Source organism: Leopardus geoffroyi, chromosome A3, assembly GCF_018350155.1.
Source record: "Leopardus geoffroyi isolate Oge1 chromosome A3, O.geoffroyi_Oge1_pat1.0, whole genome shotgun sequence".
Taxonomy (NCBI): Eukaryota; Metazoa; Chordata; class Mammalia; order Carnivora; family Felidae; genus Leopardus; species Leopardus geoffroyi.
This window is the reverse complement of record NC_059336.1, coordinates 29,375,763-29,436,710: the sequence shown is the minus strand read 5'-3', so window position 1 is coordinate 29,436,710 and position 60,948 is coordinate 29,375,763. Positions and strand designations below refer to the sequence as shown.

At 47.0% G+C, this 60,948-nt stretch overlaps 1 protein-coding gene and 2 long non-coding RNA genes across 5 annotated transcripts; all 3 read left to right on the top strand.

The window, feature by feature from the left end:
• Positions 1-22,865: 22,865 nt before the first annotated feature.
• LOC123580413 lies at positions 22,866-29,477 on the top strand. Of its 2 annotated transcripts, XR_006703292.1 has the most exons (4): positions 22,866-22,902; positions 25,113-25,198; positions 27,629-27,759; positions 29,448-29,477. It is a non-coding gene; the product is annotated as an uncharacterized LOC123580413 (long non-coding RNA). The 2 variants fall into 2 exon arrangements; XR_006703291.1 differs by lacking the exon at positions 29,448-29,477 and having other exon boundaries at positions 27,629-29,434.
• Positions 29,478-30,535: 1,058 nt separating this feature from the next.
• LOC123580412 lies at positions 30,536-34,775 on the top strand. Its single transcript, XR_006703290.1, has 3 exons — positions 30,536-31,098; positions 32,735-33,439; positions 34,649-34,775. It is a non-coding gene; the product is annotated as an uncharacterized LOC123580412 (long non-coding RNA).
• A 447-nt stretch (positions 34,776-35,222) lies between these two features.
• SNRPB (small nuclear ribonucleoprotein polypeptides B and B1) lies at positions 35,223-53,879 on the top strand. 2 transcript variants are annotated; one of them, XM_045445087.1, is made up of 8 exons: positions 35,223-35,233; positions 43,501-43,605; positions 46,402-46,553; positions 49,416-49,527; positions 51,593-51,745; positions 52,289-52,427; positions 52,747-52,872; positions 53,730-53,879. In XM_045445087.1, the coding sequence occupies exons 2-8, from the start codon at positions 43,603-43,605 to the stop codon at positions 53,765-53,767; spliced, it is 723 nt and encodes a 240-aa protein (XP_045301043.1). In that variant the 5' UTR covers positions 35,223-35,233; positions 43,501-43,602; the 3' UTR covers positions 53,768-53,879. The 2 variants fall into 2 exon arrangements, with proteins under 2 accessions (XP_045301043.1, XP_045301044.1); XM_045445088.1 differs by having other exon boundaries at positions 53,598-53,879.
• The last annotated feature ends 7,069 nt before the right edge of the window (positions 53,880-60,948 follow it).

The window sequence follows — 60,948 nt, the reverse complement described above, 5'->3', positions numbered from 1 at the left end:
AAGTTATTAGTAATAAGCTAACCATAGCCATTTTAAGTCTCTGTCACCTACAGATACTACTTGTTTCACCCTGAAACTTCTTTGAAATCTCAGCTGTAGTCTAGAGTTTTTGTCTTTAGTCCAAGGACTGTCTCAGAACCCCGGCCGGAAGGATTCCAGCAGGTATTGTTAACAACTAGCACAGAAGTGAAACTCTCAAGGGGTCGATTCTTGGATTCGTGTCCTTCGACTGAAGAGACATCACCATCTTCAAATTACTGGAAGACCATCGCTACTGGTGGCCTCAAGCTGAGGGTGCTTAGAAGCCCTCTTGAAGCAGACAGTCTTTGGGTATAGACAGTTGTGCCCAAGATCCATGGAACAAGACCATAGATTGTCACTTTGTAACCTGTATTCCCCTGTTTTCTATTCTTTAACCTAAATTCCATCCTGCACTAATGTAAGGCTGTATTTAGTTGTGTTACTAATAAAGCCCTGTTTGCTTCCTTAATCACTCCTTGGTATGAATCCAATACCCAGTTACAATTCACCCATGAACTACCTAAAGTGAATATTTCCCTTGGGAACCACTCAGCTGTCTTTGGTCCCAATTCCATGTAAGAAATCAGTTGGTTTTCTGGCAAACTGGACTCAACCATTGCGTGATGTTTTAGATGGTAAATTCCACAATAGGCCAAGTGGCTGGAAATCCAAAACCCCTATCACATTCTAGGAGGGCCTTGACTCTGCTGAAACAATAGTGTCACTGAACTAAAGCTTAGAAGGAGATCAGGGGACAGGCGGTGTATTTTTGGAGACTGTCTCGCTTTCGCAGATCAACAAAACACGTTACTTTTCCTTTAGACCCACCTAATAACCTCGATACTACAACATTCACTGCCTGATACCAATCTATTTTTGATGAACGGTGTCAAAACTTTACAGCATTATTTCCCAATCCCATGGTAGTATTTTGGCCCAAACCAGATCATTATGTGGCCCCCAGTGACCGGTATTGGATCTGGCACAGAAGCCTACTATTACCCGCGAATCAGACAGGAACTTGTTACTTAGGTAAACTAATACCTATTCTCAGGATTGCTTCTGACATCACCCAGGATCCATTTTGGCCCAGTAGTTTGCCCTCTAGGAAAACAAGATTAGTAAACACTTTCATTGAAGAAAGAAAACTTGGGCCTTAATTCCAGAACTGAAACTCCTACTTATTCTAGGGGTATTGTGAAATTCAGGACTTTCATTTCCATACTTTAGAAGAAGTCTGGATGGTAAAATGAAACTTACGTGCTATTATTGAGAGAATAAAAGGTGATTAGATAATCCACCAAGAATCCATCTCCTGAGAGGTTTATGACATTGGACGAGAGATGATTTATATCAGAGCTACTTCAGATATATTTTGGCCTTTCGAGGGTAATGTGCAATGTTCAGGGGAGGAATGTTGTACTTGCATTCCTGAAGACCTCTCAGAGATCTTTAACATGACTAAAAAGATCCAAGAAGTAAACAAAGATATCAGGAAGCGGGGAACTTTGATCCCATATTTGGTTCCATGGACTTTTCCGATTGTGCATGAGATTTGTTATTTTATTTAGTCTGGGCATTCTTGGCTCCTGGCTGAAAAGTGAACTATGCACACTCTGGCCATAATCCTTCTCTTTGTATTTGTCTGTGTACCAGTGTTCAGATGTGTGATCTCCAGAGTTTTAAATGCTGTTGCCTACCTGCTATGCATCAAATGATTCAGCAAAAGGTCATGCAGAAGAAAGAACCGGAAAACCTGACACACAGGTTGAAACAACTATCCCCAGAAACTGGGAGGTTGAAACAACTATCCACAGGTGATTGACATGCAATTATGATACCTCAAACAGCGGTGAAGATCTGGATTGATGTTCTCAGATATTGATGGTCAGACCTTCAGTTTGGGCTGAATAATGACCACAAGGACCAACTGAGAACAGAAACCATCTATCCCACACTCTGCACAGACACAGAGAACCCAAAACTACACCTTAGGGTCCTCATTAAGATGACTTTGTGTTATACCTCTGTCTTCATTAGCATGACTTTATTTTTCCAAGAGTCTCCTCCCCCAGGCAAATGGCTTGATTGGTCATTGCAGGGTTTTCCCAAAGACTCATCAACTCTTCAATGGAAAGCATCACCAAAAATTTGCACCCAAAGATTCTTTGAATGCTTTGCCTCAAAATCCTGACGTTGCCATTTATTGTTGACTCTTGTATTAGAATTCTCATCCAATTCCAATCTAGCCCCCACTTTGAAAGTCCTGCCTTAAATCAAACTTTCAATTTTCAGTAAATTCTGACCTTCCCTTCCCTTTCCTGAGACCCTCCAAAGCTTTTCTCGCTATAAGCAATAAAGCAGCTTTATCTTATCTGTAGGTTGTGTTGGTGATATTTAGGAAGCCAGTGTTTGACAACAACTTAGATAAACACATTTTGTTTTTAAAAAGAAGGAATAAATATGGTGGGCCAAAAAAAAAAAAAAAAAAAAAGTCATGGAAATAAAAAGAGAGAGAGAGAGAGAGTGATAAAGTATAACTGGGATGATTGGAAATACTTAGCAAAGAGCTGATGTTCACTCTGATTCTGGAAGAATGAACAGGATTTTGCCAAGAGAAGAAGGGGAGAAGGGAGTGGCGGTGCTAGCAAGGTGGGGGGATTCTAGGCAATGGAGGGGCTCCAGTGGAAATGCCAAGAGGTCTGATGCATGGGTGAGCAAGGCAGGGCAGAGTCTGGGCTATAATCTGGTTGCTGGGGTGGGGAGTTCGCACAGGGGAGCTTGCCCAGAGAGCTGTACCCATGGGGCAGCTGGGTTGAAATCTGGAGGGTGAGGGTGTGATACTGGAGCCTGTTTTGCAGGATGTGGTCTGCATCAGAGAATGCTGCTAGAAGCACTGATGAAACTGTTGTGGGGTTGGGACACCGGTTCCCGGTCACTGCAGGGCAGGCCCCATGAGCATGTTCGCTGTGAAGGCAAGAAAAGGCACCGAGCCAGGGTCTGACTCCACCATTAACAATCTTTGGGACTTGGTTTCTCATTGTTGCAATTATGGCACGAGGTAACTGGTGTCAGCTCATTGAAAAGCAATGAGCGTTGTTTCTAGATGCAAAGACAGGTGATCATATGTGTGGCCGGATAGGTTTTCTTGGTTCCCTCCTGCCCTGATCTCTTTCTTCTCTGACTCCCCTCCTACGGGAAAAGGGTTTCGGTCAGAAAATGTGAACGCAAGATTATTTAAGTGTAATGGTAACTCATCCAAATGAGGAAAGCAGGTCAGTATCAGCCAGTGAGAGATGGGTTTGTCCTGTAGATGTTCTTCCGCATGGCTCTGGAAGGCTTCAGCCCCCATCATGGAGAGGGGGGGGGGGCGTGGAGCCAGAAACTAAGCCACCCTGTCCAAAGACCAGGAGCAAGTGTGAGAAAGTGTGTGTTACTGCAGCTGTGACCCTTTAGAAGAGTTCTAGAACTGAGCTCTGCTCTCAGAGAGGACAGAAGAGCAGAGAGTGTGTGCAACAGGTCTCCTGGGTCCCATCCAACACCAGCTGCACGTTGCTTGAAAGAACTGGGTAAAAATGTCGATACACGTCTGCATCTTCTTCTGAGCTCTGTGTGTCCTCAATCAGCTAACAAATGGTTTTCTTTCTGGTCATGAGCTATACCAAGCATTTTTTTCAAACGCTATGGATGAAAGTCGAGGGTTCATGCATTGTTTTACAGGCTGTAACTCCTGTTGTAATGTTATTTCCCAACTGAACGAAATCCATACGGAATGTGGAAAGCAAGCCAGAATTTGCTCCTCAATCTTCCCCAAGCCTCGTCTACTTTTTTAGTTTTTCTTTACAGCCAGTGTTCCGTGGACTCCGCACAATGAATAATTTAGGAGCCAGGAAAGCAGCTGCTACCTTAGGAAGACCTCCAAGCCCCAGCATGTACTCCCTCACTCGTAACAGTCCTCCTCGGGCACATGGACCTGATCCAAAGTGAAAATTGGCTGAGGAGAAGCTGGAAGGCTCAGCAGGGTCTGGCTCACCCTCCAGCTCGGTGATTTTCACCGTTAAATACGTTTACCGAAGGATCTGGAAGGCGGGAGAGTTCTGACCCTCCTCTTCGACTAACGGAATGACAGATTGTAATTATTTGGAGAAAATGGCTTTGTATTCTCAGACATTTCGCCCCCTCAACATCCTAGAAGCTGAGGGAGTAGGATATCAGGTCCCCTCAGAGGTGACTCCAGAGGAGACTTTAAATGAAAATCTTTCTGTAATCGGGCTTCAGTTAACCTAATGGATTCCCAATATTTAACTTTGCTGTATTCCTTAACCATCTGGACCCCTGAAATGAAAATTCATTTCCTCTTTTTTATGGGAGAAGGGAGCATGGCAAGGGGGGGGGGTGAGTGGCATATTTCAGTAGGAAAATGTTTGTGTTTTAGGCAAAATGACTTTCCATCTCAGTCCTGCTTGAGGGCCCTGTGCCCACCCATGACACCAAGGCCAGCCCCCTCAGCTGGGGCAGAGGGGAGCCAGGCTGGGTGCAGGAGGGACATGGGCAAGGAGAATGGGATGTGGAGAAACAGATCTGTGCATCCTACATCTAGACAACCGTCACCAAGAGAGCTGACCCTCCGGTGGGGAAGGGGTTTCTCATCCAGCCACACGCAGGCACAATTTCTAACGCATGTCCCCATGTCTGGAGGGAAATAATGACCAGATGGTGGGTGGGGTAGGGAGGACAGACAGTGGCCAAGGGGCAGCTCTGAAGCTCTGGGGGCAGAAAGGAGGGCTGAGATGCCAGTTGGTGGTGCCCTGGCCCCTCCCTCCTGCCCAGGGTCCTGGCTTTTCCACAAGCCTTGCTCTTGGGTTCTTCCCCCCACCCCCCGACTTGTCATGATGGGACTCGGGCCCCTGGCTGTGGGGAAGCAGAGGGTGACAAGAGGGAAGGGCTTGGCAAAGGAGACAGACGAGGTGGATGCTGGCCAGTTCGTCCGAGCCAGTCCAGTGTGCCTGGGTGGGGGCCCAGACGAGTCCCTCCCCCTCAGAACTGGCTGGGGGGATCTCTTCCACCCTCACCCTGGATGTCCATCCTTTCCTGCAATTCTGCTTCCTCACTTATCGGGGGGATTCAAGAAAGAGAAAACGGCATCATAACATCCACAACACGTCTCATGACCCGAAGCGTAGGCTGCGTGACCTGTGAGTACGGCCTCTGCCCTCCTCATGGCCTCGAAGGGTCCTCTCTCCTGCCGATGGCTTCCTCCGGCTCCTCCTGGAGCAGGTGGCCCCACTTTGGGTACAGCCTTCCCCGGCTCACAGAAGAGCTGTGGCCGCATTCCTGATGGGAAGGTGGCCTAACCCCACTACTGCTGGTACTTCGTGGAGGTGACGAGCGTGCTGTCTGGAGTCAGGCGGCCTGGGTGTGAGTCCTGGCTCCACGACCAACCCGCTGCCTGGACGGCGCTTCCCTGCTAAATGGTCACTGCTTCCTGAGGCTCGACTCAGTGTCCCTAACTCTGGGCTGCGGGCAGGGCCTCTCTGCGCAGCATCCCGTCCCTTCCCCAATGAAAGCACCTGCCTCCCCACCCCCTTCCACCCCCGCCCCGCCCCCAGGGGTCCTTACAAGGGAGGGGGGAGGGGAGGGGAGGGTGGAAGAGAACGCTGGGTGGCAGCCAGACCAGGAACGCGTCACACCATCTCACATACACCCCAACTCAGGCATCACCCCACCTCACCTGTGCCTGGAGAGCCGCTCCTCACCTGTCCTCTCACCCCACTGCCTGCTGGAAGAGATGAAGCATGACAGATGGCCGACCTCTGGGCGTCCCCCTCCCTGGATCACCCCCATTCTGCTGTGGGGGAGCCCTCAGCCGGTCCCCACTGCCCCAGATGACGACCTGGCCCTGATAATTTTACTAACAAGCATCCCCAGTCCTGACATATCTCTGACACCCTGGAGCGGACACGAGGTCAGAACATCCCCGCATCCCCCATCCACCCCGCCCCAGACAGACAGACGGACAGATAGAGAAGTTTGCTGAGGGGATTGCTGAGGAAAGGTGATTCTAACCAAGAGAGCAGGAGACTGAGACCCCTGCTGGGGTCTCAGGGTTCTGCCAACACCAGCACCATGCGAGGCACTTTACACGTGCCCTTGGCAGTCCCTTCGATGGTCCTGCCTGGGAGCAAGTTGCCTTCGTCCATCTCATGGGTGAGGCTGGGAGAGGCTGGATATCCAGATTGGGGCCTTTCAGCGGGCAAGTGGCAGACCCTGGGCTCAAGCCCAGTCCCTGTGCCTCAAGAGACCCCCTTTGCTCCCCTGGCTCGCTGCTGCTGCTCCGGAACGCGGTGGGTGGGCCCTTCGGAGCTGGGGACCACTCACCTTCCTCCCCCAGGCTCTTCGGCTGGCGGCTCATGGTCAGAGGAGCGCCTCAGCCCCCACGCTGGCTCACACTGATGGCTGGCCCATGTGCACCTTCATTCAGCCTGGGGCGCTCTCCTGCCCTCATGGTGGCCGGGCTTCCTTTCTGGGCCCTGATGGCAGCCGGGGCCCCTTGGCTTGTTCGAGATTGAACTGGAGGTAGGTGAAGGTCGGGAGAGAGGTGAGGAAGGAGGCGGGGAGTTCCCAGCCCTTCAATCCGGCCACACACTCCTCCGCTCAGGTTTCCCAGCAGAGGGGCAGTGTGGCCTCATGTTTCAGGCATCACTTACACACGGAGGGGCCCTGGAGGGGCCAGCAGCTGCCAGCTCACCTCCCAGCTCTGATGCCACCTGCACTCTGGCCGCGGGGGATGTGAAGAGCATCCCAGGGCCCTTTCCCTCTACCCGGAGTCCCTAATTGGGACAAGGCACCAGGAAAGTTGTGGGATGTTGGTGAAAATTATCACCAGGCCTTCTGTTTAAAACGCAGGTTCCCTGGGGCGCCGGGGTGGCTCAGTCGGTTAAGCGTCCGACTTCAGCTCAGGTGATGATCTCGCAGCCCGTGAGTTCGAGCCCCGCGTCGGGCTCTGTGCTGACAGCTCAGAGCCTGGAGCCTGTTTCAGATTCTGTGTCTCCTTCTCTCTGAGCCTCCTCCGTTCATGCCCTGTCTCTCTCTGTCTCAAAAATAAAGGTTAAAATGCAGATTCCCAGAACTGACACTGGGCGTTAGAATCAGTAGGTCGGGGCAGCGCCTGAGGAATCTACTCTCTGAATCCTGATGCCGAGTCCCCGGGCCCCTCTGATGAACGGTTCCCACTCTTGCCACCTGTCACTTGCTCGGCCACTCTTCTCACTGTTGCCCGCCTTGCAAAAGGGCACATCTGGCTGCTTTGCAAACCAGAGGTTCAGAATTGATCCTCTGGCAGGCAGCCACAGGCCCTAGGGTGTTGGGTTCTTAACCTGGGATCCCCGGGAGCAGAAAAGGGGGGAAACATAACCATTTCATTTTTCCTTGTCTTCAACTGAAATTCAGCATTGCCCTCAAAAACGCGTGAGTTTTGTCCCCCCAGTGGAAGTCATAGACATTTTCTCAGCACGTTAAGCTGTGGGGGCGGGGGGGGGATCTCAAAGTTCCATGTATGCCTATCACTACTTCGAAATTATGACAATTATAATCCTGTTGCTAGACCTTGTTATTTACTTATTAGGAGGGCCTGTCTCCTGGCCACCTTGGTGAAGGGAAGGGCCAAAGAACCATCGCGTGAGGGAGCATCTTGAAACGCACACGCTTCAGCTCAGGCTTTAGATCTTTCTCTTTGTCACCTGGCCTCTCCCCAGCCCCAGGATTCCAGGACAGTGAGGGGACTCTTGTACTCTCTGGCCTCCACACTGCAGCCCCGGGGCCCTGGAGTGACTACAGCCAGCCTCTCTCCCAGCCAGGCAATCCCTGTGGCTGAGGGGGCTCCCAGCTTGCCTGCCCGCCTCTCCTAATGAGTGAGGACCCTCTCAGCCCTTCCCGGTTCTCTGGGGACTGAGGGGGAAAGGCTTTCTACATTACCTTCACTCCCGCAGGGGAATTCCCTCGCATTCCAGCACCTGGCCTGTCTACACCAGAGAGCACATCACTTCTGTGTTTCCCCCAGAGAAGGCCGAGCAGGCACCAGGGCTAGACCCAGTTCTAGGCACGGGGGGGTGGGGGGGGATGATCAGTGAATAAAGCGGAGACCCTTACCCTCGAGGGGCCATCTCTGCCGTCCCAGGTGGGCGGGTGAGGCCTTGGCATCTGAAGGGGGAAGCTGGGAATTCAGAAATTCTCACAACAAAACCTATGCCAACTATTGTTACGGAATTCCAAGTCCGGGTTTGGGAGTCAAACCGAACACGGAGTATTTTGCTTTATTCGTGGCACACGTGGATTTTACGTGGCACATCACGTAAATATCAGTTCCGGGGCTTGCTGAGGTAAACACACGTGCAGGCGTCACTCTGCCCTGAGAAAGGGAGCAAGGTCACTCTGTCCTCATCTCCAAAGGGTCCACCCACAGCAACAGGGGACGGGGAAAGCCAACAGGGTTTGTGAGGCCCAGGGACCTGGGGTTGAGCTACTTGCTCAAGGGGTGACAAAAAGAGATGACATTAACATTTTATAACTCTAGGGGGGGAGGAGTCAAGATGGCGGAACAGCATGGAAGTTTTTTGTGCCTCTCGCGTCCATGAAATCCAGCCAGAGCAACACCAAACCATCCCACACACCTAGAAAACTGATTGGAGGATTAACACAACAATCTGCACAACCTGAACCACAGAATTCAGCAGGTACGCGGCGCGGAGAGGTGAACTTGGGGAGCTAGAAGGCGCAGGAAGGGAGGTGCTTTTGCGGGCGGAGAGACGACGGAGACTGGGGGCGGGGGAGAATACGGGAAAAGCACCCCTCCCCAAAAGCAGGAAAGTGGAAAGTTGGAAACAGCCGCAGGCACTAAACTAAAAAGGGAGAAAGGTGAAAGGAGAGGGTTTAAATTCCATTAAGACTGTAAACAAGGGGAGCGCAAAGGCTGCAACTCCGCAGCTCCATACCTGGTGGTGCTCTGGTGGGAAAAGTGAATCCCCAGCAGCAGAGTGGGGTCCGGGAGGCTCTCGGGCCACACGGGGAAAAGCGGTTCCACTGCTGGAAGGACATTTGGTAGACACTGTGGAAGCCACCTGGTCCCAGCAGACCCCAGAGAACGGCCACATTCGCTGGTGCTGGAACAAGGTCGTTAAGCGTGACGCCTGGTGCCAGATGTGTGTTGTGATTTTCCATAATCCCCAAAAAGCTGCTGCTACACTATCTCGCGAACTTTTTCTGGGACGGGCTGGCACCTGGCTGCCGACTCGGGGCACCGGCAGCAGCAGGATCCAGCAAGCATTCCTGGGTGCAGCTGACATTCGGCCATTGCTTGGTGAGACCCTCCCACAGAGGGGCAGAACGGGTCAAAGCCACAGTCCGTCGGAAGTGAGGGGCCGGGGAAAACAGCCGCATCTGAGACAAAACTCGGGCGAGAGGTACTGCCTGGGGCCTGGTCACGGAGAGTGAAGGAGCGGGTAGCAGAGGAGAGCTGAGAATGGAGGACGGGTGCGCCATTGGTGATCCGGGAGGACAGACTGGGTAGCTGGGTGGCGCCATTTTCTGCCGCTCCCGCGCATGCGCATACGCACCTACGAGTGCCACAACACTCCACCCCAGTATGCTAGCAGCGCCATCTAGTGGAGATCGGAGCCATTACACTGAGCCACTGCCAACTGGGCCAACCTCGCTCTTCAAGAACACAAGTCACACTGCCGGCTTAGTTTATGGACTATAAAGCGCTTCATAGTCTGACTTCTAGGGGAAAACAAAGTAATTTCAGTCCTACTTCAATATGTTAGCAGGTCTATCTATTCAATTTTCTTTCTTTCTTTCTTTTTCTCCTTTACACTTCTTTTCTTGAATACAGAAAGAGAAAAAAATGCACTTTTATTTTCAATTTTTATTAAACATATTTTTCTTTAATTTTATTACTATATTTTTTACTCTTATGTAAATTTTTTCAAATTCTATTTTACTTCCATCATCTCATTTTAGTCTACTTCAGTGTATTCACCTTTTCAAATTTTCAAACGATTTCCTTTTTTCTTTTTCTTTTTTTCTCTTTTTCGTTTCTTTTCTTTTTCTTGAATGCAGAAAGAGAAAAACCTCATTTTTACTTTCAATTTCTATTAGAATATTTTTCTTTAATTTTATTACTATATTTTTTGCTTTCATGTAAGTTTTTGCAAAGTCTATTTTACTTCCATCATTTTATTTAGTCTACTACAGTGTATTCGCTTTTTTCCTTTTTTTCTCTTTTTTGTTTCTTTTCTTTTTCTTGAATACAGAAAAAGAAAAAATTCATTTTTATTTTTAATTTTTATTAAAATATTTTTCTTTAATTTTTTCTACTATATTCTTTACTATTGTGTATATTTTTTCAAATTCTATTTTACTCCCATCATCTCATTTTAGTCTACTTCAGTGTATTCATTTTTTCAAATTCTCAACCGAATGCCTTTTTTTTCTTGCCCCCCCCCTTTTTTTTCTCTAATATGTCAAACCACTTTCAACACCCAGACCAAAACACGCCTAGGATCCAGCATCATTTATTCGCTTTGTGTGTGTGTTTAATTTTTTAATTTTAATATTTTTTTAATTTCAATTTTTCTACCTCATTAATTCCTTTTCTCCCTTCAAAATAACAAAATGAAGGAATTCACCCCAAAAGAAAGAACACAAGGAAACGACAGCCAGGGATATAACCAACACAGACACAAGCAAGATGTCTGAACCAGAATTTAGAATCACGATAATAAGAATACTAGCTGGAGTCAGAAATAGATTAGAATCCCTTCCTGCAGAGATAAAAGAAGTAAAAAATAGAATGAAATTAAAAATGCTATAACTGAGCTGCAATCACAGATGAATGCAGGGGTGGCAAGGATGGACAAAGCAGAACAGAAAATCAGCAATATAGAGGACAAACTTACAGAGAATAATGAAGCAAAAAAAAAAAAAGAGGGAGATTAAGGTAAAAGAGCACAATTTAAGAATTAGAGAAATCAGTGACTCATTAAAAAGGAACAACATCAGAACCATAGGGGTCCCAGAAGAGGAAGAGAGAGAAATAGGGGTAGAAGAGTTATGTGAGCAAATCATAGTGGAAAACTTTCTTAACCTGGGGAAAGACACAGACATCAAAATCCAGGAAGCACAGAGGACCCCCATTAGATTCAACAAAAACCGACCATCAACAAGGCATATCATAGTCAAATTCACAAAATACTCAGGCAAGGAGAGAATCATGAAAGCAGCAAGGGGAAAAAAAGTCCCTGACCTACAAGGGAACACAGATCAGGTTTGCAGCAGACCTATCCACAGAAACTTGGCAGGCCAGAAAGGAGTGGCAGGATATATTCAGTGTGCTGAATCAGAAGAATATGCAGCCAAGAATTCTTTATCCAGCAAGGCTATCATTCAAAATAGAAGGAGAGACCAAAAGTTTCCCAAACAAAAATTAAAGGAGTTTGTGACCACTAAACCAGCCCTGCAAGAAATTTTCAGGGGGACTCTCTGAGGGAGAAAAGATGAAAAAAAAAAAATATATATATATATCAAAAGCAAAAAAGATTAGAAAGGACCAGAGAACACCACCAGAAACTCCAGCTCTACAACATCACAATGGCAATAAATTCATATCTTTCAGTACTCGTTCTAAACGCCAATGGACTCAATGCTCCAATCAAAAGACATAGGGTAATAGAATGGAAAAGAAAACAAGACCCATCTATATGCTGTTTACAAGAGACTGACTTTAGACCTAAAGGCACCTTCAGACTGAAAATAAGGAGATGGAGAACCATCTATCATGCTAATGGTCAACAAAAGAAAACCGGAGTAGCCATACTTGTATCCGACAATCTAGACTTTAAAATATTTTATAACTCGGGGCGCCTGGGTGGCTCAGTCGGTTGAGCGTCCGACTTCGGCTCAGGTCATGATCTCACAGTTTGTGAGTTTGAGCCCCACGTCGGGCTCTGTGCTGACAGCTCAGAGCCTGGAGCCTGCTTTGGATTCTGTGTCTCATTCTCTGTCTGCCCCTCCCCCACTTGTGCTCTGTCTCTCTCTGTCTCTCAAAAATAAATAAAAATGTAAAAAAAAATTTAAATATTTTATAACTCTTATTCATGCCACGCGTGTGTTGCACAGGGCTGTGTGCTCTGTCCTGGCCGGGAGCTCTCAGAAAGATCTCTCTACTCCTTTCTGCCAGGCATGTGCCAAGCTCTCAATGATTTATTTAATCATCACCACAACCATCTAAGGCAGATCATCTCATTACCTTCTTCTTCTTCTTCTTCTTCTTCTTCTTCTTCTTCTTCTCCTTTTCCTTCTTTATAGACGGGGAAAGTGAGGCTGAGATAAGTAATGTGTCCCCACATTCCCCAGGGAAAGGGGGAAGGCGGCCTCACACCTGGGCCAGGCTTTTATCATGCACACTCTTCACCTCTCAGGAAAACTCTGGACCACACCATATCATATCGTTCCTTCCAAAGGTCCTTGTGTCTGCCCCCCCCCCGCCCCCCCGCCCGGGGAACCTGGCTTCTGGTCTTGTCCCTTCAGTCTCTCTCCTGGATGGCAGCCAGGGGAGCCCCTAAAGCAGAAGTTGACCCTGCTTTAAAACCCTGCCTTGGAACCCCATGGCCTCAAGATGAAATCCAGACTCCCTGTTGTGCCATTTAAGGCTGGAGAGCTCTGGGCCTTTCCAGGTCCCCTCTGTCTCTGCATTTCAGTCCCCATTCCAACCCAATAATGCAACTCGCTCTTCTTCCAGGACTATAATTTTCCTTTGCTACTGTCCTTTCTGCCTGGGGCACAACTCTGAAGGACGATGCCCTCAGGATTTGTGGTGGAGCCTTGGACACACTGGGCTCACTGCTGTCAGCCTGTCAGCATAGAGCCCGCTTTGGATCCTCTGTCTCCCTCTCTCTCTGCCCCTCCCCTACTGATGCTCTCTCTCAAAAAATAAATAAAAAAAAAAACATTAAAAAATAAATAAAAAATAAAAATATGACTTGGAACGATGTTTCCCAACAGAGTTCTCTGGCTTTAGCTACTTACTACTTGAGTTACATTTGTTGGACCTTCAACCCAACATAAATAAACATTGGAGTGGTTTGCTCTGAATATCTCACCAGGATGGTGAACATTTATCTTGCTAGGGTTGAGGATGGTGAGCCCTGTAGTAATTCTCTTTCACTGGGAGCGGCCTGATCCGAGAAATAAAACCCTAAAATCCAGTATGACAACAACAAAAATAATGTATCATTTCAACTAAAAGTCACAAGGCATCTAAAGCCAGTGGTGCTTTTATATCCAAAGCTTTTGTTAATGTGGAAGCTTCTTGGGCCATCTTGTTAACTTATCTCTCCAGTTACCAAAAAACCCAAACATATATATATATATATATATATATATATATATACACACACACACACACACACACACATACATACATACATCAGGGGCCTGAGTGACTCAGTCGATTAAGCTTCCAACTTTGGCTTGAGTCATGATCTCACGGTTCACGAGTTCGAGCCCCGCATCGAGCTCTGTGCTAACAGCTCAGAGCCTGGAGCCTGCTTCGGATTCTGTGTCTCCCTCTCTGAAGAGTTCAGAGGGGTCTCTGGGGTGCCTGCTCACCGTCACCTGGCTCACAGCCACAATGCATGGGCCTGAGGTGCATCTCGGGCCCCACTGTTATCAGGGCACAGACCAGCCCCTTTTCCTCTGCTCCTCTGTGCACCTGCCACAGAGCTCTTTAATGTGTGGAACTGCTTCACTGAGGTGTGACCACAGTGGCAGGAGGGTCAGCCTCACCCCGTTACTGCCCCACCTCTGTCTGGCCTCTGCTGTGGTCCCTCCGGCTCCTTTGGCTCTGCGGGGTAGTGGTTTCTACTCTATTCCACAGATCAGCACCAAACCCTGACCGTGGTGTGCGATTATCTTCACCAGCAGTCTGCGGGTCACCGATTGAGGTTATAGCAGAGCTCTGGGCAGGAAACCCTCAACAGGGACAACCGAACAGCTTGAAGATCCTTGGCCACCTCTGCCACAAGAATTCCCCCATCCCACAGATGTTTTCTTCTGCTGCTCTGTTTGGAGAGCCCCCTCTTCTTAGCGAGACAGGGCTCATCGGATACACTAGAACGTCAGGGTAATTCTGCACAATTTGGGGTGGAGAAAAAGCACTCACAACTGAGCAGGAAATCCGCGCTTTTAAGATCCCTGCGAAACCACCAGACCAGGGGCTGCATGTTTCACGACAAAGAAAGCCGGAAAGGATGCAGAGGACTTCCCTTGAGGTGCAAATGTTTGTCAGGGACACCATTTATCTCCCTTAGTCACTTGGTAAACTCTTCTGAGTCCTCATTTTTTTTTTTTTTTTAAGTTTGTTTTAATTGTCTGTGGGTCCTTGATCTCAGTCTCTGGAGCCGAAGGTGGGGACTTGCACCTTGGGTCAACAATTCTGGATTCCGCTTCTGGGGTGAACATTTCGGGACTCCTGAGGGAACAGTGGGGCCGGAGCCCCCGAAGGGAGAGGAGAGCATTGGGTGGGAGTGGCCGGCGGGATTCAGGTAGACTTTGAGTGAAGGACTCAGTTTCTGGATTGAGAATGGGTGAGTTGGCCTCTCAGGATGGCTGTAAGCAAGGTCCCTCCCCGCCAAAGCCCCCACGCTCCTCCCATGCCCCCCGGTGCCTTCCACCCTCATGGTGCCTTTCCCGTGGATCCAGGCGCTCACCCATCATCCCCCGGACTAGAAAAATCAGCCAGGGAAGTTGCTCGCAGGTGCTTGGTCCCGGCGGGTCCGTCGGGCGCCCCCTGTCGACCAAGCCGGGACTTGGCGATTGCACAAACCAGAGGTTCAGCGTCTGGGGCGGGCAGTGGGGACAGATCCTGCAGCAAGGACCAGAACCAGCCCCGCGCAGGAGCCTTGGAAGACTGAGTGAGCTGCCACCCGGGTGGATACTAACCGGCATGTGTGAAAACAACCTCAAAATCGCACCGTTCTTTGCCAAGGTCAGCATTTGTTATGAGTTAGAGCAACTTTAGAGAAATCGAATTTAAAATATAGTTTTAAAAGAGGCTACTTTTAAATTTTAAAAGTAAATTTTAACATAGAATTTAAGAGGCTCAGAACTTTGATCTCAAAAGTAGCTTTTTATTTTTTATTCTTAAAATTTTTTTTTATTTATTTTTTTTTTCAACGTTTATTTATTTTTGGGACAGAGAGAGACAGAGCATGAACGGGGGAGGGGCAGAGAGAGAGGGAGACACAGAATCCGAAACAGGCTCCAGGCTCTGAGCCATCAGCCCAGAGCCCGACGCGGGGCTCGAACTCACGGACCGCGAGATCGTGACCCGGCTGAAGTCGGACACTTAACCGACTGCGCCACCCAGGCGCCCCATTATTCTTAAAATTTTTTTTTTTTAAAAATGTTTATTTTTGAGAGAGAGAGACAGAGAGAGAGCGTGAACAGGGGAGGGGCAGAGAAAGGGAGACACAGAATTCGGAGCAGGCTCCAGGCTCTGAGTTGTCAGCACAGGGCCCATCATGGGGCGTGAACTCACACACCACGAGATCATGACCTGAGCCAGGGTTCGAGGCTTAACCAACTGAGCCACCCAGGCGCCCCTATTTTTTATTCTCAACATTAGAATTTCTCAACACGGTAGGATAATTGGCATTAGTAGAGATTGAGAGTATCATTAGCTGCTGTAGTTAATGATTATTTTTTTTTGGCTGAAGATTTCTGCGTTAGGTTATTAGGCATTCCCAAAGAACTTCAGTTTCCCAAATATATTTTCCTTAGAATTCATAGGAAAACAAAGGAAGAGCCTGGAACGGCAACAAATTATGTGGATGACTAAAATCAACATTTTACTACGGCTTTGGTTGTGACATAAGAAAGTAGAACAGGTGTTCACCAGGACGTTGCAAGTCTGATGCAGACAGGCAGAACCAGATTTGTGTTTTTGTGGTAAAAGTCACTTCTTTTTTTATTAAAAGAATTTTTTAAAAAAATTTTTAACATTTATTTATTTTTGAGAGACAGCGAGCACAGGTTGGGAAGGGCAGAGAGAGGGAGACAGAAGATCTGAAGCAGGCTCCGCGCTGTAAGCTCATAGCCTAGGCGGGACTCAAAGTCACAAACTGTGAGACCAGGACCTGAACCAAAATCAAGAGCCGCTTGATCGACTGAGCCACGCAGGTGCCCCAGAAGTCACTTCTTATTGTGAGTTAGAGCATATGAAAATGTAACTAAACAGTTCATGTTAAAATTAAGACTAAGCTATATTGACTTCTTATCGGGAGCTAGGGCACATTAGCTCAGAAAGACAAATTAACAAATTGGCCCAGAAAGATAGATCTCAAACTAAATATCTTATTGCAAGTTAGAGCAAATTAAGATAAATCTAAGTAGCATTCTTAAACATAACTTCCTATGGAAAATTAGAACAAATTGCATCTTTGTGAAATCAAGCTCAAAATCATTCATTTGTGATAAAATATATGAGCTTTAAATTTTTTTAATGTTTATTTTTGAGAGAGAGAGAGAGAGAGAGAGCGTGAGAAGGGGAGGGGCAGAGAGAGAGAGAGGGAGACACAGAAGCTGAAGTAGGCTCCAAACTGTCCACAGAGGCCAACAGGGCTCAAACTCACAGACTATGAGATCATGACCTGAGCTGAAGTCAGATGCTGAACTGACTGAGCCACCCAGGCGCTCCAAATGTATAAGCTTTAAAGTGCTATATAAGAATTTTTGATGTGCACATAAACTCAGAAACACACCATCACCTCAAAAGTTCTTAGTGCAAATTAGAGCAAATTAGGTTAAGTAAAAACAGTGTCACATCACACATTTATAGGTAAAGTAAATCAAAAGTAACATGTTGAGTTAGTGAAAATAAAGATGAAACTAAACTATGTGTACAAACAAGCAATTTTTCTGTAAACAAGCTCAGAATCAGACATTCCCCTCTAAGGAAACTTCTAATGGTGTGAAAGCAAATAGAAATGAGTTAAAACCAATTTAGATAAGTGGAAGCAGTATTAGGGAATATGTCATTATTCCTTAATCTACCCTGTTAGAAGGAATTAGAGTAAATATATTCAATTCTAAGCACTTTCAGTGAAATCAAGTTCCAAATCACTCATTCATTTCAAATGAAACTTCTTATTGCCCCTTAAAGAGAATGCAAATGTAACAGTTGATATTAACACGAGAGCCACTCGAGCATTCTTAAAAGGACATTCTTAGAGTAACTTAGAGTGTAGCTAAGAGTTTATGTGAAATCGAGCTTGAAACCACTCATTCATTTCAAACAAATCTTGTAAGCTTCGTAAGTACTTTGTAAACTTTACATGTGCAAACAAGCTTAAAATTTCCTGCTTCTCTCACTCACTGGGAGGGGCTCTTCAGGTCTGGCATAAAGGCCTCTCTTTTCTCCAGAAAGAAGCAGTTTTGTGTGAGACCACCAGCAACTATGTCCTTGCTTTCCCCTCCAGAGACAGTCCAGATTTCAGCTCCAGGAGCTAAGTCTCCATCTTCCATTTGAGGAGTTCAGATCCAGCTCCCCATAACAGAGGCTAAGATCCTACTTTTCCATACAGAGGCAGAATCCCCACCACATGCCCTGCTGGGTAGGTCCACGTTTCCCCTTGCAGAGGCTGAGTCTCAGTTTTGGCCGCAGCGGTGACCTGATGACCCAGAGGCTACATCTCCCTTCCTGAACCTGAGTGCATTCCTATCTAAGCTAACTTCCTATGATGATTTAGATAAAATTGATATAAAATAAGCAGAATAATTGAAAACAGGCAGGAAACCACACTTTCAATTAAGGTCCAAGTTCAGGTCCAGTAATAGTTCAAATGCAATTTCTTATTGTGAGTTAGAGCATGTTTAGACCCAGACCCTGACCCCGAGTTGCACACTGAACCAGACTCTTTTTGACCCTGACAGTCATTCTCATCCTAACCCTAACTATGACCTTGACCATGACACTAACGCTGATCATGAACGATATGCTCAGACTCAATCTCACTGCCATATTCATCCTGACCCTGAACCTCCTACTCATCTGCCCCCTCTCACTTTGATTCTGAACATCACCATGACCCTGATCCTGACTCTCCCCCTAAATCTGTCCCTAAGCCTCATACTGGGACCTGACTCACACTTGACTTTGACTTTCACACTCATTCTCACCCTGACCCTCAGCTTCATCTTGGCCTTGTCCCGGACTCTAAACAAGACCCTCCCCTCCCCTTCTTACTCATCCTCATTCTAAATTTATTCTTCAAACAGGTGTTTATCCTGACATTGACCTTGATCTCACTCTCCCCGTTGAGGGTCCTGACATTGACCCTCACACTCTGCTTCCGTTCTCCCTCTGACCCTGACCCTTGTTGCCATCTACCTAATCCTAAGTCAAACACTGACCCTGCCCCCCACCCCAGCCTGACTCTAACAATGACCCTGGACCTCACTCTGACCTCACCTTCACCCTAAACCATACCCGTAACCTCTCCATGACCCTGACCTTCATCCTCATCTTGATTCTGACCTGAACCAAACAGTCAGTCTGACTCTTTCCCAAACCCTATCCCTGACCCTCACTGTAACTCTCACCCTCACTCACCCTGACCCACATCCTCACTCCATCACCTTCACACTTGTACACTTACCCTCATTCTGACTCTGACCTTGACCCTTAAAATATCCTGCGTCTGACTCTCCTTGCCCCCTAACAGGACCACTGACCCTTGACCACTGACCCTTACTCTGATCCTCACCATGACCCATATGGATCATCTTCCTGACTGTGTAATGCTCACTCTGACCCTACCACCCTGACCCTGCCTCTCACCCTCATATTGACCCTCACAATCTAAAGTTGAAATCCATATCTATGGTCAAAGTCAAAGCAACAGGTTCAGCAAAGAACCTCTGAATCATATATTCCTCTTAACCATGTTTCATTCCTTGTTAATATAACTAGTAAGAGCTAGCACTAGTAGAGATAACAAGATAATCCAGAACTACCTAACTAGATATGATTAGAAAACTAGAGAATGTAAAAGAGAGGCTTCAGAAGATACACGTGTCTGAAGTTGTCACTATTTATCTAGTTATGTTAATTTTAACAAGAAAAAAAAAAAAAAGGAGTTTCAGTGCTTTTGAATACTTCTGTCTTTTGGAATACTTTTGAATGTTCCTTGGAGAATAATAAGTGATTCTGAGCTGATTTCACAAATACTCTTAGACTCTTGGTGCACTTTAACTCTCAACGAAAAGGATTTTTTAACATAGTGTGTGATTATGGGGTTGTTGATACAAATCCTGCTTTGGTTTATTCTAATTCCTCCGCGTCACAATAAGAAATCTTTTGAGTGCTTTTGACTACATTTGAAAATTTATTGAAAATTGATATGATTCTGAGCTCATTTTTATGTCATAACCGATGAGGAGAACGAAGGCGAAAGAAATGTAGATAAAATTAAATTTCCTTACGACTTGCAGCCCATCGATAAATACCCGAGACAGGCAAAGTATGGCATTCCTCAAGGAACTCACAACTGCCTCTTTTCATGCTTTGCTAGAAGTAACAAGCAAACTTAGCTTGGCATTATCTGGACCTCCAGGATCCTGTAAGTCTTCTTTAACAAATGGAAATCTCTATAGAGACTTCCTTTATCTCTCCCCACCCCCCCAACTTAAAACTATACAATCAATCCCTCCTCACAAGCACAGTGCAGCTCTTTTAGCCCGTGGGTTATGTCCCTGTGCTATAATGAAAGCACTTTTTTGCACCCAAAACCTCTCAAGAATTCTTTCTTGACAGCTCGCTCCAGGTCCACATCACATCACCAAGGACCACATTTGCTGGATCATATGGTTAAGAGTATGTTTAGTTTTATAAACAACTGGCAGCTGTCTTCCAAAGTGGCTATACCATTTGTTACATTTGACGGCGCTCACAGAGGGTGGTGTGTATGTCACAGAGCCTAAGGCTAGGGAGTTCAGCTATGTCCCGGGAGGAAAGCAAACAAAGCTGAAATGCAAAACCCCGGGCCGGTAGCCAAACCAAAATGCCTCGAGAGGCGAAGACCCCCGCCATCCCACCGAGGATCTGGATCGGGAAGTCGTGTACAGAACTGCCGCAGTAGCTTCTGGGGAGTGTAGTTTCTCCGGAGAAGGGGCAGAGGAGGAGTGATTTTGCACAGAAGCCAGTGCCCGTTTCACGCCCGGGTATTTTCTGCGTAGGCTGTCGTTGCAATAGCCATTGTCCTAGTGAATCAACCGCGGGAACCAGAAGCTGCTGCGTTGGCCCCCACGGGGAGCGGCGCCTGAGGGGATTCTGGGAAGTGTAGTTCTGGCAAACACCGGCCGGGGCCGAGGGCTGGCTGGACGGGTCCCGCCGGCCCCGGTGACCGAAGCCGGCCCCCGTCCTTGGCCCCGAGAGATCCTTCCAAATGGGGACAGGGAGGGCCTAGGGTCTGGGACAAGGCTAGAATGGGGAGTGCGGCGGCTCAGGCCCGCGGGTTGGGGGGTTCCATGTTAGGAGGTGTGTTGGGGGGGGGGCGCATTTGGGGCGGGGGAGTAGGGTGACGCTCAGCCAGCCCTGAATCCCTGAGTTGCTGGGCGCTGCGCGGAACCTCCTTTCCCGGCTGGGACGACTGACATGGAACTCCACAACTTTTCATTTTTGAAGGGGGTGGATATATTCAGAGCCAAACAATTTACGAATGGGGGGAGCTCCAGCGTGCATCCTCTGAGTTTATTTGGGTGTGGGGATGAGTTCAGCCAGGGCCAAATAACAAACATCCCCTGGGGGGGGGGGCGGTGGAGGCGCGCCTAGGGCCATATATGCTCGGGTGTGTTTTGGTGGGGAAGCACTTACTTGGGTCCTGCGTTTTGGTGTAGTTGTGGAAACCCGGGACTGATAGAGAATGTCAAGCTTTGGCTTGGTTGGTGGTTTTTGGTGGGGCCAAAGAGGGCTTCTTTACTGTTCGGGGCCCATAATCAGGGTGTTTGTGGAACTTCTCAGGCCTCACTGTGCGTTGGTTTGTTGGGGATGGGTGGAGGTGAGCTTGACGTCGGTATAATAGATATATTTAGGGAGTTATGGGGGGAGTGGCTAGAGTCCCTGGGTTTTTAGGGGGTGGGGCAGGTTTTGGCCTGGGACACACGTCTATCAGTGATGGTGGACCGCATCGCTGGGGCTTACATCTAAGCAGCTTTTTGACTAAGGGCAGGTCTGCTGCTCTGGGACCTGTGGTCCCAAGGTTTGTCTAGGCATTCTGCTTTGTGGCAGGGATCTCGGGTTTGTTTGTAATGTGGGTGGCCAGTTTGGCTGATTCCCCCTTGTCTGCTTCTCCCTTGTGCTTGGGGGTCAAACCTGTTGCCTGGAACTTAGTGGGAACCTTTGAGGGCTGTTGGGTGATTATCCAAATCTCCTCTGGCATCCTATGGGGCCCAGGTGTCAGGACTTTAATTTTATTTTTAATTTTTTTGGCAAGGACAAATTGTAAACCTACCAGTAGAATAGTACAGTGGACTGTGGACCTATCGTTATATTCAACATTTATTAATTGGCAGCCAGTCTTATTTCATATACATCCCCTCAACCCTATGTGTGGATACACTTTGGGAACTGTCACACCCCACAGGGCTTGACCACTAGTGACATGACCACTGACCCAACTGCCTTGGCACTCTGCAGCTAGAGTTCAGATCTAGGGATTTTGTAGCTTTGTCAGCTTGAGCGAGATTTATAACCGCCTCAGTTTATCCCAAGACCTAGCTTATGTAAACGTTAACTATTCATAATAATATTACACCTTGAGGCCCATAGGTAGAAAAAGGATCAGTTCCCTATTTAATAAGAGCCTATCAGGGCAGGTTGTGTAGTGATGCCCACACCCGACTCTGTCCCTCAGAAGCTGTCCACGTTCTTCTGTGGCAGATCTGAGGCTTTCTTTTTCTTTTGCCTTGAAAGGAAGAGGAGCACTCCTCACTTAAACTTGGGGATTTCTAGCCGGGTATCTGGGTGCTGGGAGACAGAACTGAGGCTCTCACCCTGTCTCTTTCATCCTTGCCGCCTGCTGTATCCCTTCCTACATTCCTACAGTATCTTCCGAGCTCCACATCATGGGCCGATTTCCTTTGCCTATTCTGACATCTTGTGTCCTACAGTGTCCCATTTGAGGCTCAGATGCCTTGCTCGGTCCCCTAGGATCCAGGACTGATTTAAGGGCAGGAGCCTTTACAGAGAATATTACCCCGGACCAGATTACCACCATCCTTGTCCCAGCAACATTTCTCTGTAAATTTATTCCCATGCGTCTGTGTCCGGGATGCATTTGGAAATGTTTAAAAAAAATTTTTTTTCTTAATGTTTTCATTTATTTTTGAGACAGAGAGAGAGCATGAGCAAGGAAGGGGCAGAGAGAGAGACACACACAGAATCGGAAACAGGCTCCAGGCGCTGAGCCATCAGCACAGAGCCCGATGCGGGGCTCAAACTCACAGACTGTGAGATCATGACCTGAGCCGAAGTCGGACGCTCAACCGACTGAGCCACCCAGGCGCCCCTGGAAATGTTTTTTTTTTTTTTTTTAATTTTTTTTTTCAACGTTTATTTATTTTTGGGACAGAGAGAGACAGAGCCTGAATGGGGGAGGTGCAGAGAGAGAGGGAGACACAGAATCGGAAACAGGCTCCAGGCTCCGAGCCATCAGCCCAGAGCCCGACGCGGGGCTCGAACTCACGGACCGCGAGATCGTGACCTGGCTGAAGTCGGACGCTTAACCGAGTGCGCCACCCAGGCGCCCCGGAAATGTTTTTTAAAAGGTAAGTTTCCAACTATTTCTGTCAGTATTTATAAAAGGACAATTGATGTTTGTATATTGACCCTTTAAATCCTGCCACCTTGCTAAATTTAAATTCACCTATTGAAGTTTTTTTTGGTTTTGTTTTTGTTTTTTGGATTCTAGGACACTTTCAAGACAGATTTATTTTCCATAGATAATCAGTTTTGTTAACTTTCTGTGTATCCTTCTGGCATTTTTTTTTAATGTAAAAGACAATCAGAGATTAAGTACACACATACATGTTTATGCCCTCCCCACGTTTCCTAGAGGTGTCTTCTCCCCTCGTTTCCTAGCGGTGTCTTTGGTTAAACGGCAGTATTTTTTTTAATTTTTTTTTTTTAACGTTTATTTATTTTTGAGACAGAGAGAGACAGAGCATGAACAGGGGAGGGGCAGAGAGAGAGGGAGACACAGAACCTGAAACAGGCTCCAGGCTCTGAGCTGTCAGCACAGAGCCCGACGCGGGGCTCGAACTCACGGACCGTGAGATCATGACCTGAGCTGAAGTCGGACACTTAACCGACTGAGCCACCCAGGCACCCCTAAACGGCAGTATTTAATTGATATGTAGTAATTGATATGTATTCACCTCTTCCTTAATGGCTTCTGGATTTTTTTTTTTTTTTTAAAGATCTGTCTTTCCCCAAGGGCCTCTGTATGTTTTCCTGTATGTTTCCAAATGTCTATATTTTTGTTTCTTTCTAATCTTTAGCTCTCACACTACTTGGAATTTATTTTTATGCAAGGTGTGAGCTAGGAATCTACCTTCCAATCTGACAGCGGCTTGTCTGAACGCTTTCACGAAGAGGCCATCCTTTCCTGGCTGTGTTGAGAGGCTGTATTACCTAAAACCCCAAGAATGTGTGGGCTCTCTGTTCTGGTCCACTTACTGTCTGTTGCTGCACTTACACGGGTTTTATTTTGTAGAATTTCATTTTTATTATAAAATGAATTGTAGAATTCATTGTAGAATTTCATTTTTATTATAAAATACAACACAGGAAGTAAAACACACAGAAGGGATAGTGTAGAACGAACAGGAAGTGAACACCCAGGTCAAAAAGTAGTACTTTGTTGGTCTCCCCAGATGGTCCCCAGTCACAACTTTGTCCCTCCCTTCAAAAGCAACCTTTCCCTGAGTGTCTCTAAGGTCCGTCACCTGAGTAAGCATCTCTAAACTTCATAGGTTAGCTTTTTTTACCTTTTATTTTGCTATTTTTATAGTTACTGATTTATTTAAAGAGAGATGGAGTGCGGGAGTGGGGGAGAGGAGCAAAGAGAGAGAATTTTTTTTTAACATTTTCTTTATTTTTATTTTTATTTTTTTCAACGTTTATTTATTTTTGGGACAGAGAGAGACAGAGCATGAACGGGGGAGGGGCAGAGAGAGAGGGAGACACAGAATCGGAAACAGGCTCCAGGCCCTGAGCCATCAGCCCAGAGCCTGATGCGGGGCTCGAACTCACGGACCGCGAGATCGTGACCTGGCTGAAGTCGGACGCTTAACCGACTGCGCCACCCAGGCGCCCCAACATTTTCTTTATTTTTGAGAGCGAAAGAGAGAGGCAGAGTACGAGCAGAGAGAGAGAGGGAGACACAGAATCCGAAGACGGCTCCAGGCTCCGAGCTGTCAGCACAGAGCCCGACGCAGGGCTCGAACTCACAAACCGTGAGATCATGACCTGAGCTGAAGTCGGACGCTCAACCGAGTGAGCCACCCAGGCACCCCGAGGGAGAGGATCTTAAGCAGGCTCCACACTCAGCGCGAAGCCCAACATGGGGCTCGATCTCATGACCCTGGGATCATGACCTGAGCTGAACAAGAGTTGGACTCTCAACCGAGGTACCCTAGCTTTTTTATCTTAAAAAAAAAAAAAAATCTAATAGTGATTTTTAAAATGTGTCTTTTAAAATTTATAGATTCTTGGGGCACCTGGGTGGCTCGGTTGGATAAGCGTCCCACTTTGGCTCAGGTCGTGAGCTCACAGTTCGTGGGTTCAAGCCCCGCATCAGGCTCTGTGCTGGCAGCTCAGAGCCTGGAGCCTGCTTCCGATTCTGTGTCTCCCTGTATGTCTGCCCCTCCCCTGCTCATTCTCTCTGTCTCTGTCTCTCTATGTTTCTCAAAAATATATAAAACATTAAAAAAAATTAAAATTTATAGGTTCTTTCATCCTCTTCCTTTCCTGCCAGTTTATCTGTTGAAGGACCAAGACCGTTTGATATGTAGAGCTTCCTGCAGGCTGGATTTTGCTGATATATTCTCATTGCAGATAAAGGTATTCCTTTGTATTTCCCCCACATTTGGTGTGGAGTTTCATCACACTTAGGTTCAATCCCTTTGAAAAAAATCTAAGTGATGTATGCTTTTATCAGGATGCATATAACATCTGCTTTTGGTTTTCTTTGATGTTAGCCATTCTTGATTCGTAATGCCTAGATGTGTTCATTCACTGAGGAATGTAAAATGGTGATATGCTAATTCTGTCATTTTCCTGTCTTCGCTGGAATAATATTATAAGGAGACACTTCCCCTCATCTACTATTTGATTACCCAGAGGCACGATTCATATCGGGAAGGAGATTAAATGCTTCAATCTTTCATTTAACGAGTTTTCAAGAAAGTGAATTGGTTACCTGTTATTAGAAGTTGACCTTTATTTTAAAAAATATTATAAACTCGTAGGTTTAAACACATCTGATGGGTTTCAATCTATTGCAAGTCATATTCTTGTTAAAACTAACATTGTCCCATCTCTGGCCATTGGCAGCCTTTTCTAGTTAACCATGAAGTCATAGTGATATGATTCTAAAGAGTCTTTGTAAATCCTTGCTTTCTGGTATGTCAAGATATTACAGGCTCATCTTGTACATTTCGTGCAACAAATCAGGCATAAGCCATTTTCTTTTTTCTGGAAGCACATATTTCTTTTAATGGGAAATAGTAAGTCAAGACCACAGTCTGGGGGTATCTTGGTGGCTCAGTTAGTTAAACATCAGATTCTTTTTTTTTTTTTTTTAATTTACTGTTTGTTTATTATTTTTGAGAGAGAGAAAGAGAGAGACAGAGCATGAGCAGGGGAGGGGCAGAGAGAGAGGCAGACACAGAATCTGAAGGAGGCTCCAGGCTCTGAGCTGTCAGCACAGAGCCCCATGTGGGACTCGAACTCATGAACTGTGAGATCATGACCTGAGCCGAAGTCAGATGCTCAACCGGTTGGGCCACCCAGGCGTCCTAAGCATCTGATTCTTGATTTTGGCTCAGGCCGTGATCTCACAGTGAATTCGAGCCCTACTTTGGGCTCCACGTGCTAACAGACAGTGCAGAGCCTGCTTGAGATTCTCTCTCCCTCTCTCTGCTCCTGTCCCACTTGCACTCTCTTCGTCTCTCAAAAATAAATAAATAAACTTAAAAAAAAAAAAAAGGCCACAGTCTGGAAATCAGGGATGGGCGCTGCAATTGAATTGGTCACTGTAGCCTTTGGCAGGGGACAGAGCTAAGAAGTACCTCATTGTTCACACTGATATTCCTGATCCAAATTCAGGATTACTGGGATGTTACCTAACCCTTTGAGTATCACATTTGTGTCTCCTTACTTCTATACCAAAATTCTAGATTTTTTAGTCCACGGGGGTTGATGGAATTAGCATATCCCATAATTACTCATTTGCTTCAGAAGGAGATTTGGTTCAGATAGCTTTGCTAACCTCCGTTGCTTCTGTGTATTTTATTCCAATGGCTCCCTCCCTACTGGATCACCACGGGTGAATGGTGTACCTCTGCCGAAAGCCAAAACTTCTGCCAAGCAACCCTCTCTCCATGACTCTAGCTCCTGAACCTGGTAACTGCTCCCTCCACCTTTAGACCTGGCGTTGGTCGAGACCCTCGGCTCTCGTAAGCAGCCGTGGTGCTAAAGCATCTGTTTGTTTTCCCTTAACTCTGCTCACACCTTCATAACTAGTCCCTAGGCTAAGCGTTCCAGTCCCTAGGCTAAGCGTTCCGCGGTTACCCAGTTTGAATTGCCACCAGACCAACACAGGGTCAGTGTACTTGAAACATCGTCGTTACCGGCTTTGGAACAAATGAATAATAGCTGGAGAGATGCTGAGAAAAAAGTGCTGACCAAGAAGGTAGAGCAAGTTGGAATGTTCTTGTGTTGTATCAAATCAAATGGTTAGTGGGAAATGGAGATCCCTTAAAGCCGACTCTTCCGTAATTCCACAGGAGCCTGAGGAAGATTATGCACTTCATGTGTTCATATTTTTTATAAGGAAATAGATTGGTCACAGTGGACTTGGCAAACAGAAGACAGTGTGTGGCGCATCTGGTTGCACTGTATAAAAAAACTGTAGCAGTTTCCATCTCAGGGACACCTGTTACAATCGAACGTCGCTGACACAAGATCCCATCCTGAGGTGTTGTTGAGACGTAGCATTTTAGGACCCAAGTCGTGCTGACAGTGTTTTCTGCAGATTTCACATCGCACTTTCTTTCGAGCCGTAGTGTCTCATCCTTGAGGTCTCTTACAATGGCGTAAGAGATGTATTTCTTTACCGTTGGGAGAACAAGACAGTGTTAAATTGGTTTCTCTGGGAAATAGCAATGTGCAGATTGAAGTTGGTGTCTTACACTCGTTCATAGATCGTGTGAATGTGGAAGTCTTTTTGGATCCCATTTGCCCCCAACGTTTTCTTCTGACGTTTTACAGACATGCAGAAAAGTTGAAAAGTTTGCTGTTCTGAATGTCCACGTACTCGCCAGTATGGATGGATAGATGTGATAGGGCCAGTAGAGCAAAATGTTGACAACGGGGTCGTGTGTTAGCAGGAAGATTCTCGGGTAGAAATATTTTACCACCTATTTATACATATGCACACACATACACACAGACACACATACACAATCAGCTTACTAAAAGAAGGAAGTTTTCCTCACCTAGTAGGTTTTCTGACACTACACCGTCCTGTCCCTTCCTGGGATAAAGTCTACTTGGTGATGATGTAGTCTTATTTCTTGAAGGCACAGCTGGATCCAATTGGCCAACGTTTTATTTAGAACTTTTGCACCTCGTTTTATAAGTGGCATTGACCCCTGGTTTTCTTTCTTCTGTAGGGTCCTTGCTTGCTCTTGGTGTCCTTGATGAATGAGCTAGGAAGCTGGTTTTAATGCTTTGGGGCACTTAAGCTTTATTACAGAGTGACCTATTCCTCGAAGTGTTGCTGGAATTGGCCAATAAAATGGTCTGAGGCCCGTGCCTTTGGGAGAGACCTTTGTCCTTTGCTTTTCTTTTTCGGTTAATAATTGGTTGCTTTTTTTTTTTTTTTTGGACTCGATTTTGGGCAATTTCTGTTCTTCTAGGAAATCCCCCATTTCTCCTAGTCTTTTCCTTTCTCTTGTCTCCTCTCTCTTGGCCGCCCTGCCCCCTTCCCTGCAGAGCTCCTTCTTGGCTGGCTGGGCCCCCTCTGCCTTACGCTCGGAGTGGCAGCATAATGTTCACGGCTGTAGGTCTTCTGTGACAGAACCCTGTTCTCCTGGTCGGCATCCCTGCTTGTTCTTAATGGTGTGGCAGGTGTAAGGAACCGTGGCTTTAGTCTTATGGCCTGGGCACAGCCACAGATCCCAGCACACTGAACTGCCAATCACAGTGGGGCCTGGGGGAGGCGGACAATCAATTTATGGCCTTTTGACCCTGTAGTGGAATGCCATGTCAACGTTTCCCGGACATCCTGACATCCCTCCTAGGTGGTCTCTCCCTGCCCGATTGAACTCAGAAGTGACCATGTGTCTCGATTTGCTGATGAGCTATGTCCGAGGTGTCACTTTGGGTAGAGTTGGTAAGAGCGTGAGTACGGTTCTCTATCTGACATTTCCCTCTATCGTTCCTACTGACCGTTTTCCAAACAGAGGCGGTCCCGGCATCCGTGGTCCTGGACTGAAGATGGCTTTGAGCACAGTTGCAGATGACACATGATGGACACAGAGCCGGAGTGAGAAGGAAACTTCATAACTCTAAGCCACGGAGATCTGGGGGGAAGCATTTGTCACTCCAGAGTAACTTGGCCCTTCCTGACCCCTCCTCCCTTTTGCTGTGAGGGTCCTGTCTCCTTCAGGGCGAACTCAGAACCCTGTGGACATACGCTTGCTCTCGGCGTTTTCATTTAGTCCTTTGTTCGCTGGGCATTGCCGTAGCAAGGCTGAAAGGAACGGGCTTTGGGATGAGAATTCTGGATTCTAGGCTTGGCCCTGACGCTTGGTAGCTATGATCTTAAGGACACATCAACTGACCTCTGAGTGCCTTAGCTTGCCCCTCTGTGAGATGGAAAGAATAGCAGTGCCTTCCTCTTGGCTGTGTTGTAAGGATTCATGAGCTCTGGAAAGTACTCGCTTTATAGATGTTGGTATTACTAGGAGCAGAGGGCTCTATCAGCTTAGGCCAGGCTGTGCTGCAGTGACATGTGACCCCCAACTCTCAGTGGCCCACCCAGCTATCTGACCTTAACCCCAGTCTAATTCCTCTTCCTTCGTAGGTTGGCTTTGGCTCTGCACCATGATCTTTTTTTTAAAAAAAAAATTTTTTTTTAACGTTTATTTATTTTTGAGACAGAGAGAGACAGAGCATGAACGGGGAAGGGGCAGAGAGAGAGGGAGACACAGAATCGGAAGCAGGCTCCAGGCTCTGAGCCATCAGCCCAGAGCCCGACGCGGGGCTCGAACTCACGGACCGTGAGATCGTGACCTGAGCTGAAGTCGGAGGCTTAACCGACTGAGCCACCCAGGCGCCCCACCATGATCTTTTACAGTAGAAACCAAAGCCCCTTCTGGGGACATGCTTCTTTCAGAACGTGAGTGATGGTGGAATCAGGCAGTGCTTAGAAGTGGCAGGGCGGCCTTCAGTCACATTTCATCGCCCAAGGCAAGTCACAAGGCCAAGCCTGATGTCAGGGGCAGGGAGGTGCCGTCTTTGTATAGAGAAATAAATAATTGGGAACAGTGGTAAAAATCCACCATAAAGGCCTCTTTTATCCTAGTCCCTAGGATTAGCAAAATGACTGAGATGTGTTTCTTCTTACAAGAGGCTCAGAATCTAGTAGAGGTAGTCAAATAAATAGAAACTTTGCAACATGGTCTGGAGAAGGTGAGATGCCCAGGTTGGACAGAAGAGGGAGTGAGTCTCTGCCTATGGAATTAAGGGATGAATCCTAAGGGGGACCTGGCCAGCCTCCAAAGAGGACTGGCAACAGGGCGACCACAGTCCTCGGGGCTGAGATCCTGGGCCGGCGGTCCGAGTTGCTTCTCATGGTAGTTTAACTTCGACGCCATCTGCCTCCTTTGGGACCGCATGAATGGAGGATCTCCTCTTGGGTTCATCTGGAGACACAGATGCACCGTTCTGATAAGGCCATGTGATAAGGAAGGTGGGGGCTACCTTCACAGAGTCACTGTGAGGCCTGGAGCATGACCTAAAGAGGAAGAACTCAGTTGAGACCCCGAGCCCTCAAGAGTTCAGGGACATGGGATTGAACACAGCTGGAACCAGGGCCAAGGGAGGCAGGAGCTGAGTTCTGCATGCCCAGATTGGTCTGGGAGGAGACATTCTGCGCCTCTTTATCCACAGTCATTATGCCACGTCTTCACTCTGACTCACGCTCCAGGGAGCAGAGACATGGAGTTTGAATCCGCAGCGTGAGGGTGGATAGGAATTGTATATTTTGACAGCTGAGGAAGAGGGGCGGGGGACAGACTTGAGGGCGTAGAGGCTGGAAAGGGGTGAAGTAAAGGAATCCGAGGAAGTCCTGAAGCCCGAGGCGCCACGTTGAATGAGGAGACGTGAGAGGACAGGGCCCCTGTCCAGGAGGCATGGGCTCAGGGCCCACGGTACAGCTCCCGGCAACGTTGAGTGACTTTTGCATCGCACAGGTCCTGGCTTCGTGGAAGCAAGATGGGCTTTCACAAGTAAGGCTCTGAGAAGTCACCCCAGACAGCAGAAGTTGAGACAAAGTAACTTCTCCCCGGCCCTCTGGCAGAGTTTCAAGGCAGACTCCGGGCTATCCGTGGGGCCCTGGCATGGCCTGATCCTTCTGCCCACTGCGAGCAGGACCGGGGGGCAGGTGTTGCCTCTGGAGGGCAGGGAAGGCACTTGAGGCCATGAAGACACAGATCAAAATCATACAGCAGAAGGTGAGAGCTGGTGGGTCTGGAGAGGTACCGTGGTGGGGGGAAGTGAGCTCGGGTTCAGCAAGAGCGCCCCAGTGACCACAGGTGCGCCCAGGGGCTCCTTCCTCCCTGCAGGGCCTGGAGTCGCTGCCTTGGAAATGCCCATGGGCCGCCTGGCGCCCCACAGCTGCTGCTGCCCCTTTCCCCGGGGCTGCCTTCTTGTGCTACTGACCGGCTCCGAGAAAGAGGACAAGCCCCAAATGCTGGGGAGGTGGGTTACTTCCCCACCGTCCTCCCCGAAATGCTGGCTGGTTTCCCAGAGAACAGCATCGATTCTCTCTCGTGAAAAGGGGAAAGGCGGTCGTCCATGCCTGCGTCAGACGCTGACTCACTTCATAATGAGGGGCTCCTGCGTTGGCGTGTTTGATTGTCTTTGTTGAAAAATGTACCCAAGATTAACATTAAGGGTTCAGGAGACTTTTCAACACGCGGGGTATTTTTGAAAAACCGACTATTGAACATTCTAAGTGTACTATCAAGTTTGACCCCATATCCACCCTATCTAATGCTATCGTGCCCTGGACATCTTTCTACCTTGTTATCGCTGAAGTTTTGGAACATACAGAGAAGTAGGAGCAAAGTTGTAATAAGGCCTCAGGTCCCGTCAATACAGCTTCAGTAGTCACCTATAATGGCCAGTCATATGCCATTTCGATCCCTCACGTCCCTCATTGGGTTATTTTAGAGACAAGTCTTGGGCATGATAACATTTCTTCCATAATTCTTTAAAAAATTTTTTTTTAATGTTTTATTTATTCGTAGAGAGAGAGATTGGGAGAGAGAGCATGAGCGAGGAGGGGGAGAGCGAGAGAGGGACACAGAATCCGAAGCGGGCTCCAGGCTCCGAGCTGTCAGCACAGAGCCCGATGTGGGGCTCGAACTCACGAGCCGTGAGATCATGACCTGAGCCGAAGTTGGACGCTTAGCCAACTGAGCCACCCAGGCTCAGTAATTCTTAATAACAGCTGTAAAAGGGTGGTGGTGGTGGTAATACAATTTATTTCAGAAGGAGAAAGTCTGGCCTGGAGGGGCGTGTGACTGGTACCTGGCCACACTCCTCTACCACACGGTGGAGCCAGGATTTAAACCCGGTTTTCCTTGACTCCTAAGCTCCTATAGCTTCTAATGTGTTGAATAGCCTTCTTGCTGCAACATAAATCCCAATCTAAAAAATGTGGGAGCATATTTTCCGACCCTCAGGAACGGGTCTGTATTATTTGACGAATGACGCATATGGAATGCTGTCGTCAGCAGTTTTCTGGGAAAGAAGCAATTTAAATGTCAGGAAAGCACGAACTCTCTCGCCCGGCCAGGGTAAGGTGTTTCTGTTTGTTTGAAATTTGATGGAAGTGTAATAGTTAACAAAGCGTGTAGTTCAAAAATGTACTCAGGGCGCCTCAGTGGCTCAGTCGGTTGAGCATCTGACGTGGGCTCAGGTCACGATCTCACGGTTTGTGAGTTCAAACCTGCTTCAGGTTCTCCACAGTCAGCGCAGAGCCCGCTTCAGAGCCGCTGTCCCCACCCCCTCTCTGCCCCTCCCCTGCTTGCGCTCTCTGTCTCAAAAACAAATAAACATTAAAAAACGTACTCTGATTTTCAGAAAGCAAACACAGCCATGGGACCAGATCGAGATGCAGAACACTGCCACTTGTGAGCATTACATGCGTGTAAGCCTTCCAGTCCTCCAGTCTCCCCCGAGGATAACTCTATCCTGACCCCTAGCATCACAGATTACGTTTCCTGTTTGGTTTTTAATGAATGTCATCACATCGTCCGCACTCTTCCGCGTTTGGCTTCTTTTATTCAACATTGTGTCTGGGATTCGTTTGTGGTAAGATTTGTACCTCATTTTGCACTGCAGTTTGTTTTCGTACGCAAAGGCCCCAACTAGCCAGGGTATTCTTGAAGAAGAACCAAAGCTGGAGAAAGATCTGTCATGGTGCCAGTGTCATTAAGGCAGCAGGGGATTGGCATAAAGATAGACGGGTAGACCAGTGGCACAGAAGAGGGTACAGAAATAGGCCAGCACATAGACGGTGGCCTTCTAGCAAAGGGGAGCTGAGGGAAGGGAGCCTTCCCAAGAAGTGATGTGATTGGTTACTGGTCACGACGCCATCTGTCACTTACATAGTGATTGGCGGACTGGAGAGCTAGCGGCAGAGCTCGCGCTTGCGGTCACCATATCGCAGTAACTGACGTTTGAACCATTGTGGTCGGGGTCTGGTGTTATTCAGCTAAACTGTGGCGACTCTGATTTGTGCACATCGGAACCGTGCAAAGCAAGGGGTGCCTGTACTTGAAAGGGGTGAGTTTTATGAAGCCGTGAATTTTGAATTATATCTTGATAAAGCGTCAGATTTTTGAAAAAGATGAAATGATCTGTAAGTGCCCCTTTCCTTGACGATCCCTGCCATTCCCCTTGCCAGCTGTTTTGCATATGTGACATACTGCGCTACATGATGAGTGAAGCATTAGGGGCTTTTTTATAAAGTTTATTTATTTTGAGAGAGAGGGAGAGAGAGTGGGCACAGGGGGGGGAGGGGCAGAAAGAGAGAGAGAGAGAGAGAGAGAGAGAGAGAGAGAGAGAGAGAATCCCAAGCAGTCTCTGTGCTGTCAGCATAGAGCCAGACCTGGGGCTGGAGCTCAAGAACCGTGAGATCATGACCTGAGCCAGAATCAAGAGTCAGATGCTAAACTGCTTAACCGACTGAGCCACCCAGGCGCCCCAGGACTTTATTTTTAAAATAGCAGGCAAAGACAGCTTTTCACAGATCCCACTTAGTGACCTGCATCCCTCAAACATTCTCACTGTGGTCCCTGTCTGTTCACTCCCGCTTTTCTCTATAGCTGAAGATTGTTCCGTTTTCTCTGCTATATCTTCATCATCCCCCGATGCCCAGCACAAGCCCCATGCTTCTTTCCTTCTCCAGCCCATGCCCCATGCTTCTACCTCAGAATTCCCCCAGATTGATCCTCAAGGTCACTTTCCCCGGCACTGCTTGAGGTTTGCAGGTTGAGTCACCGATCATTTCTGCGAGGAAATCCCAGGCGTCTGAGGGCCAGAAGTGTGTTTCACGCATCAGCTGTGCATCCCTCAGATTTTAACACAAAGCCTAGGAATGCCTAGAAGAGCTTTATAGGGAGAACCGTGTGCTTTCAGAGAACTAGATCAATTTCTCACATATTCGGGCTCTCCAGGGCCACCAGATAACACCTCTCACTCTGAGAAAATGGATGGTTGGGGCGCCTGGGTGGCTCAGTCGGTTGAGCGTCCGACTTCGGCCCAGGTCATGATCTCGCGGTCCGTGAGTTCGAGCCCCGCGTTGGGCTCTGTGCTGACCGCTCAGAGCCTGGAGCCTGTTTCAGATTCTGTGTCTCCCTCTCTCTGACCCTCCCCTGTTCATGCTCTGTCTTTCCCTGTCTCAAAAATAAATAAACATTAAAAAAAAATAAAAAAAAAACAAAAGAAAATGGATGGTGATTTGCTGTCTCTTAACTTACTGCTTATTTGTAGGTGCCGGTTACATTCCAGGATGTGGCTGTGGTCTTCGCAGATTCAGAATGGAAGGGACTGAGCTCTGAGCAGAGGAACCTACACAAATAAGTGATGCCGGAGAATTACAGGAATCTGCTCTGTTGGGTGAGGCTGTGTTCTTTCCTTTATTTATATTGTCGAGATTTGGGATGCCTTGGTGGCTCAGTCAGTTGGGCGTCTGACTGTGGTTCGGGTCATAATCTCCCTGTTCCTGAGTTCCAGCCTTGCATCGGGCTCTGTCTGTGCTGACAGCTCAGGGCCTGGAGCCTGCTTCAGAGTCTGTGTCTCCCTCTCTCTCTCTCTGCCCCTGCCCTGCTAGTGCTCTGTCTCTGTCCCTGTCTCTCTCAAAATATGAATAAACCTTAAAAATTTTTAATTAAAAAATATTGTAGAGGGGCGCCTGGGTGGCTCAGTCGGTTGAGTGTCCGACTTGGGCTCAAGTCACGATCTCGCAGTTTGTGAGTTCGAGCCCCGCGTCGGGCTCTGTGCTGAGAACTCAGCGTCTGGAGCCTGCTTCAGATTCTATGTCTCCCTCTCTCTCTGCCCCTCTCCCACTTGTGCTCTGTCTCTTTTTCAAAAGTAAACATTAAAAAAAAATTGTAGAGATTTATTGGCTACCTACTATGTGCCAGAAAATGTTCCAGACACTAAGAACACGTAAGTAACAAAATAGTAATCCCTTCCTAGTCTTTACTAGTAACCGCCTTCTGATCTTTACTTTCTAGTGTGTGGAGACAGGCAATAAACCATAAGCTTCATACCCAGGAATATCATAACATGGTAGGTTGGAAAGTGATAAACGCTACATAGTATAAAATCATAATAAACTAGAGCAGGATAAAGGAGTATGGAGTGCGAGAGGGTGGCTGGCTGACTTTTGCAGTTGGGGATTTGGAATCAATGAGGAGTGACCATGGGACCCTCATGGGTGAGGGAGTTAGAACGTGGTGAGGGAGTTAGAACTCTGGGGATGTGGGGGAAGAGCATTTCAGGGGCAGGGACTCGGTGCTAAGACCTTTAGGAAGGGATGTGCCTGTGGCCATGAGGAGCCTGCCAGGAGGCCAGTGAGACTGGAGACACAGTCAGCGAGGGGGAGAGAAGAGAGAGGTGCCTTCTGCAGTGGAAGGGACAATTACGTGTCAGTTTGTATGGCTTTGGGGTTTCATAAGTCCTATTTTTTGCGTTTTCACTTATTTAAAAACTTACATTGGTTATTTAAACCTAGATTGATAAACACTTTCAATTAGGACATTCCCCTGGATCAGGAGTTGGCCAGCTTTTTCTGTAAAAGGGCCACATAGTAACTGTATGGTCTGTCTGTGGCTGTTCCCAGGTCTTCCCTTGCAGTGCTAAATGCAGACAGCATTTGTAAATGAATGAGCGAGGCTGTGTTCCAATAAGACTTTATTTGCGGACCCTGAATTCTGAATTTCATATCAGGTTTATGTGTCATGAAACATTATTATTCTTTTGACTTTTCCCCAACTATTTAACAATTTCAAAGCCATTCTTAGTTTGTAGACTCCAGAAACAGAGAGCCGGGTTTCGTGGGGCTCGAACTCGTGAACTGCAAGATCACGACCTGAGCCGAAGTTGGCTGCTTAACCAACTGGGCCACCCAGGCGCCCCAGACCCCGTGGCTTTTTATGTGTATCAGTCTTGTTTTATAATAAGAAAACTCATGAAGGTGTCCACATAGGTCACAGAGACTGTTACATCCAAGCAGAACTGAACTGTGGACAGTACGTGTCACTGTGAGTGCCGACGGCTTATTTAGTAGAAAGGAAAGGCTAAGGGTAATTGAAGCTGTTTATAGCACACAGTGGCTACTCGCAAGGTTCCTACGCTCACATGTAGAAGATGATTTTGCCCGACTTTGCGGATTGCAGTAGAAAATGGCATGTGCGGAAATGGACTGTGAAGGAATTACTGGTGAGGAACAAATTGTGCTGTGTGTTTATTACTAATTATAGATGTGGCCATAAGACGCGCTGTCGTAGGATAAGGCAAAGCGGCCCAGCGGCCCCACTGAGGGCTTCTCTAACTGAAAAACTCTCTCTTCAGCAGAACCAAAGGCAGAAATCTATCCCCGTGCCTCCTGCCTTCTAGCCGTCTCCTGCCAGCAACTTCTCAGCCAACATGTGCCTCAGATCTTTCTGGGCCTCTGTGTAGGGCATCACTCCCATCCAGGGGGTCCCGGCCCAGGGCATCAAGAGCAGCAGTATTCTGCTCAGAGCTGCTGCACTGGAGACACAGAAGGTCATGGGAGGCAAGGTGGCCTCCCTGGTGTGCGAGGACAGAGGAGACGGAGACTTCGGGCGCATTCCCCAGCCCGCCCCGAGGACGGTCCGCAAGAACTAGAGAAGGCAACGTGGCGGGTCGAGAGAGGGCCCCCCTCAGCCCTAGCCCATGCGCAAACAGACAAAGGAGTGAAAAAAGCCACAAGATCTGGAGCAGCCAGCTGTACGGAATGTGAACTAGACCGTAGCCCCAAATCGGACCTCATTACAAAGCAGACGGCCCACTTCCGGGAGAAACCCGATGTTTGCAGGGAGTGCGGGTGAGGCTTTAAAGTGAAGTCAACCCTCATCAGACACCATCGGACATGCTCAGTGGAGAAGCTTTATGTGTGCGGGGAGTGTGGGCGGAGCTTTAGAAATAAGTCAGTCCCGGGGCGCCTGGGTGGCGCAGTCGGTTAAGCGTCCGACTTCAGCCAGGTCACGATCTCGTGATCTGTGAGTTCGAGCCCCGCGTCAGGATCTGGGCTGATGGCTCAGCCTGGAGCCTGTTTCCGATTCTGTGTCTCCCTCTCTCTCTGCCCCTCCCCCGTTCATGCTCTGTCTCTCTCTGTCCCAAAAATAAATAAACGTTGAAAAAAAAAAATTAAAAAAAAAAAAAAAAAAAGAAATAAGTCAGTCCTCATTGGACACCAGTGGACTCACTCTGTGGAGAAGCCTTATGTTTGCGGCGAGTGTGGGTGAGCCTTCAGCGAGAAGTCCTCCTTTCTCAGACATCAGAGGACACGCTCCTGCTCCCGGGAGAAACACTAGGCATGCCTGGAGTGTGGGCGAGGCTTTAACCATAAGTCAAATTTGAAAAAAAATTTTTTTTTTAATTTTTATTTATTTTTGAGAGAGAGAGAGAGCAGGGGAGGAACAGAGAGAGAAGGAGACACAGAATCTGAAGCAGGCTCCAGGCTCTGAGCCGTCAGCACAGAGCCTGACACAGGGCTCAAACCCACGAACCGTGAGATCATGACCTGAGCCGAAGTCAGATGCTTAACCTACTGAGCCGCCCTGGTGCCCCACGTTGAATCTTATCAGACGCCAGAGGATACACTGAGGCGAGAAGCCTTCTGTGGGGGGGGGGGGGGGGGGATCCTGGGCAGGACTTTATTAATTCCTGGGCAGGACTTTATTAATCAGTCAAACCTCATCCTGCACCAGAGAGAGAGATGGGGAGGCATCCCTATCTGTGCACGGAGTGTGAGTAAAGCTTCAGAGGCATGTTGGTCCTCAACAGCCTTCAAGGACACATTCAGGAGAGGAGGCTTATCTGTGCAGAGTGTGGGCAACTCGGCAGCCGTAAGTCAACCCTCACCGAACAAAAAGGATGCACGTAGGTGGGAAGTGCTGTGCGTGCAGGGACCGCGGGTGGGGCTTCAGCGATAAATCCGGATTCACTGAACATCCAGCGGCCGACTTGGGAGAGGCGGCCTGTGTTCAGAGACCTTAGGAAAAGAGCAGGCAGGCGGGCACCAGGTGGCACCTTCGGGGAGGAGCCGTGTGCTTGCAGGGGGTGTAAGACTCTCGTGCTCAGTCAGCCTTCTTCACACACCGGAAGGGTAATCCGTACGTGGAGATCCTGGGGAGCTCCGTCCAGATGACCCATTCAGGGGTCAGATTACCGCCCCTGGCGGCTGCACAGAGGAGTTCCTCACTAGGACTTGCTTGCAGCCACAGGGAACTTCACCCTCCCCACGGCGGGGGCTCCTGGCCAGTGACCGATTGATACGGGGAGACAGAACTCCAACGCTTGATCCAGTAGGGACGACCCCAGAGGGTCATCTCAGATCCAGAGGCCCCCATCGGACTGAGTGATTTGGTTGCAAACATGTCACAGGGCTGCTGCTTCCTCTGCCCAGTCCTGCCTTCATTCCCCCAGTAAACCACTCAACCCCCGTTTCATGGTCTCTCCGGGGAATCCACTCCGAGACATCCTGAGTGTGCGAGGAGTGTGGACAAGGCTTTGGCCACACGTCACCCCTCAACAGACCCCAGGGTATACCGAAGAGAAGCTGTGTGTGTGTGGGAGGGTGAGCAAGGGCTCGGGGAAAGCCTCCGTATCCACCAGAAAATAGCTCGTGTGGGAGAAGCCTTCCGTGGACGAGGAGGAAAGCTTCGAGAGGCTTAAGCAGGATGTGAGGCCCCATCTCACACCAGCGGACACGCTCAGGGAGGGCTCCTGGGTGGAACTTTATCCTGATGTCTCTTCTGGACAGACTCATGAGGACAGAGACTGGCCACCGCAGACCACTACGTCACTCACCTCTAAGGGGCTTTCAGAAGTCTTGATGAGAGGGAAGATGGCACTCACAGCTAGAGACCTGGGTTTTCCACTGTTTGTGGTCAGATGGAATAAAAACGTGGAAGGCTTTATTTAAGTAATCCAAGAACGGTCTCGTTTAATTTTCATACACCAATTCTTTCCCAGGTCCTCTTGTCCTTTTGTTCTACTGAAATCTTTGACAAGCTCAGGCTGTGTGCCTTAGTCTCTGAGCAATCTGGAAAGGAATTCAAGTCCACAACCTGGATTTCCTGCATGAATTCAACCCTTGAGAATAAAGGAGTCCCGAATCAATCCAATAGATTTGTAGGGAAATCTGAGCCTTTGCATGGGGAGGACCACCTAGGTTCTGGAGACATGCCAGCTGAAGGGAGGGCCCTCCCAGGTCTCTGGGGGACAGGTTGCCTCCTCTCCTAAGTGGTCTCCTAACTGGAGATCTCCTAACCAGATCTCCCTCTGGTTTCTGTGACAGCTCCTTTCTCGGGAACGTTCCCTTCCTTCCTTCTTTCTGGTCTCTCTTCAGGTCCCTGCTGAATCCTTCTCTACCCTCTGGAAGCACTGCTGTTCCTTAATGGTCTGTTTATGTCCTCCAGTTTTGGGGATCCTTTAACCACATTCCTTCTGCGGCCTTCCAGATTCCAGGGTCAGGTCCTTTAACCACACCCAACCTGTTCTCCAGCCATGAATCGTTGCTTTGGGTTGCTTAGCTATTCCCCATGTCAGTTCATATGTCTAAAGACCCCTAAGCATGGCTCCAATACGCTGTCCACTCAGCCCTCCATTCCTCAGAGCCAGTCCTGCTAGTGACCCCACCATCATCCCTCTACTCAATGGTCAAAGACAGACAGCCTAGTCATACACCTGCCCTTGTTTTTCAGCACTGAGATTCACAGCATAATCTTTTTCCTAATGGAAATGTGCTATAATACCATGCTATGCTTTTTTATTTTCTCCTAATATGTATGATATGTATAAGGGATAAAAATCCATGTTCTCCCTATGTAAAGATTATTTTTGTCTAGCCCTGTATCCTCGTCACTAATTTCAATCTAGAAATCGTTTTGGAGAATAGCCAAACACTCAGAAACGGACCCACAATGTATGGCCAACTACTCTTTGGCAAAGCAGGAAAGAATATCCGATGGAATAAAGACACTCTCTTCAGTAAGTGGTGCTGGGGAAACTGGACAGCGACATGCAGAAAAATGAACCTGGACCACTTTCTTACACCCTACACAAAAATAAACTCAAAATGGATGAAAGACCTAAACGTAAGACAGGAAGCCATCAAAATCCTAGAGGAGAAAGCAGGCAAAAACCTGTTTGACCTTGGCCGCAGCAACTTCTTACTCAACACATCTGGAGGCAAGGGAGACAAAAGCCAAAATGAACTATTGGGACTTCATCAAAATAAAAAGCTTCTGCAGAGCGAAGGAAACAATCAGCAAAACTAAAAGGCAACCGACAGAATGGGAGAAGATATTTGCAAATGACATGTCAGATAAAGGGTTAGTATCCAAAATCTATAAAGAACTCATCAAACTCAACACCCAAAAACCAAACAATCCAGGGAAGAAATGGGCAAAAGACATGAATAGACACTTCTCCCGACACATGAAAAGATGCTCAACGTCACTCATCATCAGGGAAATACAAATCAAACCACAATGAGATACCACCTCACACCTGTCAGAATGGCTTACATTAACAACTCAGGCAACAACAGATGTTGGCGAGGATGCAGAGAAAGAGGATCTCTTTTGCACTGCTGGTGGGAATGCAAACTGGTGCAGCCACTCTGGAAAACAGTATGGAGGTTCCTCAAAAAATTAAAAATAGAACTACCCTACGACCCAGCAATTGCACTACTAGGTATTTATCCAAGGGATACAGGTGTGATGTTTCAAAGGGGCACATGCACCCCCATGTTTATAGCAGCACTATCAACAATAGCCAAAGTATGGAAAGAGCCCAAATGTCCATCGATGGATGAATGGATAAAGAGGATGTGGTATATATATACAATGGAGTATTACTCAGCAATCAAAAAGAATGAAATCTTGCCATTTGCAACTACGTGGATGGAACTGGAGGGTATTATGCTAAGCGAAATTAGTCAGATAAAGACAAATATCATATGACTTCACTCATATGAGGACTTTAAGACACAGGACAGATGAACGTAAGCGAAGGGAAGCAAAAATAATGTGAAAACAGGGAGGGGGACAAAACATAAGAGACTCTTAAATATGGAGAACAAACAGAGGGTTGCTGGAGGGGTTGTGGGGGGGGATGGGCTAAATGAGTAAGGGGGCATTGAGGAATCTACTTCTGAAATCATTGTTGCACTATATACTAACTAACTTGGATGGAAATTAAAAAACAAATAAATATTAAAAATTTTTTTTGAATGTTTATTTTTGAAGGAGAGAGAGACTGAGCATGAGCAGGGGAGAAGCAGAGAGAAAGGGAGACACAGAATCCAAAGCGGGCTTCAGGCTCCGAGCTGTCAGCATAGAGCCCGGTGCAGGGCTTGAACTCACAAACCGAGAGACCATGACCTGAGCCATAGTCGGACGCTTAACCGACTGAGCCACCCAGGCGCCCCACATGTGTATAGCTTTTGTATGAAAGCAAAAGCATGAACTTTGTATCTGCAGTGAACCCGGCGATAAGCCAAAGAAACAATGCAAGTCAAAGTTATTGTTACTACTAGCTGGGGCTATGGCCCTGAACCCAGACACAGAAATATAATGGTTTAGACCCTGTGATGGGAAACTACAGGCCTGAAGGCCAAATCTGGCCTGCCACCTGTTTTTGTAAAGCGTGTGAACTAAGAGTGATTTTTCCATTTTAAATGGTTGAAAGAATCAAAAGAAGAAAAGTATGTGTGTCTGTAAAGTTTTATTGTAACACAGCCATATATTTGTTATGTTGTCTATAGCTGCTTTCATCCTATGATGGTTGAGTTGAGTAATTGCAGCAGGGACCACGTGGCCCACAAACCATAAAATACTAGCTGATCTGACTCTTAACAGGAAAAGGTTGTCGGTCCCTGTTCTAGACTGAACCTTAAGAACACTTTACCAAAGGCCAAGTGAATTCATGACCCCCTTGTCCTCGTTTGTGGAAATTGACAGGCCGATGGTGGCTAGGACTGGCATGGTAGCAGTGGAACCGATGACAACAGTCAGATTCAAGGCATTTTGTAAGTGAGGTCCCCAGGATTTCCTGACTGATTGTAAGGTGGGAGAGAAATAGAGGAATCAAGGATGCTCCCAAGTTTGTCATTTTACTTTTTGTTTTTTAACTCGAGAAACTCCTGAGATCGGGAACACTGGTAAGAAGTGGGTTTGGGAAGAAAAGGGAATACAACAATCAAGAATCCAATTTTTACTGTGTTAAATTAAGGATACCTATTAGATATCCAGATCAAGCAGGCGGTGGATGTAAAAGGCCAAGAGTTAAATGAAGAACCCAGAGTCAGAGGAATAAATTTGAGATTCCTGAGCATTTAGGTAATATTCAAAGGTCATAGGACTGGATGGGATTGGTTGATTGACTCATTCATTCATTCATTCATTCAAATATGTTTTCAGCCCTTGTTTTGTGCTAAGCAGTGTTCTAGGCATTGCAGTAACAAAAAATACACAAAGGAAAATCTGTACCCTCAGAATTTCCATTCTAATGGGGAGGAAAAGTAACAAATATATAGTATATTAGGGATCATTGTTAAGGAGAAAGGTAAAGCAGGGATGGGTGGGAAGGCTGCAGTTTTCAACAGGATGGCTAGGGAAGTCCTCAGTGGGAAAATGTTATTTGAGCTTAAGTCTTCAAGGAAGTGAAGTTGTGCACATACCTGGAAGACTAGCATTCCAGGCAGAGGCGACAGCAAACGCAAGCATGCTAAGGTAGGAGCGCGTCAAGCAAGTTAACAGAAAAGCAAGGGCAGTGGCTTCAGGAGAGCCGAGGGAGAGTGGTGGGAGATGAGGACCAAGACAGAATGGGCCGGGACACGGGGTGGAGGACAGAAAGGAAGGTGTGGAGGAGCATCTCAGGAACGGACTAAAACTAGGAAGCTGACCAAACATCTCCGCGAAGTTCAGCTTGACGTTAGCCCCGCCCCAAGCCCCGCCCCAAGCCCCGCCCCAAGCCCCGCCCCAAGCCCCGGAGGGCTCCTTGCTCACAGCTCCGCCTTTTGGCCGGAACTCGTGAGCCCGCGCAGGGACCGGAAGTAGCTTCCGCCCGACCCCATTTTATACGAGGCCGCTCTTCCGGTAGCGGCGGCGGGAAGCGGACTACTGGCGGGCGTCTAGGCCTCTGCCGAGGGGAATCCGGCGGGAATCGGAGCCATCAGAACCGCCACCATGGTGAGGAGGCGCAGGCGGGAGGCGCGGGAACTTCCGAGTCTGTTGTGGAGTGGGGGCCGCGACTGATCGGGAGGAGGTCACGGGTTGGGGGTTCATGGCGGTGAAGGCCCGGGCCGCGGCCGCCCGGTCCGGGCAGGGGAGACCCGGACCTTGGCCATTCGGTAGGGTGGGGGAGGGGAAGGCTGGAACTGAGGAACGGAGGCCTGAGTCGCTCGGTGGTGGCGAGGATAGCACTCCGGCCCTCCACGCCGCTGTAGCCACAGTGCTTGGGTTCCTGCAGGCACGAAGTAAACTTTTGCAGAATAAATGCATGTCTGGGGTTTCGGAGCAGGCATTAGAGCCGCGGGAGGACTGGGGAAGACCCGGTGAGAGACTCAGACGTGTGAAACGGGGTCTGAGGAGGAGTTGCGGAAAGAGGTGGGGAAGACTTGTGGCCGCATCTAGAGAGAGTGCTTGGGTCCGGTAGATAGGAGGGACTGGGAGGGTGAACGGCAATGTTTGGGGGGAAGAATTCAGCTCGCTTGTTCAGCGTGTCTGTGTTTTAAGTATGCCTGACTTTTCAGGCCCTGGAGCTACATAATGAAATGCTTCCTTCCTTCACCCAGTTCACTTTCTCGGTGGGGACACAGATAATCTAATCCAGAGTGATAGGTAGTTAGGCATTACGTAAAAGTAACGGCGAGGGAGGGGCGGGGTAGGAAGGCCGTCTGGAGTAGAGGATTCCCGAGCAGAGCCCTTAGACGTTGTTAGAAGTGTCTTCCCAGCGAAAATGGAAGGGAATATTCTAGTTTGGAAGGACTACAAGAGCAAAGCAGGAAGGGTAGCACTATTGAAAGTTTCTGAAGGAGGAAGAGAGGAAGAGGGCGGGAGGAATTTTACGTGCTGTTACATACAATCCTGTGGATGATGAGGTATACCAGTCAAGGATTTAGCCAGCAAAATGACACACACTTAGTTGTGTTCAGAAAGATCACTGTGTTTTGTAGCTGTTACACTTGGGGGGAACTGAAAGCAGGGAATTGTTTGTGGGATTGGTTGGAAGAGTGGGCACTGGATTCAGTCTGTCTAGGTTCCAACCCGGCTTCCTGGCTGTGAGACAGGACAAGCTCCTTAACCTCTCCTGGCTTCAGTGGCTGTTATCTGTAAAATAGGAATAACAGTTCTGGTTTCTAGAATTAAGTGAGATGTGTAGTGCTTGTCACAGTGCCTGGTACACAGTGAGCACCAAGGAAGCGTTAAGCTATTACAAGGTAGACCCTAGAGGTTCAGATCTGTGTGGCTCGAAGCTGTGCAGTTACAAGCCGGTTAAAATAGTCGTTCGAGGGAGAGTAAACCACATAACCAGGGTCTCCAGGGTGTCAGTCAAGGTTCTGATCCATACATTTGTGGGCTCAAAACCCTGTTCTGGTCCAAGCTCCCAGAGATAAACAGCAAGCACGGTGCCTGCCACAAAGAAGGCACTTGGGTGAGTTAGGACTGGCCCACACCAATCAGGCTGACAGGAGACTGATCTGCAAACGAAATGCCAGCTTGTTTATTTCGAGGGAGAGAGAGAGAGAACTGCCAAAGACATCTGACAACTTGTGTTGCAAGATCTATTTTGTCTCTTAGCAAAGCTACATTGGAATCCGGGCTACAAAGTAAAAAAGGTTGTTGGATTAATAAAGAAGTGAAAGCAAGTTCTTTATTCTTAAAGACCATTATGTGTTCGAACTGATTAGCGCCCTGACCACCAGAAGGTCTCCCTCTTAAAGGTAGTCTTGGAGGCACGCCTATGTTTTTGCTTTAGAGATTCCATACCTCTTGCCTCCAAGCCCATCATCTCCTTTCTGATGACGGATTTCTCATTGATTGGATTTGAGTGCCAATCATTCCAGCACCTCTTTTACTTGGTCTTTAATTTATTTATTTGTTTATTAAAAAAAAATTTTTTTTTTTAATGTTTATTTTTGAGACCGAGACACCCCGAGTATGAGCAGGCAAGGGGCAGAGAGAGAGGGAGACCCAGAATCTGAATCAGGCCCCAGGCTCTGAGCCGTCAGCACAGAGCCCGATGCGGGGCTCGAACTCACAGACTGCAAAACATTATTGAGCCGAAGTCAGATGCTTAACTGACACAGCCACCCAGGTGTCCCTTTACTCTGTCTTTTAAACGGTCTGTGGGTGTTCCACGGCACTGGAGTCACACACCTATAATCTGCACAGTGGCAGATGGCTAATTTGGTGGAGGGGAGTGCTGGATTCATTTGGAGGTACTTTTCACCCTCACCCCTGATACTGACACAGCATAGACATAGGCAATTGTAATATGCCTATGCCTAAAAAAAAAAAGATGATTTTAGGGGCGTCTGGGTGGTTCAGTCAGTTAGATGTCCGACTTTGGCTCAGGTCATGATCTCGTGGTCCGTGGGTTCGAACCCCGCATCGGGCTCTGTGCTGACAGCTCAGAGCCTGGAGCCTCCTTCCGATTCTCTCTCTCTGTCTGTCTCTCAAAAAGAATAAATCATAAACATTCAAAAAAAATTGAATGAAAATAAAGATGATTTTTTTTTTTTTTTTGGAAAAAGATTATTCTAAGGGCAGGGAGTAACCGGGAAGTGGGCAGAAGTTAGGGCTGAGCACAGGGTGATGCGGGGGAATTCCCAGGGGAGGGCTGTGGCTGGAAGACAGAGCTAAGACTCGACGGAGCAAGATAGCCTGGTGGAAAAGAAAGTCACAGCTGAAGGTTTTAGGAAGCGGCGGGGATATATAGGTCCAAGAGAGCTGGCCTCTCATCCCGTTGCTTTCTCCTTGCAGACTGTGGGCAAGAGCAGCAAGATGCTGCAGCACATCGACTACAGGATGAGGTGCATCCTGCAAGACGGCCGCATCTTCATTGGCACCTTCAAGGCTTTTGACAAGCACATGAACTTGATCCTCTGTGACTGTGATGAGTTCAGGAAGATCAAGTGAGAAGTGGGCCGCACGGGGGGTGGGATGTGAGTTTCGAGGGAAGTGGAGCGGGTGGGTGGGCCAAGCGACAGGTGGTCGATGTAGCTGTAGCTGGTTCCTTGGTCTGCTCTCCTGCGTTAGAGGGCAGATTTAAATGGGGACGTTGGACTCCAAGAAATCTTCCTTAGCCCAGCAAGCCTCGCTCTCTAGTTCTAGCGGAGTACACGTTGTAAGGAGGGCTGCTAGGCTTTTTGTTTCTCTGACTGTGTGTGCCCCTGGGTACTGGGGTAAAGGGCTCTCATGTTCTCCCCACAGGTGTGTGAGGGGGGAGAGCTTGATTTTCTGGCCTCATTGCCTATTTGTAAAGCTGTAGCCTAAAGGGCTCTCCCAATGCAGCCTGGTCTGAAACTGCTTTAAGAAGCCTCTGACCCTCTTCAGGGTAAGTGCTCAGCTTCCCGTGTGGGTTTGGGGCCAGTGATTTTTGTTGGCGTTTATAGACACGATCAGATCTTTTCTACTTTTCTACAATTCCATATGCAACTGGATAGCTCCCTTGTCTCACGACTCACAGATCTTGAGCTTCTGGCCTCTTAAAAGACGTGGGCTAGCTTGTCGTGCATATTACATTCGAGGCATCTTGAGGCCCAAAGAGGTCATGTGACTTCCATGATCAGTCAGCTCTCTTTGCCCCATGCGGTGGTCCGTATTAGGTTGTCGGTGGCTGTGATTTCCTTTTGATTCCCCTTGGGGCTGTTGTTTTCTTTTTGTGGCAAGAGGTCAAGAAGTACAGGATACAGTGTAATAAGGATGGCCAAGTGCCAGGGACACAGTAGAGAGGGGCCGGCAGATCAGTGTAGAACTATTCCAAATGGTCTCTTCTGTCTTTTATTTATTTATTTTTTTAAATTAAAAAAAGAACATTTTTTTTTACATTTATTTATTTTTGATAGAGACAGAGCACTAGTGGGGGAGGGGCAGAGAGAGAGGGAGACACAGAATCCGAAGCAGGCTCCAGGCTCTGAGCTGTCAGCACAGAGCCCGACGCGGGGCTTGAACTCACAAATCGTGAGATCATGACCTGAGCCGAAGTCGGACGCTTAACCGACTGAGCCACCCAGGCGCCCCTAAATTTTTTTTTTTTTGAATGTTTATTTTTGAGAGAGAGCGAGACAGAGCATGAGCGGGGGAGGGGCAAAGAGGGAGGGAGACACAGAATCCGAAGCAGGCTCCAGGCCCCAAGCTGTCAGCACAGAGCCCAACGCGGGGCTCGAACTCACAGACCGCGAGACCATGACCTGAGCTGAAGTTGGACACTCAACCGACTGAGCCACCCAGGCGCTCCATCTTTTATTTTTTTTAAATGAAATTATTCTGATAATTAAAAAAATGTCTATTAGAAGATACATTTTAAAAATACATAAAAGTATATGAGGAAAAATTTAAATACCCAGAAAGGTTTGTTTCTTTTTTTTTTTTTTTTTTTTTATGAAAGAACAATACATGTTTTTAGTAAAAAAAAAAAAAAAAAAAGAAAGAAAGAAAGAAAGAGAAAATAAAGATAGGCCCAAAAGAAAAGGAAGAACTGTCTACCCCCAGAAAACTCTTAATTTAATATAAAAAATATCGTTAAAAGGAAACCTTTATGTTTTGTTTTTTTTTTTTAATTAAAAAAATTTTTTTAAGTTTATTTTTGACAGAGAGACAGAGTGACGGGGGGAGGGCCGGAGAGAGAGAATCCCACGCAGGCTCTGTCAGCACGGAGCCCTGTGTGCGGCTTGACCTCATAAACCGTGACGTCATGACTTGAGCTAAAACCAAGAGTCGGGCGCTTAACCAACTGAGCCACCCCGGCGCCCCAGAAACCTTTAAGCTTTTAAAAATCCAGGCATTTTGTCTTTCCTTTATTCTTAGGGTATTGGTTTTGGCTTTTTCTTCCCTTCCCCTGTCTTGTTATGGTTATTTTATTTCCCAGTTTACATTTACAGCTGACCCTCGAACAACCCAGGAGTTGGGGTGCAGACTCCACACCATTGAAAATCCACGTGTAACTCTTGACTTCTCCCAAACTGAACTACTAGTCTACTGTTGGCCAGGAAGCCTTACCAATAAGATAAACGTTTGATTAGCATGTAATTAGTGTGTTCTGTTTTGTATATACTGTATCCCTACAGTAAAGTAAAAGAAATGTTTTTAAAAATCATAAGGAAGAGAAAATACATTTATAGCACTGTATCAGAAAAAATCCGCATCTAAGTGGCCCCGCACGGTTTAGACCCAGGTTGTTCAAGGGTCAGCGGTATATTTTGTTCATCCTTTTCTGGTTGTTGCATTGGAACTTTCTGTTTTTGTGCTTTGAGGATAGAGGTGTAACTTCTATGAAGTTATTTTTCCTTTCTTCTACTTCTGAGGTGACCTGAGGGATGGAGTTAATAGTTCTGCGGGGTTGACTTGGTGGCGGAAGGAGGCTTGCGCGCAAGAAGGCTGACTGGGATTCGGTCGACTGGAGTTGTTCAGGCTGCCTCTTCACACAGACGAGGCCTTAAGCTGAAGGGAGGGAATAGGGTAATGGCAAAGAAGAGTGGACTGAGGAAAGACCTTCACCATGGTTACAGAGCAACATTTGAGCCAGGGCTGGGCTTTCTTAACTCTTGTCCTATCTCTTGGCCAGTGCGTCCTCTTGGCGTGGGAGACAGCCACCTAAGGGGTTATGAGTCAGCCTGTGAGGACTGTGCAGAGGAGTTGCTTTAGAGAAAGTTTTTGTACCATTTGTCAGGAGATAACAGTGTAAAAATCTTGGAGGCCCCTAGGCAGGTGAACGGGAGCTTTACCCCCTTTCTGATGCTTACTTTTTTTGTTTCTTTCCCTAAACCCATCCCCAGGCCAAAGAACTCAAAGCAAGCAGAAAGAGAAGAGAAGCGAGTCCTCGGTCTGGTGCTGCTTCGCGGGGAGAACCTAGTCTCCATGACTGTAGAGGGACCTCCTCCCAAAGACGTAAGTCAGCGTAGAGCAGAGCGCGCCAGTGCAAGGCCAGGAAGCCTTGGAGAAGGGAGCCCCTGCTGTGAGCCAGGCTCTGCCTTAGCTTCTCTGCATTTCATTGCATAATTCACAGGCATCCTCAGATTTTTGTCCTCCTTTTACAGTCAGTAGAATCTCCAAGAGGTTACCCTCTAAGTAGGAAGTAGCGATGGGGAACTAGAATTTGAGGGTTTCCAACTTTAAAGCCCTCTCTTCTTCCTCAGTTGATGTACAGAGTGAGTCAGGAGAAGAGGCACTTAAGGCCATCTGGTCAGGTCTTAATGTGATGGCAGTCTAGCTGGACAGTAAAAAGTCCTAACTCCAAACAGCAGAATGTATATATTTTGTACAGTTGGAGAAAACTAGTTAACATTTATGAAACGTCTGCTGTGCGAAGCACTTCAGTATTTTAGCCACTTCTTGTAAGCCGTTTTTTGAGATAAATCATTCCCACTTAAGATAAAACAAACTGGGGGTTAGTAACTTGCCCAAGGTGTCTCAGCCATTAAGTGGTGAGGCTGGCGTTTGATCCCAGGCAATCTTGGTTCTGTAAACACCAGCCTGCACTTAGAAATAGACTAGACTTTAGAGCATCTAACCAAGTTTTCTTGTTTTCGTTTAAAGACATTGTCATCAAAGAAATAATTTTTCTTATTTTTGTCCTTGTACATGTTTTTTTTTTTTAACACATAATACGTGTGTAATACTGTGTTCTGTTTTTTCACTTAACATTGTAAACATTCTTCTGATTGCTGTATTTTTTTCTTTTTCTTTTAAGTTTGTTTATTTTGAAAGAGAGAATGGGGGAGGGACACAGAGAGAGGGAGAGAGAGAATCCCAGGCAGGCTCCACACTCAGCACAGAGCTTGAACTGTGAGTTCATGACCTAAGCTGAACTCGAGTCGGACTCTTAACCGACTGAGCCACCCAGGCTCCCCTGCTGTATGCTTTTTAAAAGGCATGTTAATGACTTTAAAAAATTCCCTTAAGTGAGGACAGAGTAGTTATCCTAGTCATCTCCCTCTCTCTTTTCCAATGTGTATTTAATTTATTTTGAGAGGGAGAGAGCGGATCCCCCAGGGGTCGAACTCCCCAACTTTGAGATCATGACCTGAACAGAAATCCAGAGTCGATGCTTAACCAAATGAGCCACCCAGGTGCCCCCTAGTCATTTCTGTCTTTTTTGGACTCATACATTGAATCCAAAGGGAATAGGGAGCCTTTCCAATTATAAATGCCTACAAGGGGTTTATCACATTTTTTGGTTGAAGCATACGTTTGTATTCGTAACTCCTGGTGTCTGTTTCCAGTAGAAGTTGCTACTCACTCTAAATCTTCATGACTGCAACCGGTTTTGTTATAACCCCATCGTTTACAGGTGAGGAAACAGCCCCAGAACTGTGGGATTACTTGCCCACTGTCACCTGCTAGGTGAGAATCAGAGCTGGGACTGGACTTCATTTCTCTTTGATGCCAGGTCAAGTGCTCTTGAGTACTATACCCTTTTTTTTTTTTTTTAAATATTTGTAATTTTAATTTTATTATATTTTAGGGTGCGCCAGCAGGCAGGGGAGAGGGACAGAGAGAGGGAGAGGGAGAATCTCAAGCAGGCTCCACACTCCCCATGGAGCCCGACACAGGGCTCGATCCCATGACCCCGGGATTATGACCTGAGCCGAAATCAAGAATCACGCGCTCAACCGACTGAGCCACCCAGGAGCCCCTGTGGTATATACCCTTCTGAATGGAGCCCTGGCCCTTTGTTGGTTTAATTTTCATAGGAATGCACATAGGTTGAGTTGTGGTGTGTTTTCTCTAGACTTACTCTTAAGTTTCTCTAGCCTGCGCAGGGGTGACAGCTAGGCACATGATCTCGGATGGAAGAGGAATGTCATTAACACGTGGGTGGCTAGGTAGTATTTATTTTTAAGCTGTTTGGTTTGATGTCCTGTGAATCTGAGGGCCTCTCTTGGCAGTGGTGTTCCAAAGTGCACGGATTCTCTAGGCCCTAAGCATTTTAGCATATTTCTTTATTTTTTAGACTGGCATTGCCCGAGTGCCACTTGCTGGAGCTGCCGGGGGCCCAGGGATTGGCAGGGCTGCCGGCAGAGGAATCCCAGCTGGTGTTCCAATGCCGCAGGCTCCTGCAGGACTTGCCGGGCCAGTCCGAGGGGTTGGTGGGCCGTCACAACAGGTAAGGGGTTGGGGAAGGGCACCAACTTCTCGTGGTTAAAATGAAGGACGGAGAGGGGCCCCACAGTTCGGGAAGAGTCCAGAAGGACCAATCTGTGACTCTCAGGCCGTCAGTATTTCATTGTCCTTCGTATGTAGTCCCAGACTCCCGTGAGAAGGGAAACCGAACGTTGTAAATTAACGTTGATGCTACTGAAGTAAAGAGATGCATGAAAGGTATTTTGGCCAACCACATTGGGGCAAAATGTTTCCACAACAGCATGTGAGGGAATGCTCTCTTACAACCGGTTATCCGTCATACTTGAAAATGCAGTTGCCTTCTCTGATTTGGAGTGGGCCTCCTCAATTCCGGTCTAGAAGGTGGGAATTGAGCATTCAGGCTTGATCTTCTCTGGCAGGTGGTTTCAGATAGCCTGATGCCGGGAGTTGCAGCGTGGGGGATCGATTGGGTGTCGGCTCCGTCTTAACCACGTTGGGGGCAGGAGAGTGGGATGCTGCATTGCCCTCTGCTGTTCTGCCTGACCCCGATCCCGTGTCCTCTTAGGTGATGACCCCGCAAGGAAGAGGCACTGTGGCTGCTGCCGCCGCCGCCGCCACAGCCAGTATTGCAGGGGCCCCAACCCAGTATCCACCCGGCCGTGGGGGTCCTCCCCCACCTATGGGCCGAGGGGCACCCCCTCCAGGTGAGAAGCCTGTAAGGAGACCCCTGCTAATTGATGGAAGGTGCCTGCGCTGGATTCGTGATGAGACATAACGTTGACTGAAACTGGTGATGAGTTTGTGTAATTAAGCAGGATTACTCTGAGATCCAGCCTTGACTGACTGACCACGGAACTAGCTGGACAGGAGCCATGGGGAGCCCCACCTCTTTGGCTCAAGGCCCAGAGACTGGGAGGGTAGAATGGTCCATCCTCAGAACTTGGTGGACAGTTTTGTTAACGTTCCCTGCTACCTTTTCAAGACAGACACTTGAGCTGTGTTCTTGGGGCTTTTCTCTCGTAGGCATGATGGGCCCACCACCTGGCATGAGGCCTCCCATGGGTCCCCCGATGGGGATCCCCCCTGGACGGGGAACTCCGATGGGCATGCCCCCTCCGGGGATGCGGCCCCCTCCCCCGGGGATGCGAGGTAAGTGCCAATGGCAGTGATTTGGACTTCCTTAGAGAGCATGTTGGGATGGGGAATGGAAGGAAGGTTGCCATACCCTCTGGGCTTTCAGGCCTTAAGCCTAAGGATATGCACTCTTAGAGGGCAACTTTGTCCAGAAAGGGAGGAGGGGAAAAGTAGTTCTGAAATTGGCCTTCCCTCCCTCTTAGAGCAGTTAGGGCAGTCCTACACCCGGGTACTTCTCAGTGTCCACGGTGGTGGTCTCAGGGCAGTGTGCGATCGTGCATTCTGAGAGTCCCCCACAAAGGTCATGGGATTGTCCTATGTCCTTTGGCTTGACAATGTCTGGTAATGAAGAGCTTGCCGTACTACTTATTATGTATATCTCTCTAACTCCAATTTGAGAAATGCTGACAGACTCGTCCTCTCACTTTATAGATAAGGAAATGGGCCCCGAGAGCTTAGTGTCCTGGCTCCCAGATTGGTGTTCTTTGCAGCAAGCCATGGTGGTCTCGAAGATAACCCACAGCCACACTGGTTGACCCCTGTGTCTCTAGTTCAGGTTTTTTGTTGATGGGTTTTATAAGCCTAGGAACCCAGTCTGTCCCAGAGAAGTCCCTAGTTAGCATATATGTCGTATATGTCCCTCTGATCACCGGGTAACTGCAGGGTGTGGGAGGCTGGGGTGGGGCTGGGGATTTGAGTTGCAGATCAGGCACTGACTAAACTTCTTACTCTTACTTCAGGCCTTCTTTGACCCTTGGCCACAGAGTTACGGAAGTAGCTCCACAGAGGCGTGGGCCCGATTACCACAGACCTGTTTGTTTGTTATGCCGTTGTTCTCGGAGTCTCACGGGATTGTCTGGTTTCCCTTTCAGGGCCCCCTCCCCCGGGAATGCGCCCACCAAGGCCCTAGACTCATCTTGGCCCTCCTCAGCTCCCTGCCTGTTTCCCGTAAGGCTGTACATAGTCCTTTTACTTCCTTGTGGCCTGTGAAACTAGTTTATAATAAACTCTTAAGAATATTATAAACGTGTCTGGTGTGTCTGTTCAATTTTAGAAAGCCTTTGTTATGTTGGGTAGTTAATAGAGTCAGGAAAGGTTGCCTTGGGAAAGCTAGCCCTAATCTCTGCTGCTTCCCTTATGAAATGTTTTACAGCGCATTTGCAGAGAAGCACAAACCTCTCTCCTACTGAGAGAATTAGCAACATTGAACTGCGAGACATTTCCACGTATCAGACTGGCAAAATTAGTTTGTTGGAGTAAACACTCACATACCGTTGGCGACAGTTGTGAGTTGGCAGATCCTTTTTGGAAGGCACTCCTTGATAGCCTCTTGTGCATTACTTGAGATTATATTCATTTTTATATGATAAGGGAGGAGGCAAGTAGTAAAAATGAAAAACAATCCCACTGGAAGAGGAACAGTTTTGGTTTAACTCTCCCACCGTCACACGTGCATATAGCCTAAGTCATGGGGCTCCGTGATTTCTTCCCCCTAGAGTCCATGTTCAGTTGATGGTCACTGAGCGGTACTGTAGTGCTTAGTACATCAAGCTTTGAGGTTACAGAAATAGGAAGTGGACGCTACTCAGGTTACTGTCTGGGGGAAGACGATTCTAGATGCAAAGGAGCCCTTGGGAAAAAAAAAAAGGTGATGCACTACTGGGGTGTTAGGAATTTCTTCAGGAACGTGAGGGTGGTTCAACACACAAACAACAGAATACCCCGCATTAATAGAAAAAAGTCCCTAATCGTTACGTCAATAGATGCGGAAAAAACATTTGACAAAATTCTGACACGCGTGATAAAGACACTCCGCAAATTAGGAATAGAAAGGAACTTTGTAAACATAGACGGGTTTGTTTGAAAAACCTACAGCCAACAGAATAGGAGTGAAAACTCTCCCTTTAGTGGAAGGAAGCAGTAAGCGTGCCCGCTTTTCACACTGCTGTTCAACATTGTCCTGGAGGTTACGGCCACAGCAATTAGGTAAGGATATAGAATGAAAGGTCCACTTGGAAGACTTGATATTGTTAAAATGGCAATACTCTCCAAAGTGGTCCACAGATTCAAGTGCTATATCTGTCAAAATTCCAATGGCTTCTTTCTGTTTGTTTCTTTCAGGAACAGAAGCAGATCCTGGAGTTCGCATGAAGCTATAAGGAAGAGGCCCTAATTAGCAAAAATGATCTTGAAAAATGCTCAAAGTTGATGTCTGATCGTAAAACCTAGTACAAAGCTTCAGTCATCCGAGCAGTGCGGTACTGGCATAAGAGTAGACAGAGACTAATGGAATAGAATTGAGAATCCAGAAACAAACCCTTGCGTGCACGGCTGGTATAAGAAGTCTCCAACAAACAGTGCTGGGACAATTGGATAACCAACGCAGAAGAATGAAGTTAGACCTGTGCCTCACTCCGTATGCCACTCATGAACTCAAAATGGATCAACAGTCTGTAGGAGTTAAAACTATAAACCTACTAGAAGAAAACAGGTAAATCTTGACCTGGGGTCTGGTGATGGTTTCTTCGATTTGTTATCAAAAGAACAACTCTTGTGCATCAAAGGATATTATCAAGAATGCGATGAGGCAGTCTGTAGAAGGGGAGAAAATACTTGCAAATCCTAGATCTAACTTGGGTTTAATATCCAGACTCTGTAAGGAACGTTGACGACTCCACAGTAAAAAGATAGACGGCCCAATTTGAAAGCAAAGGAATGGCCATTTCTTCAAACAAGATCTATTTACAAATGGATAACAGGCACTGGAAAAGGACGGTTAACATCCTTGGTTATTAAAGAGATGCAAATTAACACCACAATGAGCTACCATTTCATACCCACTGGATGGCCTTCATGGAGAAAAAGGGCCAGAGGTGGGGCTGGGGAGGATGGGGGGGAAATGAATGCTTGTGCTCTGCTGGCAAAACAAAATGGTGCAGCCAGAGTGGAAAACAGTTTGGCGGTTCGTCAAAAAGTTAAACATAGAAATACCATATGATCCGGCAATCCCACTCCTAAGTATATACCCAAGAGAAATGAAAATAGATGTCAACACAGAAACTTGTATGTGAATGTTTACAGTACATGAATCATAATAGCCACAAAGCGGAAACAACTCAACGGTCCGTCGATGGATGAGTGGAGAAACAAACTGGGATATTACGTTCAATAAAATATTATTCAGCCATAAAAGAAATGTAAGTATTGATACGAACTATCTGGATGAATCTCAAAAACATTGAGCAAAGAGAAAGAAGCCAGAATCAAAAGGACCCGTTACAAGATTCCTTTTATTTGAAATGTCCAGAATAGGTAAGATCACAGAGGCAGCAGATTAGAAGCTACCAGGGCGTAGGGATGGGGCCAAGGGAAATAGAGATTGATTACTTAGTGGATATGGGGTGTTTCTACCTGGTGATGAAAAGGGTTTGAAACTAGAGATGGCTGGTTATTGCACAACATAGTGAATGCAACTAAATAACAGTTGGCTTCTAATGGTCACATTAAAGTGGTTAATTGTTAATGTTGGGTGAATGTTGCCTGAATTAAAAAGGAAGGAAGAGACAGTTTCTTTGTGGAGAGTTTACCAAGGCTTTTTATTGTGGGCGGGATATGTTAGCAGAGGAAAAGGCCGAGGAGTAAGGTGCTTGGCAGTAGATTTTGGCAGAAAAATCAATGGCTGGCTCAGACAGTGTCACCGGAACCTATACCCTGATTTGCACAAACCGCAAAGCAAGGCTGAGGCACCCGCCCCCCTCCCCCGGCTAGCTTCCCATTTGCCTACCAGGTATGACCCAGAAGGGTTTTGTATTCTTAGCCTGAGCTGGAAGGCATAGACTCTTATTTTACCACACACAAAAAACATTTTCTTCAACAAAAGAAAAATAATAGAGAGTCACGCATTGCCAAGCAATTAGCAAAGTAAAACTACGAGATGCTTACAACTATCCTTGAAAATCCATAAAACCCTCTTGAAGTACGGTCTGTGTGGTTCTGTGTATACAACCATATGCAGAAAAAACCATTAGGAATCATTTACTAAACAAGAAAAAGAAAAAAAGTCTGCTGTCAGACATCTGGGCATTCCAACTATTTTCTCTTGAAGATAATTCCTGTGTCTCTGGTGGTGAAAGAGGTTTGGGATTGAATGTACATTTTGACCTGCCTGTAGGCTTTTCTTGGCTCTGGTGTTTGTATTAAGCCTTTTTTTTTTTTTTTTTTTTTTAACGTTTATTTGTTTTTGGGACAGAGAGAGACAGAGCATGAACGGGGGAGGGGCAGAGAGAGAGGGAAACACAGAATCGGAAGCAGGCTCCAGGCTCTGAGCCATCAGCCCAGAGCCTGACGTGGGGCTCGAACTCACGGACTGTGAGATCGTGACCTGAGCCGAAGTCGGACGCTCAACCGACTGAGCCACCCAGGCGCCCCTGTATTAAGCCTTTCTAACATTAGTTCAGTTAGTAAATTGGTCTGTGGCTTGAGGATTGAAAGAGACAACAGAGCAAAACCATCAGGTTTGCTGTGGGTTTACATCCAAATTCTTGGTCAGACCCATATGCATACTATTCCATAGTTTATATATTCTGCTGGTTTCTTTTAAGAATATTTAATTGTATAAGTGTTCATTTAAGAATGACTGTAGAAAAAATACTCGGTCCTAGCACTCTTAACGTTCAACGTGAATCTTTGCCTCCTTGGGTTTTGTGATCTTGCTATAGCCTCACCTTTCTGTTTGTTTTAACATCAGAACATCTCCAGATCTTTGCAAACATTATAATGACGTTAGTGTCTCATTAAGGGAACACTGAACATATCACTGTTTACTTAACCAGATCTCTGCAGTTGGACATTTAGCGTTTTCACTGTCAAATAACGTGATAATCGTACTTGTGCATAAAGATCATTCTGTTTTTAGGTAATTCAAAAGGAGTTTCTGAGTCAAAGGTTGCAAATGTTTTCGTTAACTTTATTAAAACCCGAGTTGATTTGCCCTGTTCCAAAACACATGACTACACTTTTCACAGAATCCTCCTGAGAATTGATAATTGTCATTAAGAAGAAATACACTCCTGAAAATGGTATATCATTGTTATATCATTGTGTTCTTTTTATTTCCAAGGGGGGATTTCTTTTTCTTTATTTTTTTCAAAGTGGTAGGTTTTATTTATTTATTTATTTATTTATTTATTTATTTATTTAGTGCCAGTGTGGGAGAGGAGCAGAGGGAGAGAGGGAGAGAGAGAATGCCTTCCATCTCAGGCTAAGAATACAATACAGGTTCCATGCTCTGCTTAGAGCCCAGTGAGGGGCTGGATCCCATGACCCTGGGATCATGACCTGAGCCACAATCGAGTCGGACAGTCAACCAGCTGAGCCACCCAGGCAGCTTAAATTATCAATTTCCTCTTTTGTGTATGTCTTTAAAAAAACTTCTGTGGGGCGCCTGGGTGGCACAGTCGGTTAAGCGTCCGACTTCAGCCAGGTCACGATCTCGCGGTCTGTGAGTTCGAGCCCCGCGTCAGGCTCTGGGCTGATGGCTCAGAGCCTGGAGCCTGTTTCCGATTCTGTGTCTCCCTCTCTCTCTGCCCCTCCCCTGTTCATGCTCTGTCTCTCTCTGTCCCAAAAATAAATAAACGTTGAAAAAAAAAAAAGCATTTAAAAAAACTTCTGTGATAGACGTTTTCCTGTTATTACCTAAGTCCTAAGAATGATGATGGATGGATGTCACCTGATCCTTCTTATTTTGGGAATTCATATTATCTCTGATTTTTCATGACTACAACCAGGCAGTAATGAATATTGCGTGTAGAAATACTTTCTCTTTGGATTTTGTAAGTTTTTAGGAGAAATACTCATGATTCAAAGGCGGGCACTAGAAAGAAGGAAGTTCTCGTTTACTGAATGGGGGCATGTGCCTACACTCTCTGGAGGAGCTATGTACTGGGCTCAGCCAGTTAGGTTGCCTGTGGGGAAAGGAATCTAGTCCCAGGGGAACAGACATGGAAGGAAGTTCCCACTGTATACCATGTAGAACATTTAAACTATGAACCATGTGAGCGCATTACCTCATTAAAAAAATTCAGTACGTTTTAAACGTTAAAAATGGTGAATAATGAATGTACTTAAAAACAAATCCACCAGGAGGCAGCATTGCTCTGTCAGGAAGGGAGCCTCCAGTGTCTGAGCTCAGTCTTGCACCTGTGCTGGGATGGTGGGTTGATCTTTTTTCTTCCTCATCTTCTGTATTGTTCTGATTTTCTACAAAGACCCACACGGAGATAAACTACACTTTATTTAAGCAAAGGAGGAAGTGTCAAGCCCTGCCCCTCTTTGGCTGTGGGCCATGCCTCTGTACGTGTGTATAAATTCCTGAAAGAAGATTACCAAAGAAGAGAATGGATACGCTTAAAATGCTGACAGATACACCAAATAAATAACCCTCCAATTGTGTTATCTTGCACCGTTTGTAACAGTGTAGGCAGGTGCCTGTTTCTCACATCCTTGCCAAGTCGGTGTGTTGATACATTGTTAGATCTTGTTCAATCTGATAAATTTTAAAAAAAGGCTTGTTTTAATTAGTAAATAGTTATAAGGAAGGATGGTGATGTTTTCATATATTAATTTTTTTGTGAGAGACTCTTCCCACTCTCATGAGGGCAGGAAATTCATCCATGTTGTTTCCCATGGCTTTGTGCACTCCACACATGTTGTTGAATGAATGAAAGATAAATAAATTTTCTAGGCTCTGGTTTCCTCATTTGTAAAATGCCAGCGTTGCCTTGTTGGGGGGATTGACACCCCTCCCATCCAAATTTGATTGAATAGCTGGGACTGATGACCCTACACACGCATCAAGGGGATATGAAAATTTTTATTGTTGACATAAAGTGGCTTTTGTGGCAGAACGGGCAGGCTCCTAAGCAGGTGTGAAAATGGCTTGAGAGAGCAAGGAGAGGTGACTGTCCCATTTTATTGTGCTTACAGGGTGGGGCTGTGGTGAGGGTCCCTTGAGAGGGACCACACGTGCCAAGGGAGGGAGCCCAAAGGCTTTCTTGTGGGCTTCAAAGCTGTTAGCAGTGAAACATAAAAAAATGAAATTGGACTTTGTATTACAGGGTGATGGAACAGCACCTCACTGAAGATTAGACGACGTTATATAATATACATAATAAGGTTAGCACAAAGGAAGCCGGTAAATACTTGTCATTAGTATTGTTCTTGAGTCTTTCAATTTTAATTTTGTAAAGGGATGTTTTTCTTTTGAATATAACCCCAGAATATTTTTTTTCAGGAGTGGGATCTATAGTTATAGCGTTTGGCTACTCTTATGTAGGATGCGGCTTGTTTTTTTCATCCCGGTGGATTAGCTACAGTGCTTTGCATGAAGTCAAAGATAGAACATGCTCATTTCCAGAATGCCTTGTATTGAGGGCCTTGCATAGTGCTGGGTGCTTCACATGTGTTATGTCAGGGAATGCTTGTTGACATGAAGGAAAGAGAATATCCCTGGGGTGTGGGGTGGGGAGGCTGGCTGGTAAAGCTGAACATATGCATGTTCTATGATCCAGCATTTCCACTCGTAGATGTGTACCCAACAGAAATGCTGGCATATGCTCACAAAAAGAAATACACAAGAATGTATATAGATAGCAACCCTATTCATACACAATAGCCCAAACTGGAAACCACCTAAATATCCATCGACAGTAAGCAGGATAAATTGTAGTATACAGTTTGAAAGATAGGAAAGATAAATTGCAGTATACCCACACCGTGCAATATTGCACATCAAAGAATATGACAGATCTACAATAATTCGCAGCAATATAGATGAATCTTCTATACGAAATGTCAAGTGACAGGAGTCAGGGCCAAATAAAAGATACATATGTGCAATTCCATTCATATAAAGCACAAACACTAATCTTTGCTTCCACAATTTAGGATTATGGTTACTCCGGGAGGGGACACAAAGGGAGCTTCTAGGGTGCTAGGAATATTCTATTTCTTGATCTGGGCGCCGGTTACCTAAGTGGGTCGTTTGTGAAAATGCAGCAATGCTGCACACTTTTGATATAAATACATTTTGGT

Bases quoted from the DNA above. Each gene is read 5' to 3' on its own strand.
- SNRPB (XM_045445087.1), top strand. The intron at 46,554-49,415 runs GTGAGAAGTGGG...ACCCATCCCCAG, and splicing joins GATGAGTTCAGGAAGATCAA to GCCAAAGAACTCAAAGCAAG. The intron at 52,873-53,729 runs GTAAGTGCCAAT...TTTCCCTTTCAG, and splicing joins CCCTCCCCCGGGGATGCGAG to GGCCCCCTCCCCCGGGAATG.